At 33.0% G+C, this 72,089-nt stretch overlaps 1 protein-coding gene and 2 non-coding genes across 4 annotated transcripts; 1 reads left to right on the forward strand and 2 right to left on the reverse strand.

The window, feature by feature from the left end:
- Window positions 1-11,231: 11,231 nt before the first annotated feature.
- Window positions 11,232-11,338, forward strand: LOC128032941 (small nucleolar RNA R71). The gene has a single exon (XR_008189281.1). It is a non-coding gene; the product is annotated as a small nucleolar RNA R71 (small nucleolar RNA).
- A 14,774-nt stretch (window positions 11,339-26,112) lies between these two features.
- LOC105798705 (uncharacterized) lies at window positions 26,113-30,000 on the reverse strand. 2 transcript variants are annotated; one of them, XM_012628877.2, is made up of 7 exons: window positions 29,361-30,000; window positions 29,169-29,288; window positions 28,323-28,678; window positions 27,051-27,795; window positions 26,839-26,941; window positions 26,685-26,739; window positions 26,113-26,448 (listed from the first exon to the last, which is right to left on the reverse strand). In XM_012628877.2, the coding sequence occupies exons 1-7, from the start codon at window positions 29,932-29,934 to the stop codon at window positions 26,386-26,388; spliced, it is 2,016 nt and encodes a 671-aa protein (XP_012484331.1). In that variant the 5' UTR covers window positions 29,935-30,000; the 3' UTR covers window positions 26,113-26,385. The 2 variants fall into 2 exon arrangements, with proteins under 2 accessions (XP_012484331.1, XP_052477291.1); XM_052621331.1 differs by lacking the exons at window positions 28,323-28,678; window positions 29,169-29,288; window positions 29,361-30,000 and adding an exon at window positions 27,931-28,193.
- A 29,167-nt stretch (window positions 30,001-59,167) lies between these two features.
- Window positions 59,168-59,241, reverse strand: TRNAW-CCA (transfer RNA tryptophan (anticodon CCA)). The gene has a single exon. It is a non-coding gene; the product is annotated as a tRNA-Trp (tRNA).
- Window positions 59,242-72,089: the final 12,848 nt, after the last annotated feature.

Below are 72,089 nucleotides of genomic sequence, written 5' to 3' on the forward strand. Positions count from 1 at the left end.
CTTAATCACCACACTTTGCCAGCGTGTTAAGGTCTCAGTCCAAGGCAATAAGGATGTCGTCCCAAATAAAGGGGCCATTACAAGAATGATTGTTGCAAAGATTTCTGGGGAGGATTTTCCACGGCAACAACCTCCTGGCTTAGCCTCAACATCCTCTACGCCAACATTTTCCACTACAACCACCTCCACTTCTAATAGTTTATTTGAGCAACAAGTGCTTAGTTCATTGGCAAAGTTGCAGAAGAAAAATAATCTTTTCAAGACTCATCAACTTCAGCTTACTGCAAATTTGGAAAAAGTGCAAGGAAAATTGGCTCTCTAATGGGCCTATGTGGAGAGGAGGAACGCTGCTCTAAAAAGGCCTATTAAAAAGAATTTCACCAAGCCAATTCTTACTTTTCCTGACTTCCCTAAGGAATTGCAAGCGGCTGTAGCAGAAGGGGTTGTATAACAGCCTGATTTTTTTACCCTAATCGGAACAGTGGTTTCGGGACCACAAATGCGAATTCAAAAAATATTTTAATATTATTTTCTGTGTTTATTATGTGTGAATTTACTAGTGTGAAAATTTCGTGCTTTAATTTCGCCGTTTGAGTGTCCGATTAAATAAAAGGATTAAATCACGTAAAATAAAAATTTAATGGTTATTTCTAAAAAGGGGCTGACTAGTGGTTATTTTTTAATATGGAGGTTTTGTTTAGCAATTTAACCATTAAATAGAATAGTGGGCGGCATTATGTGTATAATATATATAGTTTTTATATTAATTATAAATGTTATAATATATATATTATATTATAATATTATAATTAAACAAATAAAGACCACCATCATCTTTTATTTCATTATCATCTAATCGAAACTAAGAAAAGAAAATAAAAGAAGAACAACCAAGCTATTCGGCCATCTTTGAGGCTTGATTTAAGGTATGTTTGGTTTCGGTTTTTGATGATTTTTGCGTTTTTGTGATCGTTGCTTCGTGTTATATCTAGCCCATGCTTTAATTTTATAATTTGATAGTGATTTTGAGACATTTCATTTATGAATACTTGAGCTTGGTAATAGTTGATGATGAAATATGAAAGATATGTGATAGATTATAATGTGTGTTCTTGAATTTTTGATGAATTTAATTATTTGGATTAATTTGTAAGAAAATATTCAATTGAGGGACTAAAAGGTGAAATAAATGACTTTCAAGGATCTATATGGGTCTAGGAAATATTCGGCCAAAACATAGTGTGGTCAATTTGAAATATTTTGTGTTTTGTACAATTTGGACTAAATTGTTAAAATGTTAAATAGTAGGGGTAAAATGGTAAATTGCCCATTTATGTGTTGTTGGACAAAATTGAATGAAATTATATTTGAATGAGTTCAATTTGAATTTTAGATCAAGAATTAAAGAAATCGGACTTGGATCGGGGAAAGACTAAAGTCGTTGACTAATCGTTCCGTTTCGATTATCATTGTCAGAGGTAAGTCTATTAGCAATTTAAAAGTTATTAAATCAATATTTATACATGTATATCGATGGTATACTTGATGAGCTGTAATTAAATGTTTATAATTTGAAGTATAAGTATGAATTTGATATAAGTATTTGATAGTTTGAATATACAAGTATAATCTTGTATAAGTTTATGAATTAAATTATAGGTTTAAATTTTATATAAGTAAAGGTGAGATTAGAGATAGGCATGTATATATATGAAAATCTCTTGTAATGAAATTAGATATGAAATTATACATGTATATAATAGATTCAAAATATATGTAATAGCATGAATAAACTTTGAATTTAGATAAAGGTACGAATATGTATATATTTATATTTATAATTATATAAATAATGATCGAATATATATACATATGTATATATATATAGTTTTTTTAATTTAGTGGAAGTATGAATGTTGTATATGTATAAATTCTTGGTTTTAATACAAGGTAAGTATGATTTATACATATATATGTATATTAGGTTCGAATATATGTATATATATATATGTGTATAAACTCTTAGATTTGATTAAGATATGTAACTTATATTTATATATGTGAGTTGGTAATTATATATATATATATATATGTTATATTCGAATGATCCGTATACATACATGTATATGATTTTATAGTGAAATTAGGTATGACAATTATACAAGGTTACATGAGGTTCGGTTATGTTAATATACAAGTATATATTCTTGTAATGAATTATGTATGTTTATTCATGTACTGACTCTTGAATAGCATTGGAAGTATGAAATTATTGAGCTGGAATTGATGTTTGAACTTTATATTATCTATGTTATTTAAAGATATGGTTTATAAATTATTGAGCTGAATTTTAAGTGGGTTTTATATACAAATATGAGATACAACTTCTGTGAATTGAGATTCTTTTGTTAAAGCTCAGTACTAATTTGATTTATTGCCAGTGAAATAATTCAGACTTTATGTCTAGCAGGCTTTATGCCAGTGAAATTATTCAGACTATACATCTAGCAGGCTAAAAGTCGGCGTACCGAATCAGGTTTTAAAACCTAGCAGGCTAAGTGCTGGTGAAGCTGTTTAAATTATGTGAGAATATGAAATTGATATAGCTATGATTTTGGTTATATTAAATTGATGAGCATATATATATTCGATCTAAGAAATTATTAAATATCTATATATATGTGCAATCGGTATATGCATATATTAAATATATATGCATTTGGTATATGCATTTGATAAGCAATTGATATATATATATATATATATATATATATATATTCGGCAAATGCATTTGATAAGTATATATATGTATTTGAGGTGTATATACATTTTTTATAAGTATTTGATGAATATGTTTACGTTCGGTTATAATTTTTATTAGGTATATATATATATTTGATTATAAATAAAATGGTTTAAAGACAGCAAATGCTAATAAAATAATTATTTGTGTTAATTACGAATTCAGTGAATTTGATTTGGAAATTATATGACATATATATATTTTCGTTATGTTATAGACTTACTAAGCTATATAAGCTTACTTTGTTCGTTTACGTCTCTCTGTTTTATAGATTTTAGATCAAGCTGCAAGCTCGGGGATCGTCAACAAGCTCATCACCTTATCTATTATCTCGGTATTTTAAATATTTAAATTCTAACTATGGCATGTATAGGCTAGATAAATGTTTTGAAGGTCGTATGTTGTTGTATTATATATGATTATAATAGCCATACTAAAATGGTTTATTTTCTTATGGATTTGCTAGTTTGCAATGTCTATATTAGTTAGATTTTAATGTCTTTGTTTATTAAGGATGGTTGTGTTTGTTCGGTAATGCCTCGTAATCCTAATTCGGCGATGGATACGGGTTAGGGGTGTTACAAGTTGGTGAAGCCCAGCCAACTAAAACAGACCTTGTTGCCACAGAACTTGCCACTGCTGAGAAAGAAACCAAAGAACCAGAGGAAGAAATAGAGAAAATAGAATAAGTCAGTATTGTGGCTGATTGTGAGGAAGAAGAAAAAGAAAATCCCACACCTACACCAACAGTACCTCCCTTTACTGAACCTATGACTAAACAGGATTGCGAGATCAATCAAATTATTGATGAAATCACCAAATCTGATGATAGACAACAGGATGTGCCACTCCAATCGTTGAAAAGGAAAATGCGTTACAAACACAGTGAACACAAATCTACCTATAGAAAAGAATAAAGTAACCATACTAAGCTCCAAGCCAGGGAAGTTTTCTTCCTTTCCTTGCATCATGCATTCCATTTGTTTTGCAATGTCATTTTTTGTACATATATATCTTCTTGCATTCATGCTTCATGCATGTACATGCAATGAGGAAAATACACCCTTTAGGTTTGAGGGTGTATTGAGCATGTAGGATACATTTTCTATTTAGTAAACACTTTGTTTATATTCAGTAAGCATATTCATTTTAGTGAATTTTGTTTAGCCACATAATGACCAATGACTGATTTGCCTATGATGAGTACAACTTTTACATGTGATGTTTGATGATGAGCTTAAATTCTTCAATAAATCTAGAACATGTGACAATGGATTAGGTGAATTTAGCTTTTGATAGGTTGCTTGAAATTTAATTCCTAAACATAAGATGTCCTAACCTCAGTTAGTTTTGGACTATAACGAGTGTCTTTTAATGTACTTAGGGACTTTTAAAGCCAAACTCAGTCACATTGCCCCAACATTCCTTAATAAGATAAAGGATAGTAGGCACTCTAAGGCTTAGAATTGCCAAGTAAGTCAACATTACTTTGTTTGCTCCATCGTGCTGTTGTCTAAAAAGGAGAATTTGAGTAAAAGTGTGTAATAAAATAAAAAAGGGGCACTCCGCAGTAGTAACAGGCTGAATAGCTAAGAAAGTAGTTGTTTGCTCTATCCATATTCTAAGTTAAAAACCTTAGCTTCAAGAGTGATTTTTATTTAAATTGTGACATGATTGAGTACTCGGTAATTTAGTTTTTGCTCCATTGTGATTATCGAGTCAAAGAATTTTGTAACGTGCTAAATCCCCTACATTAATTTAAAAATAAAAATAAAAATAATATATGAATAATATATATACATTTTGAGTAGCTTAGAGCAACTTGAGTTTAAGTAACAAATGAACTAAGTAAATTAGGAGATGCTTGCTCTGGCCAGAAAGCACACATGAGCACCTTGAAAAGTTTGTTTTTAGGATGAAATTTTCTGCACTACCTTTGTTGAGTGAACCTCTGACACTTGAACGAGTTTTTGGAGAAAGAAGATTCCTGAGAACTGATGTATATATTGTTCTTTGAGTAGACTGGCAGTACAAGAAGAAACTCGGGTTTGGGGTTGTGATAGCTCTTGAAAAGAGTTATATTTTATGCCTTTAGACTTGATTAATTACCTGTACTTAGGTAAGTTTAGTTTCATTTTAGGATTTTCCATTAGTGTTTTTAGTTTTAATTTACTATTTCATTCGATGGTATTTATGAATTGCATGCATATAATTTCTAGACATAGACGAATGTGTAGGATGTTTATGAAATTAATCTAATACTGACAAGGTTAGGTTAGTTAGATGGAAATTGAATGATATGAGCAAGTATTTGACTGAATACTTGTAGCAGTCTTTTGACATAGAGTAGCATTCCAAATGAAAAGAAAACAAAACAATGTTGTGTACCATGCTAAAGGCCTATAGACATATATCACTTTAGGCAAAGTAACTTGTGGTCTTACCCTGCATGATAGGATGGAGTAGCAACATCCACTCCTTAAAAACTATTGAGTTATGGGTAAAAGGGAGTAGGCGCATCTTAAAGAAGTGATACCAAGCCCTACACTTGGACTTCAAATATCCATACAAAGGTCTTGAAAAAGCGGGTTCAATACATTAGCAGTGATGGCTGCAGTAAACTGGGTATGCACATCTTGGATATCAAAAAGACCATACTAAGCATTAATAGTGACCTTATCAAATAAAACCAAGATTCCTCGTGCACATATAAAAGTAGTATTTAGGGAAGTAAGGTGAGAATAGAACTCACGAACAATCTTGGTCAAAACATCCTTCGGATGCAAATAAAAAATTTTCCACCCATGTTGCTCGACGATAGAAGAAACGGAAGAGTCGTATCCCATGAAAGGATCGTCTTTAAAAAGAAAACCTTTTTCCAAGCAAAAGGGTTACTTAGAGATGTTTCTAGTACTGTTTTTCTGGCACAACGTTAAAGAAAGTGCGGGGTAGCATAGCAGATGATTGAAGGGTAGATCGTCTAGCCATTTTGGAAAGTTAAGGTAAAAGTCTATGTAGAAATGGAAGAATAAAATTTGTAGTGTCTGAAGAAAGCACAAATAAGCGTGGAGAAAAAGAAAATTTAGGGTAACTATAAAAGAATTGAAGAGGTTAGGGTAAAATAAAACGACGGCAAAGTAAGGAGTAAATGGGGTATGGCGTGAGTGATGGGAGGCCGGTAATTATTGCCTGACTTTCGTGTGATGGAAATTTGGAGGGAAAGTGAAAAGGTTACATGCCCAAATATTTAGGAAACAAATTCCCAATGGGCCAATGGGTATCATACAACCCAACCTCACAATTATTGTTATAAGATAGTGTTGACGGTTTTGAAAAATTAAATGTGTAGATTAAGTTCCGTAGCATGGAGGAGGGAAAAGCAAAGGGATTTTGGGGGGGACTGTGACGTGACCTAGCCCTAAAACAAGAATTTTGGCTTTTCCACCATACATTACCCAAGTAACGTAATGGGCCCAACCGTCCAGAAATCTCTCCCTTGGACTTTTCTGTCACGTCAACCCATTTTACCTTGTACCTCTACGTCTATTTCCCAATTTTCCGTGGCATAACTCGCTTTCGCAATGATATGGCAAACTCCTCTTAGTAGCAAAAATGATAAGTTCACACTTTTTATTCTGTCTCTGGAAATCATAGGAAAAAACTATTCAAAGATAAAAACAGAAATGAAAATAACATTAAAGAATTAAAAACAAAATTAAAGTAAAGAAATTAACAAAAAGAAAAATAGAAAATAAAATTATTAGCTCAAACATCTCGAATGTTAATGGATTGCTTGTCTCGATCCACATGAGCGCCCCAGTAATGCTCCAAGCGCTGTCCATTAACTTTAAATGTGACCCCCATTTTCATATCTTTGACATCAATAACTACATGAGGATAGACTTGAGCTACTTCAGAGGGACCTGACCAGCGAGATTTTAATTTGCCAATGAACAATTTGAGCCTAGAGTTGAACAACAACACATGTTGTCCTGGTTCTAATTGCATTAGCATAATCCTTTTCTCATGCCACCGCTTGATCTTTTCCTTATATAGTTTAGTGTTCTCATATGCCTATGCCCGGAATTCTTCCATTTTATTCAGTTCTAATAGCTTCCCAGTCTATATTTAGCTTTTTAATAGTCCAAAATGCTTTATGCTCTAACCCAACAGGTAAGTGACATGGCTTCCCAATAACAAGCTTAAAAGGTGACATCCCCAATAGTGTCTTGAATGCAGTATGATAATCCCGCAAAGCTTCATCCAATTTAGAGGACCAATCTTTTTGAGTTGGGTTTACCACTTTTTCCAGAACTTGTTTAATTTCTCTGTTAGAAATCTCCGCTTGTCAGTTTGTTTGGGGATGATATGCCATGGAAATCTTATGTTTCACCTCATACTTGTGCAAAACATCATTTCTAGAGAGCGTTACCACTTTAACCCACCTAGAGACATAGTCCACTGCCACAAGTATATAGAGATTACCAAACAATGATAGAAATGGACCCATAAAGTTGATTCCCCAAACATCAAACATTTCAATCTCCAAAATATTTTTCAACGGCATTTCGTGTCTCCTAGATAAATTACCTGTCCTCTGACAACGATAGCACAACTGATAAATTCATGAGCCTCCTTGAACAAACTCGGCCGATAAAAACCATATTGGAGTACCCTAGCAACAATTCTCATTCCTCCAAAGTGTTCACCGTAAGGCGCTGAGTGACAATGCTTCAGAATGCTATGAACTTCGTCATCGAGGATACTCTTCCTAATTATCTTATCAGCATATTGCTTGAACAAGAAGGGTTCATGCCAATAATAATCTTGGCATCATGAAAGAACTTCCATTTTCTTTGGCTGTTGAGATCAGGTGGCAGTAGCCCACTTACTAATAAGTTCACTACATTGGCATACCAAGGTAATGCCATGGAAACCAATAGTTGCTCATCTGGAAAATCATCTTTAATAAGTTGAATTTTTTTCTTCTTCATTTCCAACTTCTAACCCTGACAAGTGATCAACCACGTGATTTTTAGTCCCTTTTCTATCTCGAGTTTCTAACTCAAACTCCTACAACAAAAGTATCCACCGAATTAATCTTGGCTTGACATCTTTCTTGGTCACCAAATATTTAATAGCAAAGTGGTCTGTGTAGACCATGACTTTGGTGCCAACTAAATAAGATCGAAATTTATCGAATGCGAACACCACAGTCAATAACTCCTTGTCCGTAGTGGTGTAGTTCAACTAAGCATCCGTTAAGGTCCTGCTCGCATAATAAATTGCATGAAAACATTATCTTTATGTTATCCCAACACTGCTCCCATAATATAATCGTTGGCATCACACATGAGTTCAAAAGGCAGTGTCCATTCCGGAATGATTACAATTGGTGTTGTTACCAATCGTCTTTTCAACTCCTTGAAAGCGATCAAACAAGGTTCATCAAAATTGAAAGGTCTATTCTATTCTAGCAAGGCGTACAAGGGTTTAGATATCTTCAAAATTCCTTAGTGAATCTTCTATAAAATCCCGTATGACCTAGAAAACTTCTAATACCCTTGACACTGGTCGGAGGTAGCAATTTGTCCATCACATCAATTTTTGCTTTGTCAACGTCAATCCCTTGCTGCGATATCTTATGACCTAGTACAATACCTTCACAAACCATGGAGTGGCATTTCTCCTAATTCAAGACAAGATTTGTTTCTTCATAACGGCACAGAACCAATTCAAGATTTGTCAAACAGTCTTCAAAATAATTGCCAAAGATAGAGAAATCATCTATGAAGACTTCAAGAAAATGTTCCACTATGTCTGAGAATATCGCCATTATGCAACACTGAAATATTACCGAGGCATTACACAACCCGAATGGAATTCGTCTAAACGCAAAAGTACCATATGGACACAAGAAAGTTATCTTCTCTTGGCCATTTGGAGTTATGGCAATTTGATTGTATCTTGAATAACCATCCAAGAAATAGTAGTAAGCTTTCCTAGCTAATCTATCCAACATTTGGTTAATAACTGGTAAAGGAAAATGGTCCTTCCGAGTTGCCTTATTGAGCTTGCGATAATCCATGCATACTTTCCATCTCGTGACAAAGCAAGTTGGAATAAGCTCGTTGTTATCATTGCTGATCATTGTGACACCTCATTTCTTAGGTACACATTGTACAGGACAAACCCATGAGCTGTTCAAAATCAGGTAAATAATGCCAGCATCTAACCACTTCATAATCTTTTTTTAATAACTTCCTTCATGATTAGATTCAAACTCATTTGTTGTTCTATGGAGTTGCTATGGCAATCCTCTAGTAAATTTTTATGCATATAGATAGCAGGGCTAATTCCCTTAATGTCAAAAATTGTCCATCCCAATGCCTTTTTAGATCATAGGAGTATTTCCAACAACCTCACCTCTTGATCGGGTGTAAGCTTGGCAGAAATAACTATTGGCAAAGTGTTGTTTTCTCCCAAATAAGCATATTTTAAATTATGCGGCAAAGGTTTCAACTTCAGTGTGAGAGGTTCCTTTATAGACGGTTTAGGAGGCTTGAAAGAGTGATCTAATAAATCCAAGGATTCAAACTTCTTCCCTAGTCTATCCGCAGGCTGCTTGGCTTTCGCAAGTTCAACAAGGTCCTCAAAAATTATTGCATCAATCTACTAAAGTAAATCTTCCTCACTATCAGAATTGTTGTGGCAAAATTTTGCAAATTCTACCTCTACTGTTGTTTCTATCAAATCAATAGCATGGCATTTTTTATTCTCATCGGCACATTTCAAGGCATCGAATACCTTGAAAGTAATATGTTGTTCATTTACCCATATGGTTAGCTCACCTTTCCGCACATCACTTAAAGTCCTGCATGTAGCAAGAAAAGGTCTTCCAAGAATAATTGGCACATCGTGGTCAGCTTCACATTTTAAAACGAGGAAATCTATCGAGAAAATAAACTTATCTACTCTTACTAGTACATCCTCAATTTTACTTTCCGAATGTGCGTAGGATCGATCAGCAAATTCCAACGTAACTGTAGTAGGTCTTGCTTTCCCAATTCCCAACTTCCTGAAAATAGACATAGGCATTAGATTTATTCTTGCTCCTAAATCACATAATGTCTTACCAACATACTAATTTCCAATTGAACAAGGGATAGAGAAACTCCTTGGGTCCTTCAACTGTAGGGGTAATTTATTCATTAGCATCGCTATGTACCCTTCAGTGAGAGCAACAGTTTCAAATTCTCCCAATCTGCGCTTCCTTGACAATATATCTTTCACAAATTTCACATAATTGGGTATTTGATCCAAAGCTTCTATTAGTGGTATGTTGATATGGAGTTGCTTCAAGACATCCAAAAATCTTTTGAACTGAACATCCTGTTAAGAATTATGGAATCGTTGAGGAAAAAGTGGAGGTGGTCATCCCTCAAGTTGCTGATATTGTTTTATTGTGGCATTTTTGTTGGCAACATGATCCAATTCTGTTACAACATTCTTTTGTTTACCCTTTTCAGACGCAGTGTGATTTTCAGACGTTTTTGGAATCTTTCCATTGTTGAAATTTGATTTTCCCTCTTCTGCTATGGCATCTTTAACGATTTCATTCAATTGATTTCCACTTCTGATAGTGATGACCTTGCACTTTTCCTTCCCTTATGTTCTCAAATTCTCGGTATCACTTGGCAATATTCCTTGTGGCCTCAAATTTAAAGCATTTCTTATCTGCCCCACTAAATTCTCAAGAGCTCGAAGGGATGCAACTTGACTCTGAATTACGGCATCATTCTTGTCCATATATTCTTTCAACAAGGCTTCAATAAATGATGATGATGATAATAAAGCCGATGTTTTACCTTATTACACATTTTGCCTTGGCATAGGTTGAGTATAACCAAGTGGTTCACTGATGGCATTCTATCTTGCAGCATTGTTAAAATTCCCCGCACATTGATTATTCCAACTAAATTTTGGATGTTGCTTCCATCCTAGATTATAGGTGTTGGAATAAGGGTTATTATTTCGGTTGAAATTACCCATGTAGCATACAGATGCTGGATTTGATGGACATTCGTCAAACACATGGTATTCACCATAATAAACACATGCTAGCTCAACCGCTTTTATATCCTAAACTATAGTTGGTCTCTTCATTGTTTTGATCATATTAGTTAAAAATGATACCTTAGAAGTCAATGAAGTATTTGCATCAAGTTCCACGACACCAACAGTTCTTCTGCTAGTCCCAACTTGCATGGTCGGATATTAATAATCATTGTTGGCAATCCGTTCCAAAATCTCACTAGCTTCATTATAAGATTTATCCAACGAAGTACCATTGGCAGAAACATCAACTACCATTCTTGTATGTCTATTCAACCTGTTATAAAACATCTCCATTTCTATCCAATGCTAAAACCCATGCATCGGACATTTCCGAAGTAATTTTTTAAATCATTCCCAAGCTTCATATAGTGTTTCATCCTCCAATTGCCAAAAAGATGTGATGTCGTTTCTAAGCTTGGCATTCATGTTTGGTGGATTGTACCATAGAAAAAATCATTCCATGATGTCACTGTTCCCAACTGTAAAGCATTAAGCCACGCGAAGTAGACGAAACGAGTCACAGACTTCTAAAAAAAGTCTTAAATGCAGTCTTGGATCTTTAGTAAGTAACCTGCTGAACTGCCCTACTACTTGCAACATCTAAAACATCACCGATTTCAACTCGAAATATTGGGCTTGTATGTACAGCCTGACTATCCTTGGATTCAGATCATCCAAAATTGGCATAACATGCTCTCAAATTGGCCTGTCTCGATCATCAATCACGTGATGAATAGGAAGATCAACATCCTGACCATTTAGATTTAATGGATCATTCAGACCAGGATCATTCCTATCCCTAGCCATGTTACACACTTCTTCTTCTTCTTCTTCTTCTTCTTCTTCTTCTTCTTCTTCTTCTTCTTCTTCTTCTTCTTCTTCTCAAAGTTCTCTCGATCTCAAGGTTAAAAAAATACTCTTCGTTAGCAGGAATGCCTCTACCTATGCATTAACAGCAAACCTGTAGAAATTAAAAACAATTAAGTTAAATAAAACTAATGGAATTAAGTAAAATAACCAAACTAACTTTCACCAAATTGCTGATTCCCGACAAGAATGCCAAAAACTTGTCGTGTGTGAATATACTATCCAAATTGTGTAAGTATACATGTCAAATCAAGTAATAAAGTGATAAGTGAGATCATTTCTACAGGGATCGATTAGGTATAAATTGGTTAAGACAGGGATCGATTAAGTATAAATTGGTTAAGTTATTATAAAGGAGTGAGATTACTGCTATGGAAAAAAAATAATAAGAATACAAAGATAATTAAGGAATATTGATGTCTGTAATTTGTGAGTTGTAACAAATAAATGAAAATGTTATGGCAAGACAAGAGTAAGTATGCTATGGCAATTACGAGAACAATTGCATGAATAATATGTAAACAAGTAACAACTAAGGATGTGAAAATAGTGATGCTATGGCAAAGGTTAAAGAATAAACAATGTTGACTTGGAAGGTTGGGATCACTGAGAATCTACCCTTGTTAACCAAATATGCCTCGGCAACATCAATCTTATTCTACTGCTTGGAAGAGATCTAAAATGGTCTACTTCTTTCGAGAGCAAGACCACAATATGCCTTGCCTAAAGAAATATATGTTTATGCCTTTAACACAGTACCCAGCACTATTTTGTTTGCTTTCCATATGGAACGCTGCTCTATGTCTAGAGACTACTACAAGTACTCAGTTGAATACTTACTCATATCATTCAATTTCCATCTAACTAACCTAACATTGTCAGTATTAAATTAATTTCATAAACATGTTGCACATTCGTCTATGTTTAGAAATTATGTCCATGCAATTCATAAATACCATCAAATGAAACAGTAAATTAAAACTAATCTAAGTCTTAGTGATTAAAGGGAATAAAGGTTTCATCAAGCAATCACCTATGATTTTAGCCTATGGGATTAACTCATGGGCTGGAAAATAACATTCACATTTAGAATAGCATTTAACATCATTCTTCTCAATTCAATTCACAAAACAGTAAATAAAGAAGTAAAACAAGAACTTTAGGAAGATGGTTTTCACCTATCCAGGCCGATAGCTTCGGCGTCGCAATCTGATGGTGGCTAAGAGGAACTACCTTCTTTTCCCTTACTATTATGCCTTGTTCTCAACCGTTATCCTCTATTCCCATCCAATGAACTTTTTTCTCAATTTTTCTTCTCAACCGTCTCTCTCTCCCTTCTCTTTTTTCCTCTTTCTTGTTGGGTTTTATACCTCTTAGAATAGGGCCATCATCCTATGATTTTATTCCTCTTTTTTAGGCTGATTTTTCTGGTACACATACAGTAGGGCTGGTAACAGTTAAGTGTTGACTAAGTCACTTGCTAGCATTTCCACGGCATTCATGTTGGCAAACTGTCCAACCTTTTTCCACGATAAACCTTGACTTATTTACTTCGTTTTCTCATTCTGCACCTACCACTTAACAAACAAATCCTTCACGCAAACAATTAGAAGTAACATGTAATAACATTTAAGCATAGTCCAAGCCTTTTAATGCAATTTCCTAAAAATACTAATGGAAAATCCTAAGATGCAACTAAACTTACCTCAGTATAGGCAATTAATCAAGTCTAAAGGCATAAAATATAACTCTTTTCAAGAGTTATCAACATGTACCTAGGAAGCCTTTTAGTTATAAAATTCATTTTGTATCTTGATCGTCTTGCTTATTATGTTTATAAGTGTATATGTATATACGAGAAGGTAACGGTATTTGGTTGATGACTTGTTAGAGTGCTTGAAGTGTTTGCTTAATATCCATATGGTTGAGAAATGTCTTGTTATGCTATATGTTTTTGGTTAATGCTCAGATGTGAAAAGATGCTTGATATGTTTTGATATATTTGTTGAATCATGAAGTTGATATAAAGCTTAGTTGTGCTTAAGTAAATGATTGAGAAAATGTCATATAATGTTAATGAATTGGTATGTTTAAGCATATTCATTTTGCTTATTTTTATTTGTAAATTGAGGTGCCTTTCTGAGATATTGGTTAGGAACTTAGGTTAAATGGTATATGGCATGTTTTGACATGATTTGGTATGTTTTAAAATGGGTATTTATAGGTTCAAATGGTATGGCTTGGTAACCAAGCAATGGTAGGTGAAACGGCTTGATTTTAAAGTTATTTAATGTGCACACAGTCTACCACACGGTCGTACGTCCCACACAGTCACCTCACATGGCCATGTGGCCTATTTAATTTTGGTACAGGTTTTTCCACACGGTCTTAGGGAGTTACACGACCTAACGACACAGCGTGTGACCTTATATTCGAATTGCACACAGTCTGGCCACACAACCATGTTCTTGAGCCACACAGGCTGAGCTTTGTTAAACGACTTGGTGACACGGCCGTGTGACCCCAACTTCACATGTCATTAGGTTATTACAGGGATTACTCACACAACCATGTCTGTAACACCCTTAACCCGTATCTGTCTTCGGAATAGGGTTCCAAAGTATTACCGTAAAAATGTAACTTATAATCATTCATTTCTAAACATTTCATAAATCATATCATAGTCCATTCAAACACATGCATATTGTCCCTTATTTGAGCCCTCGAGGCCTTCAAGACACTTTAAAAATGATTTAAGACTAAATCAAAACATTTAGAACTTATTGGAAAAAGATAGAAAATTTCACACTGCAGAGGTCACACGGTTAAGACACACGCTCGTGTCTCAGGTTGTGTGGACATTCGAAGTAAAGATACACGGTTGTGTCCCAGACGAGTCTGTGCCTGTGTAACTCTCTGACTTGGGTCACATAACCAAGCCACATACCCGTGTGCTAGGTCGTGTAACTTTCGAAAAACCACCTTTAAAACCTACAAGGGACACACGGTCGTGTCTCATGGCCATGTAGACAGGAAATAGGCCAAATTCAAGCAATTTTTTTCACCTAATTCAAGCATACACCTACAAGCCATTTCACATTCAATCAAACATACCTAAAACGTGCATAATAAGACAGATCCAAAAGGTCATTTATCCATACAACCAATATGCCAAAAGGCACCAATCACAATGTATCAAATATACCTAAACATGTGCATATTTAACCATTCATCAATTAACTTATTTTTTATGCCAAATCATATCACAATTTACATATTTCAACCATGCCATACTAGATTCATGCTATGTCAAAGTAACATTACCATTTGGACCATTTCTCACATGCATTATCACATTGTCAAAACAACACACATCAACAAAGGCATCAAAAGTACCAAGGTTACATCAACCGAAATGACATATACATGCCAAACTCATCAAAAACATAAACCACAAGTTCACCTATATATGTCATTATAACCTTGATTAAAACATCAAAATCTATCGACAGAATATCTAGATAGTGTGATAAATCTCCGACGAGCTTCCAAACCGATCGAGCTTCCAATATTCTGTAAGGTAAAGGAAAATAAGTACGTAAGCATTGTTTGCTTAGTAAGATCGTATAAAATTTAAGCATAATATTTCATTTCAATGATAAAATTTATAGAACAAACATAAACCTATACCAATGCCATAAGATTCATAAATCTATATAATCATCAACTCACAAATAAGTAAGTTTATTAATGTCGCATATATTTATCATCCATAACATGATAGGATTTTATAAGAAATAATATATAATCATCAACCTTTTTATAAGATTATACACCTTCCAATTTACTTACTTTCCATTCCGTTCCCAAAAATTATCATAAGCCTAAAAAACATTATCAATTCCCGACTTAGTGTATTTATCCATGATATAGTTAAATTCATCCATAGCATAAGTAGTTTGCTCACATATAAATACATCATTTAACTCATCAATTCTTTGATATCATCATATTATATCCCAGTTATGACTTACCGTTTCACTTCCTTTTCTTACCCGTTCCATTTGAATATTACAAAGCATAGGCATAAAAATCAACCATGAACACAAGCTTGGCACAAGCCTAAACATCATCATCAATGCACGAATTAGTGCATACATACATAAACTACTTGAATTATACATATGATGATCCATTTCCATATGAACATATTTCATTTGAATCATTTAACCTTTCCATGAACATATGCATAATGCCAAGTGAAAGCTTACCTTTTCATAAATACATGATAAAGTTCATTTGAACATTTACCGTTCCTTTCATTTTTCTTGCTCGTTGAATCATTTAGAATATCATCGGATACGTGGGAAAGCTCACACGAAGTGTGCTAAACATATAATCGTAACATTTACTTTCCTTTACATCATTGCTCACACGAGTTGTGAGTCAGAACGTAAGCTACACGATACTGCTCACACGAGCAGTAGAGTATCCGCAACAAATGTTGGACCCCAGCAATCGGTAGGATATTCAAGACTAACACCCAAAAATATGGTAACCCTAAATACATGTCATTTGTTTCCTACGAATTCCTAATGTTCAAATGGAGCTCGATAATCGTCGTACGTCGTTGGATTTCCATCATTTCATGACTTGATAAACTGCATAATAACATATATATTGAATCATTTACATTAGAACAAAACATTAACAATCAATTTAATCAACATTTAAGTGATTATAGTTCATACGAACTTACCTGACTAAATTACAGAAATGTCGAACTATAGGGGCTATTTGGTAATTTTTTATTCTCCTTGATTTTCCACTCGATCTTGATCTAAATTAATAATTTTATTAAATTTATTAATTTAGATAGTAAAATAATTTATTTTATGCAATTTACTAATTTTGAATTTTTTACAAAACCGTCTCTAATATTTTACTTTTATTCAATTTAGTCCCTGAGCCTAAAACATGCAAATTAACAATTTTTATTGCAAACCCATACCATAAGAATATTTTTAACTTCCATTTCAGCCTAATTTTGCAACAATTTTACAACAAGCCCGTGAACTATTTTCAATAATTTAGACCTTAATCGGTAAATTCATCAAAAATCACTTAATAAAATACTTATAAATAAAAAATAATACTTAAAATTCATCATTTAATATCTAAAATCACATATATTCATCAATGGCAACATTTAATATCTTTAACAGTTTCAAAATCAAAGGTGCGGGATAGTTGGACCTAGTTGCAACGATCTCAAAAACATCAAAATTACTAAAAACGGGTAAGAATTACTTACCATGCATGAGGAAATCACCATGGCCAAAAGCTTCATCCCCAAATCCATGGTGCTTTTGATTGTGTTCTTAGAAAACCAAAAAGATTATAGCATATTGGCCATTTGTTTCTTTTAATTAATTTAATTATGAAATTATCATTTTGTCCATTTAAAAATCATCCAAATTTCATGCTTTTAGTTGCCCAAAATCATCCACTAAATCCTTAAATGGCTTAATTACCATTTAAGTCCCTTTTTATTTATTCAATAAGCCATTTAATCACTCAAATCAAATAGTGATCAAATTTACATCCTTTACAATTTAGTCCTTTTTAATTAATTAACTATCGAAAAATTAAATTTTCTTAACGAAAATTTAATACAACCTTAATAACACTCTGTAAATAATAAAAAATATTTACGACTTGGTTAATAGAAATGAGGTCCTGACACCTCATTTTCTAAAACCATTTGACTTTAGGGTTTTACCACTTAAACCTAATTAATCATTCATATAATATAAATTACCATATCAAAACCTTTTTAAAATCATATTTGACTCATAAATATTAAAAAATAATATTTACGAATTTACTCGTCAGATTTGTGGCCCCGAAACCATTATTTTCGACACCATTGAAAAACGGATTGTTACAATGTGACCCATCCACACGGCCTCAACCCTTCCACACGACCTTGGGACACAGTAGTGTGTTCTCTGTTTTCATATTTTTCTTATATTTTTAAATTTTGTTTCAGATTGATCCAAAATGATTGTCTATTTAGTTTTAACCTTTCGTAAGCTCGATATTAACCTATAACTGATTGAAACATGTTAATTTTTTTAAAATTATAGATTGTTTGGTATTAGCTGTAGCATCATATTGCCTTGGTCCAACGACCAGACCGAGTAAAGGGTGTAACAGATTTATAAATACCCCCATCTTTATTTATAGACTCGTACTTGCAGGGTAGTCCCATAGGACTTTCCCACTTTAGACCCTTCTAATAATAAGGTACCCCTAAAAACTGATAGTTTCTGACAGACAATCTCTTTCTTAGGTTTCCTTTGGCGGCTTCCAAATTTGATAGACCCAAGCGGACTTCTCGCTCTATATAGTCCTAACGGACTTCTTCCTCTTCCTTTATTTCCTAGCGGACTTTCCACCCAAGATAATCCCCGGTGAACTTTCTTCTTAAGGTAGCCCTTGTCGATCTTTCCACTATTCTAGCAACCTCTTTATAAATAAACACTTAAATTTTAAAAACATGAAGAACTGTTTCATTACCTCGTAGCCATTGATGGTTTACTTGTCAATACTAGCAGACTCTTAGTGGCAGATACTTATTTTCCAATACCTTTAAAGAAATACCCTTTTCTTCCGTATATATCGCGTTTAAAACACTATTACTCGTTTATCTTACCTTCGCACCTTTGGAAGATCCTCGTGTCAACATGATTGCTAGAATTTTCAGACGTGCCATGTTCATCATGCTAGACTTGCTCGCCACATGAATCATACAGTGATTTCCCTTGTTATGCCCTAATAGGTTTCCTTGTTTACTATCCTGGGGGACTCCACTTCACCATAAAGTGTATTTGTTCACCACTGGATTATGTCATAGCTAACCATGGACTTTTTATTCTGAAGAATCAATAAACCACTTTCAAGGTGTCGCCTCGAAGGACCTATATACCATTTATATGGTGTTACCCTAAAGGACTAGTAGATAACCATTGTCACGGTGTCGTCCCGAAGGGCCACTAGATATCCGATCCACGATGTCGTCAAACTCCCTTGAATCTCATAGCAATTCACTCATTTCTCCATTACGCCAATTTTTCCTATCTTCATCTACCCCGTCAAAGTAACTCCCTCCGTACTTCGCATATAATAAACATGCCTTTCATGGAAGTCATTGTACTTATTATTGTAACATACAGGATGCCATTAGTTAATATGTCAATTCACAACCATTTGACATCCAGTGAACATACTTGTAAGTGTACGCATACTCATTCACCATATTCATACACAATCGTGGATTCAAAAAAACTCAAAGCAGACATACAGATCATTCAAGCAGCATAACATTATCAATCACCCAAAGGTAAAGTACATAAACTCATCTTAAAATCCTTCGTCTTCATCAACTTAGCTTGTCTAAACACCAGAGCCTCCTTTGTCCTGGACACTAAGCATGACTACTAGATATATCGGTTAAACCAAAGGTATTCAAACCTTAAAGCCTTGAATCCATTATTATATAAAAACTTTTTAGGAATTCTTACATCTCTTTCCTCTAATTTATGGGTACAGTGAGACTTAGGAGCTTACCATCTTATTGGATTCTCTACTTTCTAGACTCGAGTCTCACATTCACCGCCCCATACAGAGTTTTTCTTAACTGTCTCTTCTTCGAAGCAACCAAAGAAGACAATACAAATAAGAAGAAAATTGTAAAAAAAATTGAGAAGAATTCCTTTGCAGAAATATCCCTTCTCATATATATATATATATATATATATATATATTCTCATTTTGCATGATCTCCATAGTCCAAAACTATCGTCCATCGTTAATCATTATGTCTCCCACTAAGGAACCAGTCATTCCAACTTAACTGACCAGGATTAGAACTCAACTAATTACCAATCAGCTACCAAAAATTTCCAAGTTTTCTAGTAAAGCCCATCAACTCACTATTCTATTCAATTAACTCCCAACTCTTTTCTAAATTCGAGACTTTAATGAAAGTCGGGTCTGACAAACTTAATATTAGTTAAACCATAGGTAATCAATGGGTCAATATTTACTTTACCACTTGTTTTACATACAAAACCATTGAGGACATTCTAACATAGATATAATGAATAAATTTTGTATATTTCCATGAATAACCAGCTTGACCATTTTAGTAACTTAGAAAATATGATAAAATTACTGCACTAAAGGCACAAAAAACTAACACTATCTTGACTTTTTGTCAAAAGAGAAATCTAGAACCAATGTCAAATACTTTTGGTAACTTGTTCATGTGCAAACTAAAAGTGATAGGGGGTTGCGCGCGGACCAAGATCGAGTTGTCAAGTCACGGGAAACTCCTACGAAAGGCTCTAAACGATCAGATCTGAACGAAACAGAAGAATTGAGATTAGATGCAATTAGATCTGAAATAAACTATTAATAAACAGCAAGAAACCAAGACACCCTTAGAGATTGTGATTCTTGAGAGCTAAGAGTCGAATTGTGATTAAGAAATGAATTCCCAACAATCGGCCCTATCAATTAAGAAGAAACAAACAAATCAGATTTCAAATCAAAAAGAAAATAATCAGGAATAAAATATTAGGGATTGGGACGGCAAGAAGAAAAGAAGTAGAATAGATGAATCAAACGATTTTGGAAGTATATGCCAACAAATTGATTCGGCCAAGAATGGCCAAATTCCAACAACTGAATTTCACCCAAAAAGAAGAAGTAGCAATCGGCAAAAACCCTAGAACTTGGGGAATTTTGAATCGATTATGTGCTGCCAATAAGAGATTGATTAAACGAAGAGTTCTTGGAGTTTAAACAAATATGAAACGCGACAAAGAACAGCAAAGAGATTAGATCAAGATTCGGCACAATCAGAAATAAATGAAAGAACTTGAATAGTAAGAATTAAATTAAAGTCCTAAGGATCCTTGAAATCCCGAAAGATTTCACAAATCCCTTCAAACGGCTCTAATCTCCCCTCCAAAAAATATTGATGGCAAGAAGAAGGTTAAAGATGGCTCCCACAATCAAAAGATTGTTAAAACAACTTCTAAAGAAAGCTCAAGAGAGAATTCTTGGAGAAAACCTGATACGAGTCACAAAGGCCTTAGATGCGTACACAAAAGAACAAGAAAATCAAGATTCACTTTCTTGTTTTCAAGAAAATCAAGAAACCGAATCTTGGCCCAATTTTGCTGTTTGGAGCGATTTCAAGAATCAAGAAAATCAAGATTTTAAATCTTGGAAATCTTGGTCCAAGAAACTGAATCTTGCAACCAAAGCGCATTGGATCCCCATCACGAGTATCAACGACTCAATTTCGGTAAAAGATGGATCACAAGCCCAAGTTCTTGAAGGCAAGGCCCAATAAGAATTTTCCAAGCCCAAGCAAGAAATCCACCCATATTTAGTTGAAAACCAGGCCAAATTGTCAAAGGGCCCAATTTGTAAACATTTTAATTGTTAATTTAAATTTTAGGCTTTAGAAAGGTTACATGTTAAAATTCGGCCCAAAACAGTCCATTTAAGTGCATGGCCGAATTTACCTATTATTTTTATTAATTAGGTTTAATTTTTAAGTTTTCTAATAAGATTAGGATTGGTCTAAGGCCTATTTAAAGGCATGGCCAGCCACCCTTGTATTAACTTCTCAAATATATCAAAAATTTCAGATTTTTCTAAGTGCAGAATTCTCTTTGAGTTTTTCTCCAAGAATTCTCCCTTGGGTTTTCTTTAGAAGTTGTTTTAACAATCTTTTGATTGTGGGAGCCATCTTTAGCCTTCTTCTTGCAATTGATATTCTTTAGAGGGGAGATTAGAGCCGTTTGAAGGGACTTGTGAGATCTTTCGGGATTTCAAGGCTTCTCAGGACTTATCTTTTAATTTCTTGCTGTCAATTCTTTCTTTATTTCTGCTTGTACCGAATCTTTATCTAATTTATTTGCTGTTCTTATTGTGTTTCTAGCCTTTTTTTCTATCTTAAAGAATCAGCCAAAAATCCTCAATTTCTAAGGTTCTTGCCGATTCATCCATACTCTTTTTGGGTGAAATTAGATTGCCGAAATTTGGGGAAAACTATCTTGGTGTTCAATTGGGCAGAATCGTAACCTCCTTTAGGGTTTCAAGAACCCTTATTAACACTTATTTCTATTCTCAATTTGACTCTTTGCTGATTTGGGGATTTTATTTCAGATCTGGAAATTCAAAGTTCTAATCTTTTAATTTTCTGTTTCGTTTCAGATCTGATTGTTTAGAGCTTTCGTAGGAGTTTCCCGTGACTTGGCAACTCGATCTTGGTCCGCGCGCAATCCCCTATCAAAACTCAAAGAAAATCCTGCACTTAACAAATCTGAAATTTTAATGTATTTGAGTAATGTATACAAGGGGTGGTCGGCCATCACTTATATAGGCCTCAAACTAATCCTAATCTCATTAGGAAACTTAAAAATTAACCCTAAATAATAAAAATAATAAAAGAATTTTGGCCTAACACTTAAATGGGCTATTTTTGGCCGAATTTAACATGTAATATCTCTAGAGCCTAAAAAATTAAATTAACAGATAAAATGTTTACAAATTGGGCCCTTTAATATTTTGGTCTGATTTTCAACTAAGTATCTATGGATTTCTTGATTGGGCTGGGAATTTGCTTATTGGGCCTCGCCTTCAAGAATTTGGGCTTGTGTTCCATCTCCTACCGAAATTGGATCGTTGATGCTCGTAACGGAGATCCAATGCGTTTTGGCTGCAAGATTTGGTTTCTTGGACCAAGATTTCCAATATTTGAAATCTTGATTTTCTTGATTCTTGAAATCGCTCCAAACAGCAAAATTGGGCCAAGATTCGGTTTCTTAATTTTCTTGAAAACAAGAAAGTGAATCTTGATTTTCTTCTAAGGCCTTGCTAACAAACTCTTGAATGGTCCCATTTAGCTTGGAACGCATTTGTCGGGCCTTTGATCTTGTTATTGGGCCTTGTGGTAATTTGAGCCCATCACGTTCTTGAACTTGAATTGGGCCTTTGTGACTCGTATCAAAAAGAGAGTTGTTGAATATATTCTCAAGCCCGTAGATTAGTTTTTGAAGACATTAAGAAGATGTTTACAACAAACAAAGAGCAACTTTTTAATGCAAAATATGAAGGATCTTGGATGGTGAATTAAGCCACAATGGCATCTTAGTTTTGTTGATTGTAATGAATATGTGACTTTTAACATAGGTGAGAGCATGGCAATAGATCTTTTCTAGGTGGAGGTTTTACTTACAAAATATTGTAATAGTGGAAAATGTTTGTTATTATTGTCTAGGATGGATTGGTGATCCAGTGCTTGCAATAATTGTCGTTAGCTAAAATAAACAGGGCACTAAGAGTATTGAATGTTAGTCTTAAAATTTATTGATGCTTTTTTATTTTTGTTACTCATTATATTCTTCTAATTGAAAATGCCTCAAACAGAAATTTTTTAATGCAAGTGTATTTTAGAAAAATCTTAAGAAGGGTTGACATAGGTTCCATGCTTGGAAAGATTGGTGACTCTTCTAAAAGGCAGGCTCTAGTGAAGATACCCTAGTGATGTCGTAGTTGGGATTGATAAAAAAGGCTTCTAATAAAGGTGTTTGTTATAACATTGGTAAGTCATCCTTAAAAGAGAAATGTGCTAGTGGATTAAGTAATGGTGAAAGGGTAACTCAACGTAGGTTTCCTCATATGTGAGTGAGTAATAATAAAACTGAAAGGAAGGGTGTGAAAGCATAATTTCTATATCTTCTAGTCCTACTAGTTCAAGTGGCAAGAGTAGTGAGCTTTCTAGTGAGGAATGATTTAGGGTTTGTTAAGACAAATAATTTAGGGTCTGTTAAGATAACATGGAGTAATTGGATGGAATTATAATTATTAGGGTAGTAATTGCTCTCTTTTGTAATTACAAAGAATTGCAATCCCTAAACATGTTTGGCTGACAGATTATAATTACATCGTAATCCCATATGTCATGTTTGGTAGTATAATTTATAATTTCATTGTTACATGATTTATGTTTCTAAAAGCATTAACTACTATAAAAAAACTATCACTACAATAAAAGAATTTCTAAACTAGTAACAAAAATTAAAATTAAATCATCATATGCAATATGTTAGTCCAAGAGAGTAGTCGATAATACTATTCGATAAAGAAAAAGAAAATAAACATCATATGCAATTTTATCTAATTTCTCTATCATTCCATATTGATGGGTTATTCCATCTTTAGCATTTAACATATTCTCCATTACTCCTTATCATCATCAATTGGTCTTTGATCGAGTTAGTCATCATCTAAATTTGAATCTGAATTTGTATTTGCGTCGTTAAGATTATAAAAATCTTCTTGTTTCATGTACTCTTCAATGGGTCATCCCAATTGTACTTATAAATGAGGTTATGAAGTATGCAACATGCTAGTATGATTTAACCTTATTTTTTTATGCTATACTAAGGTGGTGTTGTTAATATGAGAATTTTTTTTTAGAACAACAAATTCCTCTCAACCACATTTCGAAGTTTTGAATGTCTCAAATTGAAGAGTTCTCGAGGCAAATCTTTTTTATGTAAATAAGTATATTGTTTTTATAATATATAGCATGGAAGCATAAATAAGTTCCATACTTTTTTATAAATAAGTATATTATAACATTTTAGTCTTTTATAACACACTAATTATTTTTATAGTATACTATTTGGTCATAACTTTAGAAATTTTTAGAATTTAAATAATTTTTTTGTTATAACTTTATAAAATACACATAAATTATTTTTATAATATAATTTTTAAGATTTATAATATATCTTGAAATTTTTGTGATAGTCATATCAAACATTCATACATGTTTATGTTTATAATATAATTTCTTTAACTTAAACTTGCGTAAAATAAACAATTTCTTACAATTAATTCATGTATGAATGTTTGAAAGACATGGTAATTAGACTTGGGTGTAATTACCTACGTAATTATTCTAATTGTCACCCTCTCCCTAAGAATTGAAAAGTGTAATGGGGTGTTCTAATTACACTCAATTCATTGGTACCCATCAATTACAATGGTTATCCAAATATGTCACCTCTATGCATTAACATCCAAATCTAATTATTGAGTGACTTTCCAAACACTAACTTAGTGTTTTAGATGTGTTTAATGCCTTTGTTAATATAGAAAATAAGGAGATGAATGTTGAGCCCTTAAAGGTCATCTTCAAGAAATGGGGTTTGTTAAATCTGAATCCAACAACTCATTGTTTATTGTGAGTTGTACATCCTCGTAACGTTGATGATATTTTAATAACAGGCATTTATGAATCTCTTATTCGTCGGGCCCAGTGGAGGATAAATATCTTCCTTGACGTCTTGTTTTTCTTTAAATGATATGGTAGTCTTAACTACCTTTTTGTAGTGGAGATTCTTAAGACATCTAAGGGCCTGTTGCCATCTCGGACCAAATATATTCTTGATGTCTTGATTGAACTTAATATGCAAAACAGCAATGGAATCTAAACACCCATGACTACCACTCATCAACTACGTGCCAATGATGGTTCCCTGTTGATGCAACGCAATATCATCCGCTAACTGGTAAATTAGCATCTTTTACCATTAATAAAGTATCACAATTCATGCATCGATCAACAAAGAAACACGGGAAGGTTGTTAAAAAGGTGTTCCGGTACCTCGAACGAACTACGCAGTATGGGCTTCAGATTTAGTGCACCAATAACATGAGTCTTCATATATATGTCTACGCTGATTGGGCAGGGGATCCTAATGACAGAGCCTCCTCTGAGTCTAGTCAAAAAAAAAAAAAATCCTTGCTTAGCCGAACTCGTTTGGATAAAAAATTTACTATATGTAACAATTCCTACAACTCGAATGGTTTATTCTGACAACGTTGATATGTCATATCGTTGTCACAATCCATTCTTTCACAACAGAAGGAAGCATGTTGCGTGCCGCGTGTTACAAAGTACAAGCGCATCAAGTTATCAAACATAATTACTCTACTAACCACCTTGCAAATGCATTTGCAAGCCACTCTCATCGCTACCTCTCTTGAGGGGGCGTGTCGAGCATAACTATTTATTCCCCTGTACTTTTGATTAGAGTACTTTGTTATTTCCATTATTATTTTCAAGTTACTGTTTTCTAGAAGTATGACTCTAAGAAGTGGTTGAATTTATGTATATACAGCACGCAACTCATTTTTTATCTCCTCCTAAAACTCTATAATCAACAATCTAACTTGCAATCAAGCATTGCATATACATGGAATTTTTTTTTATCATCCAACACGACAAACGCCAAAATTACCATTACAGATACAGTAGGCTTTTAAAGAATTGAGTTAATTTGACAATGGCATAAAATTATGATTTTGATGTAAAGAATGAACAAGAAAGGTACTAAACTAAGTGACTAAAGTAGCATAAATCATAGATCCGTCTTCCCGAAAATGAATCCATTTATGAATCTATGTTAAGAGCTTTACTTCGGCAAAAACATCTGAGAACTCTATATCAACAAGTACTCCTTCCGATACTCACGCACAATGACAGGCACACTTGTGGGAGGGATCTGTGGCACAAGCAATATAATGAGTCAAAATTTGCTAATGCAAGTAACTTCAAGCAAGATTCAGCATCTAAAACATTTAATCCTCCCAAAAAAGAGGAGCAAATGATAAAGAAAGTATAGACAATAAACACAGGCCAAATACATTGGACTTGGGTATTCATTGGATTTGAGGCAAGAATACACCCTGATGCAAAAATCTCCACCAAAGAGATGAAAGATTTAAGGATAACACTTACCATGCCATAATCTGTGACAATCACTGAGATGTAATCTGAAGGAGTGGCATCATATCTGTTGTGATTCACACCAAGGTAAGAGGATTCAGAATCATTTAGAGATTATTAAATCAAATAGTTCCTTTCTTTGGACATGAGACATCTAAAAGCTTACTTTAAATTAAGAAGTTCAAGGTTTTCCTTCTGTTTATCAGTCAAGTTATCCAAATAATTCACATCCACTCTTCCTGGGACCTTTGATATGGCATCTGGATCACCTGCAAGGCATTCCAGAAGGAAGGTGTAAGTTGTCTGCCTCTTTTTTTTCTTTTTTTTTTTTGGGGGGGGGGGGGTTGGGGGAGGGGATTGTATAAAACACCGACATACCTAACTCATTAAAGCAGATTGAATCAAGTTGCACCCTTTCATGAAATTTATATGCTTCACAGCAGACCAAAACTGGAACACGGAATGCATGAGCAACCATAGCAACAGATGCAGTTCCAACCGTCGAATATACAGTCCCATTAGAAAATATAGAGGAAGCCCCAAGAAAAACTCGAGTGACTTTGTGCATGACATAAGAAATAGCATTTAATTGAGTATAAGTACAACTAAGTCCCTTTACCACCAGCCTACGAAGTAGCTTTTGGCCTTCAAGCATCGGATGCGAGTCTACCACCACAACACGAAACTGTTTCCCAAGCTCATGGGCATACAAAAGAATCATTTCAACAACACATGATGATCCATATGTCAGAAGAACATCGCCATCTCTGATTTTTGTAGCAGCATGTCTAAGTATCACCTTATCAGCAAGCACTATCTTCTCATTTATGAAACGATCAATGTCAGAACAAAGGGTTGTTTTTGCTTCTGATTCAGAGAGAGTTAGTGGTAACCTGGCAATACGACTCTTCAGAAACCTGATTGCATTTCCCATACTCATAGAAAGTGGGCGGCATTCAATCAGAAAAGAAACAAAACCACCAATTTTGGAAGTTAAATCTCTGGTGAGGGTTTTTTCAGGTGGTGTGGAATAGTCTCTGATAGCCTCCTGAAATGCCTGCAGCATTGCAATACAACGTGCATTTCCTCCTGACAAATCTCCAGCCAAATACTGCAATCCAACCTGACAATTTCATACAACACAACATTGCAAGGAACTCATTTCTCTGTCATTAAATTAAAAGATAAGAAAAATATGCTTTATCTACTTTTCAAATAAATAGACATCTGAGTAATTCATGCACCATGCAATAATTACCCTGTTCATTCTGATTCCACTTCCCACAATACATCCTCACACCAACTAGTACACCAAAGTTATAGAAAATTTGAGTCAAGATAATCTTTAAAACTTTGAGGAAAAACAACAAAAAAGATGCGAGTTCAGGAAGCTGACAAATAAGAGGTTAATGTAGCATTCTCGACTATACATTTGCATGGTTGAGGATCGCTGTCCTGGATATTTAGTTTTCATGAATTTTTAAAAGGGGGGACACATCCAAGTCTACCCCCACCCCCTTCCCCTCTTATTTTTCCTTTTTCTCAACTGACTTGAAAGGAGTTACCCACCTAAAATACAGTTAATCAGATAGGAAAAAGACAAATAAGGTCAACTGTTAACTAATCAGAGCAGACTACTTAAGAGAGTACCTTGTACACAGCAGGATGCTTCTCATGAAGTTCAAAAAATTTCGACTCCAAAGAAGGAAGCTGAGTTCCATTTTTGTGTGGAGGCAGATGGCGAAAGAGTTCAACTCTATTCCTAGCTTCAGGTTGATTCAACACAGATCGCCTTTTAGCCCTACCCCCACGACTCTCATCATCAAATTGCTTACGTGGAGGAGGAAGATCTTTCTTCCTCTCTTTCTCCACTGACCGATCAACTCCTATTCTTTCAGAAGCTGCAATTGAAGATGCAACTGGAGGGCCATCTTTCTTTTGTGGTGGCTGCTTCATGGGTTTAGAAGAAGGTGCTCCCCCAGGTGTACCAGATTTATTTGCCTCAGCTATAAAATTAAAATTAGAAACGTTAGTGCCAAAAGGAAAAGCTAACAAATTATATACCATTAGAAAACCAAGTTCAATTGGTCAGAACAAGATTAAATAAAAAAGAATCAAACAACACTAATGTTTCATCAAAATCTAAAATGCCATTGCTATGTTATTCACAGGGAGTCAAAGAAACAAATACTAAGGAAATGCTAACAGACTTCAACAAGCTATTCAAAAATTTGAACGTCATATGGGTAGAAACTATAAACTAGAAATTAGATGACTTGGCTCATTAGATTAAATCACATGTAAAGCTTGAGTTTGGTGATGAACTCACTTCATAAAAGGTATTTCTATTTCAATCAGATTAAGAACCTATTTTCTTTAAGTAAAGGGGGATGCTTGCAACTGATTGCAACATGTGCTTAATCATCATCCCTTAAACCTGTTTTCAAATCCTCTTAATGTTCCCACTAAAAGAAAGAAAATATTACTGTTTCGAACCTCTAGAAGCAGCTTTAGCAGCCCGTTGAGACTCCTGCAAGGCACGTCTCTCAGCTTTTGTTGTTTTCGCTTTTAGAGGCTTTGAACTTGATGCTTGCTCCTTTTGCACTTCACTTTGTTCTGCAGCAAAGTTTCATTTAATCCAAATACTTTGAAAGTCGTTTATTGTATTCAAAAAGTTATTATATTTACCAGGTAATGGATTCTTAGCTTCCACTGCAGCAACACTTTCCGGATGCTTCGCTGTAGACAAATTGAAACCGCCACTGGGAAGACTTGAGGCAAATTTTGCTGAATCACTCCTCCGATACCATCCCAACGACGACTCTGCCCCCTCCGAGAGCTCTTCGTCACCAATTCGACTACGAGGCGGTGAATCCAACCACAACACTGACTCCGAAGGGTTGTAACTTCCAACGGTAGGAAGCTCTCCAGAGATTTCCCGTCCAGGAACGGGCACAGCGGCGGTGCGTCCGCCAAGGTTGTCGGAGAGGTGACGCGGCGGCGGTATCATGACGGGAGAGAGGGAGTTGCTGGCAGGAGAATCAGAGAGTGGAGGCGATTCGGAGCTTGGAGCGGCTGATTGCGGCTGAGGCTGCTGAGCCGGCGTGTTAGGAGTGAAGAAGCCGACTTGGCGGACTCTGGGGACGGCTCGTGACATACGACGCGCGTCCATGGATAGTTGCCGTTCGAAGAACTTTGTTGATTTTTGTAAAAATAAAAGAAAACAAAGGTGAGAGAAATCAATGTTAGGGTTTGGATTCATGCAAAAAAAAAATTTATAATAATAAATAATGAGAAGAAGGTATCAATATAATTTCCTTTAAGAGAGAAGAACGAAATATTTTTTATTATTTACGCTTTTTATGAATAAATAAATGAATAACATTCGCTACTTAGTGGAGAATAAGTTTTTACCTCAGCGGTGTAATAGTGTATAGCGCATAATTTATTTTTCTTTTTGGAAGAATAAAAAATCTAAAAGAATCCAAGACAATCTTATATTATCAGTGGATACTGAATTTTATTTTATTTGATATTTAACTTTAAACATATTCTTGATACTTATTCTAACATTAAAATGTTTTTAATTTTATTAAACAAAACAAAATTGCGGTTATAATACATAATATTAAGGTTTGCTCTCTCTTTGGTATGCTCCTGGTAGCACGTCTCTGACTTTTTGTGTTCTTTGTTTTTTTTTGTTGTGTTTTGTTTTGAGTAGTCAGTCGGTTATTTTCTTCTGCCGGGGTTTATTTTGGTGTTCGGGTGGTGTAAGGTGATAGTCATGGAGAATGAGATGGAGGGGTTGAAGTTAGATGGGAAAGAAGAGGTGATGTTATTGCATTGTTTCCTTACAACAAGCATAGTCTATTTTCCAGCAATGAAGAGTAAGAAGGCGAACCTTTGGCTCCCTTTAGGGGGTGTTTAGATCTCAAATTTGAGGGAAATGAGATATTTGTTTAAGTTTTTTTATAAGATGGACATTGAACGAGTGATAAATGAGGCTCTGTGGACTTTTAATAATCATTTATTAATTATGCATCGACTCGAGGAGAACAAAGACCTTATGCAAGTGTCTTTAATTTTCTCATCATTCTGGGTTCAAGTGCATGATCTACCGCCGAGGTTTTTTTCAGAGAATGTAATGAAACGACTTGGAAATTTATTGGTAGATTCTTGGAATATGATATGAAACAACTGAGTAGGGGAATGAAAATTTATTTACGTGTTCGGGTTCAATTACATGTTAGATGCCCTTTGAAGCGGAGGAAGAAAATCATGATCTCTCCTAGGAAGTGTACTTATGTAAATTTTTAAGTATGAGAGATTGACATTATTCTGTTTTTTATATGGTTGCTTAGGCCATAATGATTCTTTCTACCAGGTTAGATTTAAAAAAGGTGTAGAAGCTGCAGAATTTGGATAGGATTTATCTTTGAAGGCACAGCCAATGAGAGTCGCTGCCATGAATAGTGTGTGGCTAAGGGAGGAATGAGATGGGGAGTTGTAGGAAATGAATCAGGGGCAACCTAATTTATGGAAAAATTTAAGGGATAGGATAAAGAGAGAATCAGGGATGACGATCAATCCTATATTGGGATTTAATTTAGAATGAGTCATGAGTAGCGATTGCATAAATTATGGGGAATCTTTAAAAGGATTGGGCCAGACGGACATGGCGCATGATTTGGAGGAAAGCTAGATTGAGAGCGAGGATGGAAAGAAGAGACCCGATATAGATAGTTTGGATCCTAGCGTTTCCAATATAGTAGATTTACTAGTGTCCAATGATGAGCAATCTATAGCTCGAGTTCAATTTTTATCGGCAACTGCCAAGGGGCAAGCCGACCGGTCACAATGAAAATATTATGTCAGAATGTTCGTGGTTTGGGGAATCTACGGGCTACTAGGAGACTTTGGCACATGCTGAAGGTTTAAAATCCCCAATTGGTCTTCTTTATAGAGACAAAATTAAATGGTACGCGAATGGAAAAGTACATAGAAGATGTGGTTTTCATAATGGAATTGATGTTCAAGCTAAGAGGACATGAGGGGGACTCTATCTTACATAGAAGGAAAATTACATGGTGTAAGTACAAAATTATTCAAAAAATCATGTGGATGTAGTGATTCAAGAAGATGAGGCAAGCCCAAAGTGGAGAATGACGGGTTTTTATGGAGCCCTAGATGTGCAAAATAGAGAGGGTACTTGGAATTTATGGAGACGTCTAGGAAGGAACCAAGGTTTGCCATGGAATAATTCTTCATCCACATGATTTTACTTCCTGTTTTTTTTTTTGCCAGAATTTGGCTTATGAAATTCTGCACAATTTTAGGCAGAACAAACAGGAAGTAAAAGCTTTATGGCATTGGAATTGGACATGAGTAAAGCGTATGGTCTAGTTGAATGGTCGTTTTTAAGGAGAATGATGCTACGAATAGGTTTTGCTAATTCTTGGGTGGAGCTCATTATGCGATGCATACCTACTGTCTCGTATTCAGTTGTCGTTAATGGGAAAGCTAGAGAGATTTTTAGACCTACTAGAGGCCTATGGCTGGAAGATCTATTAAGCCCTTTTCTTTTTTCTAATATGCAGTGAAGGGCTTTCGTCCCTTATGAGATTAGATATGAAGGATGATTTGATAAAAGGGGCTATAAAGTAAGTTCAATAGGACCTCAAGTCTCTCATTTAATGTTTGTTGATGATTGCATTTTATTTGGAGAGGCTACTAAAAGGGGGCTCATATTCTGAAAGATACACTCAGGGAATATAAAGTATGTTCTGGGCAGAGTATTAACTATGAGAAGTCAACTGTGTTTTATAATTCAAATACTTCTGACAGGGCAAGGGAGTAGTATTGCAAATCATGAATGCTAAGAGTTCAACAGATCCAGAGAAGTATTTGGGTTTGCCGAATATGGTAGGAAAAAAGAAGAGATTCTCATTTCAGGTATTAGAGGATCATATCAAGAAAATGATTGATAGTTAGAGTACTAGATAGTTATCGCAAGGGGGAAAACAGTCATTCATTAAAGTTATTTTTCGAGCTATACCAATATATTCAATGGCTTTCTTTCTGCTACCGAAGTCACTATGTGAGGAATTTGAGAATATAATGGCCAAATTTTGGTGGCAAAAAGGACATAGAAAATGAGGGATTCATTGGTGCGAGTGGAAATGGTTATGCAAATTAAAAGAGAATGGTGGTCTAGGTTTAGAAGTTTAACAAAATTCAATTTAGCTTTACTTGCAAAACAGGGTTGGCGATTAATTAATTATTCGAATTTGTTGTTAGCTCGTACTTTAAAAGCTAAATATTACCCGGATACTGATTTTTTAAGTGCCAGATTGGGGAATATACCTTCTTATACTTGGAAAAGTGTATGTGCAGCCAGAAGCTTGTTACAGGATGGGCTATGCTAGAGGATTGGGACTAGAGTGGAAATTTCAGTCCTGGATGCTTCGAGCGTTCCAGGGGCAGTAAACTACAATATACAAAATAATGTCAATGATTTAGGCATTAGAGTGGTTGTGGATCTGATAGATGATAACTCTAGCGTATGGAAAATAGATGTAGTGAATAATACCTTCAGTGAAAGTGATGCAAACAGGATTTTATGAATTCCACTAGCAAATGAGCCATATGATGATTTTATGGTATGGAGAGGGGAAGCATCAGGGGAGTACTCTGTGCGGAGTTACAAGCTACTTTTGAAAGGCATCATAGACCCCACTACTAATTTCAATCAAAACACTTGCACGGCACTTTACAAAAAAAATTTGGAATTTAGATTTACTTCCTAAACTAAAAATTACAATATGGAGAATTTCCATGAATTTTCTACTTTGAGTAATCTACATTGTTAGAGATTAGCTGGAACTACAGTATGCCCCAGATGTACAGGTGAAGTGGAGAATAGAGAGCACGTTTTTCGTGATTGTCTTGTAACAAAGGAAATCTGACAGAATTTGAATTTTGTTTGGCCACCATCGGTAACAAATTCAAAGTGCATGGAGTGGCTAACCTGGATTTTTGAAAACAATTCAATAAATCAATGTCACATCTTTTATTGTGCCTTGTGGGTAATCTGGACAAAAAGAAATAAGATGTTGTATGAAGGAAAACAAACACCAAGACGAGTAATAACAGATTTCATTATGAGTTATATACAATAACTGGATGGGATAGGGGAAATGTTACATGCAAGAGGACTAGAGATTGAGCAATGGAAAGTATAGGAGAGGTCGAATCTCTAAATTAATTTTTTTGTTGCATTTAGCAAACAAGAAAACACATCTTGTTCAGATATTTTGATAAGGGATTCAAATAGAGGGGTTCTAGGATCTAAAACGGTGCTAAACAGGAATGTACCATTGGCGTTTTGCAGTGGAAGCTGTCGCATGTGCTCAAGCGGTTGAAATGGGTTTGGAAATGGATCTATCGACTATGGAGGTTGAAGGTGATGCTTTTTCAGTAATCAAGAAGAGTCAGAATAATGGGGTGGACAAATCGAAAATATGTGCATACATAAAGGACATTCAACAATTGAAAAAGGGTTTTCAGATATGTTGATTTAAACACACTCCAAGAATGGAAGACATGGTGGCACATGCACTAGCTATAGAAGGACTAAATATCTTTTCTTTTCTGTTTTGAGGAATTCGAGTCGGTATTAGCTATGAAATAACATAAATACACCAAATCATCAATACATAATCATTTTCACATTCAATTGCTAATTTATATTATTCTTTCCTTTTATTCAATTTAGTCCCTAAAATCGGGACTAACATAACTTTCAAATAAATACTCAAATTTTCATTTTGATTTCACTCTAGGCCTAATTTAACTTCCTATTTTTCATTTATACCAAAAATTTTAAAATTTATGCAATTTAATCCCTATTGTACAAAATCATCAATTGACATTATAATTTAGTCCTCGTTCAATACTAAACTTAAAAACTATCAAAATAATATACCGAACTTCAATTATTCAACAATGGTAACATCCTCAAACTTAAACCGTACCAAAAATTACAACATGAGTCGACTAGCTTAAGCTTCCAAGATTTCGAAAAAATAAAAATTACAAGAAAAGAACTAAATTAAACTGACCAAATTGAAGCCTGAAATTCAAAAACTTCAAAGCCAAACGTTCACTCTTCTTTCTCATTTAGAATTGGTTTTTGCATGAAAGGTGGATGAAATGCTTGTTTGTTTCCACTAACTTTATTTTTATTATTAATGGTTTTGTTTTATTTATTATTTTATTAATATTTCATCAATTATAACTAATATACTACCGTCCACTATTAAAATTACCTAACTGAAATTTAATTCACATCTTATATAACTTGGTAAATATTTAATAAAAATATTTACGAGTCTGATTTTCAGAAAAAAGGTCCCAATACCTTAATTTGCAAAACCACTAACTTTATAACTGATACACATGTATCTTGTCTAACTTTCCAAATAACAAAAATTATTAGACCAAACTTCAGTTAAATACTATAATACCCTCGTAAATATTAATAAATAATTTATAGTGACTCTATCATCAGAAAACAAAATTCGAAAACCACCATTTTCGACATCAATGACTTTCGGGTCATTACAATAAAAAAATGAAAACGTAATAAAAACATATAAAGTAGCTAGAAAGCAAGCTTGTTAAGTGTTGAAAAGACTCTAATTTGCCACAACGAATTGTGACAGATCAATATTCACACAAACTCATAACTGTTTAATGTTTGACCATCATTCTAACTTAAGTAGTGCTTCGTGGGAAGTTAACTAGAAGATCTTGAGTGTATGACCATCAACTCAACACCTGTCACATCAGGTACCACAAATGAGTCATTGTGGGATAATATCATCGAGCAACATGTCTGACTAGTTATCCTCTATAAAAGGGAATAACTCCTTCAATGAATTCCACGTGATAATACTTACCTTAGGACCGACAAACTATCATATGCTATTATATGATAGTTATCTCTTTAAAGGAAATCTCCCCAGTGAAATCCACATTGAAATACTATCGTGTGGTAGGTAAATTGTCATGCCATCACAAGAGACCATTGATGGAGGATGTAAGTCTTCTTTAAGGACATTCACACACTCAATATTTTAAAAACATGCAAGGTTTTAATTTTAGTTTCAATCATGAATGATTAATAAATGCCTGAGAAGTACATGTGGCATACTTTTCCTAAACTATATGGCATGGTTATCATACATATGCATAAACACATTTTGCAATTAATTTAAATATCATCATGTTATCACAAAAAAGCATAAAATTAAAATGACTTCGAACAACCAAAGTTTTCATAACCCTATCCTAGAAAAATAGATAATAAAAATTACAACTATTACCCCAAAGCATACTTTGGGTCTTTTAGAAGACATTCAAATATCCAAATGACTGAAAAACATCGACGGGATCCACTATTGAATCGATGCCACCACTACGGTTTTTGTTGCCACCACAGTCAAAGTTATCGTAATTGTGGTCAGACCGCCATTGGGTCACTATTGATCACCTCCAATCATCCACCGTTGACCACCGTTGGACCTCCACTAGCCACCATTGGACAACCACTAGCCACCTCCACCGTCGGCCATCATCATCAGTCTTTTGTTGGTTGGCCAAGTCGAGTTTGCATCGTCTTAATCAGTCTTGGATGCATTTCGATTCTCCTAAATTTGCCAAAAAAACCTGTTATATAAAATTTCACTATAGTATCGTAACTAAGTTCTCCCCAAGTACATGCCATTACGAAAGTTACTCGATCAGTGCTCATCCAATAACCTGTCATACAATATCCTTAATCTTTTTGGGATAAATCTAGTCTCCCAATATCATCATATTTTATCTTATGGTAACCATTACATCTTCATTCATAAAAATTCAATTATCATCAAATAGTAATTAAGTCATTTATCACAAAGACAAACGACTCGTGGTGTAACACCCCTTACCCGTATCCAACACCGGAATAGGGTACGAGGCATTACCAAAACACCTACACTTGTAAACGTATTTAACCGAGTTATGAAATTTCATCAAAATTAAAATTTTCAAAATAATTAACATGTTTCTATAACTTTTCACAATATATCCTCAAAATATTATAATCATAATAATTAGGGCCTGTGAGACCCGATACATACTCATGCAATTTAATGCTTCATTTCCATTTCATTCAATTCGCAATTTCTCATGCTCATAATTTAAATCATATCACTAGAAATTTCCATTTAATTCACGTACAATTCAATGACATCAAATTCAAAACTAATACGTATTTACCATTTAACTCAATGTTTATTGATTATACCATTCAATAACACATTTATGAAATTCTCAATTTAGCAATGAAAATATCACTTTAGTTTGAATAACAACATCGTCTCGATATAAATACACTACCACTTATCTATTTACTTTAATTCTTTTGGGCCCATTTGTCACTTACCATCCTTAATCAAATTAGGGAGCAGTCACGGAAAATTGAGTACTTCACTTTCACTTTGCCATAGTATAACTATGGTCTTACGTATGATCACTTATCACTTGTCCCTGATCAGATAAGTGTAGCCACCTATCACTTTGTTTCTTGATCAGATAAGTGTAGCCACTTATCACTTTGTTTCTTGATCAGATAAGTGTAGCCACTTATCACTTTGTCTCTTGATCAGATAAGTGTAGCCACTTATCACTTTGTCTCTTGATCAGATAAGTGTAGCTAAAGCTATCACTTATCACTTTGTCTCTTGATCAGATAAGTATAGCCGAAGCTATCACTTATCACTTTTCACTTGTCACTTGATCAGATAAGTGTAGCCGAAGCTATCACTTATCACTTTCCACTTGTCACTTGATCAGATAAGTGTAGCTAAAGCTACCACTTATCACTTTGTCACTTGATCAGAAGTACTCAAATCCGGCGTTCAGCTCAATTTGATCATTTATTCATATATCAGGCTTACCAACATGTGTTAATTCATAAACCATTCATGGTATTATTTCATGCCAAATCATATCTTGAATATACCATGCACACATACTATGAAACTTTATTTTCACACATGAGCTTAAACCATGACCAATAATGCACAAAAATAAGCATCATTCATATTTCATCGTTTATGAGTTATAATCAAACATATGACCATTTATACACGAATCATTCATATATTTCCCAATTTTCCTCCTCCTCCTCTCCATTCCACATCCTTAATGTGTATAACACACTTAAACAACATTAACCATAATTTCAATATTCACTAACATGTATATTCAAAGCTGTTTATCCGAGTCAGAGTCACTAAATTATTTTTATCCGGAGCTACAGAGCTCCAAATTAAGATCCGTTAATTTTCCCTGAAACTAGACTCACATATATTCATACCATAAAATTTTCATAATTTTTGGTTCAGCCAAATAGTACAGTTTATTCTTTAAAGTTTCCCCTGTTTCGCTGTCTGACAGTTCCAACCACTCTTCACTAAAAATTAATTATCTCATTGTACAGAATTCGGATGATATTTTAGCTTGTTTCTTCTAAAAATAGACTCATTAAGGATTCTAACCATATAAACTATAACTCATAATCATTTTTTTACAATTTTTAATGATTTTCCAAAATCAGAACAGGGGAACCCGAATTCATTCTGACCTTGTCTCACAAAATCTATTATATCTCATGATTTACAATTCCATTGCTCACATCATTTCTTTTATAAGAAACTAGACTCAATAAGCTTTAATTTCATATTTTATTCATCCTCTAATTCAATCTCTAAAATTTTTGGTGCTTTTTCAAAGTTACACTACTGCTGCTGTCCAAAACTGCTTTAGTGCAAAATGTTGATTTCCATTTTGCCCCAAATTTCACAGTTTATACAATTCGGTCCTTTCTCAATTAACCCCTCAATTAATCTAATTTTCTCAATTAGTACTTTACTAGACATTATAAGTTGTTACACAACTGTTGAAATTCAGAATTTCCACATATAACTCTATCTTCAAACTCTTTTACTATTAGGTCCCAAACATTCACTTTCTATTCAATTCTTTCAATAAAATCAGCATATGAACAATTTAAAGCTCTAATTTCATGCTAAATCATCATATACTTCCAGCACATATTCATATCAACTTTCAACTTCTTTCATAAAATCAAAAACTAATGAATTTAACAAGTGGGCCTAGTTGTAAAAGTCATAAAAATACAAAAATTTCAAGAAATAGTCAAGAATTGAACTTACTTGTAATAAAAATATGAAGAACCAGCTTGAAGAAGCCCTTCCATGGTGTTTTAGCTGATGAGAATTCAGAAAAATGAAGAGAAATCTAGATAATTCCACTTGGGTCCTAACTTTATTAAGCAAATTTTGCAATTTTCCAATTTTTCCTTAATTCTCCTTACTTTCTTGCTGATTTCATGCCTCTGCCGTCCAGCCCAAATAGACCTTGGGTCTATTTTCTTTTTAAGCCCTCTTCCTTTTATCATTTAAGCTATTTAATCATTTCCCAAAATTTTGCATTTGTTACAATTTAGTCCTTTTTGTTCAATTAATTATCGGAACTTTAAAATTTCTTAACGAAACTTTAATACTAACTTTTAACACTCCATAAATATTTATAAAATATTTATGGCTCAGTTTAAAATCCCGAGGTCTTGATACCTCATTTCGATTCTAATTATTTTAATATTTATTTCTAGTGCACTATTCACTATTTCAAAAATTTTCCTAACTTCATATTTAACTTATACTTACTAAATTAATAATATTTTCTACCCATTTGTCGAATTTAGTGATCTCGAATCACCGTTCCGACACCTCTGAAAATTCAAGCCATTACATTTTTTTTTCGTCGGATTTGTGGTCCCGAAACCACTGTTCCGACTAAGCCTAAAATCGGGCTATTACACGTGGCCACATTTACTTTTTATCTATCATGTAATGCCAATGAGAGGATATCATTTACCCATTTCTTGGGCTAAGAATTCCACTACTATGAATGGTGCTACATACTACAAAAGTCATATAAATAACACACCAGCTTTCAGTTCCTTAACTATTTGAACTGAGGTTTTTACTTACATCAAAGTATACAAATCATGCATACATACTTCATCATCCTCTTAGGATTAAGGTCTGACACACTATGAATGTCACAAGTGAATAAATCCATAAATGGATTCAGAATCTATTCTACTTGGGTCCTGTCCGATGTACAATCAATCCAATCAGTCATATCTATGTCTCTATCTTCTAGGAGTCATTCACTTCAATGCTCAAGATAAAGCATCTCCTCAATTAGACTTGATAGACAAAATATTATTCTTTCAATTAGTTTTCTCATTTCTGATTAGACTAAGGACATGTTTAAGTTCATCTACTAATACAAGTTGTCTTTCTGTATTACAATTTGACCATGTATATTTTTTCAATGGCATTGGATGGATTATGAAAATAGAACAAGGCTAAGGGTCATTTGTTTTAGATAAATTATTTTATCATTATTACTAGGAGTACTACTCATTTTATTACGAAAGATACAATGGTGGTCATAAGATAAAATGGATAAACTAAGTAAACGAATTTAACCTTAAGGGATCTCAAATATCCTATAAAGGTAACATACATATGACATGTTATTTTACCCTTAATTATATCTATCTAATCAATTCTTCCACTAGCTCAACACAACTCTTAATGGATTACATTTAATATTAACACTTGCATGGAATCATAAACAATGGAACAAGGAGGAACAATTCATTAGATTTACTCATTAGAATAATAGATGTTTTCTCAATTTAATGATTAGTTTGATCTAGGGTTAATTTAGTCACATTGGATATTTATGTTATTGGATTAAATGTTGAATATGAAGTGGAGCTAAATTAAGAGGTCACATTATCTAAATATTTGGAATGGAGTCGAATTAGTTAAATAAAGTTATGCAAGCATTTTATTATGACTTTAGCAAAATTAAAATAGAACTTATGTAAATTATTTAATTGGTTTATTAATGTTAGTTAACTAAAATTAATTAAGAGTCCAAAATACATATGTGGGCCTTAAGTTAACCCAACTAAGGTCAAATGGTGGTTGGTCATATGGAAAGGGTACTTGCTGCCCGAGCAAAAGCAAGCAATGGTAGCGCAAAAGTCATCATAAGGTTAGGATTGCCACCCAAGTTGCTAGTTCATTCTTGGACTCTTTCTAATAAGCTCTCTATAAATATCTAATATTGATTGAAAAGAGAAGATAGATGAAAATTCATGAATATATGACAACTAGAAAACCTTAGTTGTCAATTCACTCATTTGACTAATAGAGAGAGTTTGTCCTTGATCATTTTTCTTTATGGAGTTTCTAGTATGTACTTGTGTTTGTGTTTGGGATTATGCCCACTAGTTGTGCAATCTGTAAGTTAGAGAATAGTGATAAAGGACCAAATGGTTGAAAGCAATTATTGAAGTTATGTATCTAAAACAAATCTCACAAGATTCCATAAGGCCAACTTCAATTGGAATCTTCATGACCTTTTGACCAAATTTTGGCATAATATTGGTGTCTAAATCATAGATCTTTAAGTTAATTTTGAATTAGTTTTTGAATCACCTAATTTCGAGGCCCATAGCTCGAGATATGGTTATTCTGATAAAGTAGTGCAATTCATTATAGAAAGTTCAAGATTAATCATAAGATTTCAAAAGGCTAACTTAGATTAGATTTTTTGAGACCTTCTGACCATTTTTTTGTGTGGTTCTTGCATTGATATCAAAACCAGACTGGGCAATCACACTAGGTTCTAGTTGATATACCATTCCAAAGTAAAAAGAAAATTAGGTTGAGCCGTGAACCATTTTGAACCACAACTAAATCATGAATCGTGAACCGAATGAACTGGTTTCTATTTTTAGGCCAAATTTCCTAGACCAAACAAAAAAAAAAAGAAAAATGAATAAAATCATTTAGTTCTACCCAACTCAAACATTAAAAAAATAAAGACTACAAGGGCAAAAAGAAAAGCCAAAAAAAAGGCTAAAGCTTTTACCTTTGAACTCGACTTTGAACCTCTCTTCTCCTTTTTGACTTTTTTTCAACTTTACCGAGCACTATTTAATACAAAATCCATGGCAATGATCTAGAAAGGAAAAGAAATTAAAATTTAAAACTGATAAGTTAAAGAAAAAGAAAAACTAAAACAGTGGCAGCGAATGAGAAGGGTTAAGGAACAAGATTTTTTGGATGAGGATTGAGAAATAGATTGAACAAAAGATATAGATAAAATATGGGGAGAGATTAGAGAGGCGTGATAATAAAGAGAAGAGAGAGAGAGAAACTATAGTATTTCTTTCTTTCTTTTGATCTTTTTTTTTTACATTTTCCAACAATTTGACTTTTACTTTAAACTTTTATGGGTTTGAGTTGTAGGTGTGTTTGGATGAATAATTTTTAGGAGAGATTTCATTTAAATTAAGGTTTTCAAAATTTTAAAAATGGATTTACTTGTTTGGGTAAATACAATGGAGAATTTCAAAATTTGTGAGTATTTTAAGAGGGAATTTCAACAGCTCAAATTCCTTTTCTAAATTCCACCAAAATTTGTGGTTTTACAAAAAATCCTCATAATTTTGTTTGATTTAATAGACATGGTCCTTGACCTGCCATCAAATGTAGTAGTTAATTCAAGTTAATTTCGCATATAAGGAGCTTATTTTCTAGTAAATTTAGGATTTTATATTTCATTTTCAGTAATTAGGCATAAGAACACACACCCAAAACACCTAAAAGAAAGAAAACATCCCCTGGTGATAAAGGTAGATACTAGTAGGAAATTATATTTATAGAAGTATAGGATGTTCAAATTAAAAAGAAAATTTATTGGAACGATGCAGTATGACTTGTATAAACCATATAAAAAGTGCTCGAGAAAAATCTTTATAGTATTGACACAAATTTAAAAAAATTATTATAAGGGTTATCGAGGAAATATTACTACATTATAGTTCAAAGCATAGATAGAAGTGAAAAATAACAAAGCAATCTTGCATCAGACTACTTGTCTTCTTGTAGTTGGATCTCGAAGTTTTTGGAATGCTCCAAATTCCACTTGAGCATCCAAATCTGGATCAATACCGGCAAAAACATCTCTGAACAGGGTTCTAGCACCATGCCAAATGTGTCTGAAGAAGAAAAGCAAGGCAAACGAAACATGCCCAAAAGTAAACCAACCCTTCGAACTGCTACGAAAAACACCATCGAATTTCAAAGTAATAAATCGAGTAGAAAAAAATATTCAAACTGACTATACTCTGCAAAAATAAATACTATATTCGTATATACGTTTTGATGGAAAAATATATTTAATTTTCTTTAACTTGTTTACTTTTTAATTTATTGACCTAATCTGTTTAAATGTAAATAATCGTAAATTGTTTAAATAATTAGCTAGAATTATATATTTAGGCAAATCGTCCTAGTGTCGATGCTCCGACCCAATCTTATGTATCAAGCCGAATCAAGTACATTTCTTTTCCTTTACATGTTTATTTCTTGTTTTTAGTTTTAGTTTATTCTCATTTTTTGGGGTAGTAGGACAAGCAAAAACTTAAGTGTGGGGTATTTGACCTGCCGTCAAATGTAATAGTCAACTCAGGTCAATTCCGCACCTAAGGAGCTTGTTTTCTAAGAAATTTAGAATTTTAAATTTTGTTTTTAGTAATTAGGCCTTAGGATTAAAAGTTAATAAAAATAAGTGTTTTTAACACATTTTGCCGGTGTTGTGACCCAATAGGCCGACACAGGTCTTAGGTTGTGTTAATTTGTTCAATTGAGTGTGTGGAATGGAGATATAAAGGCCCAATTGACGTAGAAAAAAGGCTTGAGTGAGGCACAAGCTTCCCGAGACGTCAAAGAATAGAATGAACACCACAAGGCAGTATTTGGGTGTTGTGTCACGCCACACAAGGGGTGTGGTGCAACACAAGACTAACGTGCTTCCCAAACTTATCGGGGTTATTTTCGTTCACACAAACAAACTTATTCGAAGACCTAGGATGTGCCGAAAATCTAATTTGGGCTGCCAATACCTCAACATTAGGGGTTGAATGTATCCAAGTTATCCTAGACGCCTTCAAAATCCTCGTAGTTTAGACGTAGATTTTAGTTCTTTTTCAGCTTTTCATAACTTTCTTGTTTTTCTGCTTGAATCTGTTTTGATTAAAGAACTTATTTATTTAATTTAAGTATTCAATTTCTAATTTCCTTTACATTCATTTGATTTATTTATTCCAATTGAGAGATTTTCTACTCTGTTTCCCATTCGATACTCAATCCACGATTATTCAAATCTTTTTTCTTCTCCGAATTGATCGTGTTTCTCACATGGTTTATTCAATTGAAGTTGAGATTATGAATAACATCATTGGCTAAATCCCTTAGGGGAGATTAACAAGTGGATAGGGATGTGATTAACGGAGGATTTGGGGATTTCCCAAGAGGGATTAGCTGGTATAAATTATGTGTTCTTAAATTGTTAGGCTTGACAACCCTAATAAGTTATCATAGGCTAGAAGAGGTTGGGAGATAAGTTGAACCGAGTAAATCGTAATTTATCCTAGTTAAGAAAATGAGGTCCGAAGATAAGTGAGTATCGACCAATTGATTAGTTAATTAAAGGTCGGGAGGTAATAATTAGTTAATCGATTACTAATCCATCTCAAAACCACAATTCGAAGTTAGTTAAAAACCCTGAAGCGAGTTAATCTTCCTAATTGGTTTATCGATTTAGTTCATTTGTTTATTTCTTGTTATTTATTTCTTTTTTTATTTTTTTATTCCTCTTAATCTATTTTATGGTTAATTGTAATATAGGAAATAATTACTACTACTTAGACTTGTTATTGTAAAAGTGTTTTCATTATTTACTTCATCTTCCCTTGGGTACGATCCTTGGAATACTTCCAAGGTATTTCGTTGTACTAAACTATATTAGAATTTGACTCGTGCACTTGCGAACACCGTCATTCTTAATTTTTATATTTTTGATGTTATATTTTATAACACCCTTTACTCAACCTGAATCATCGAATCCAGATATCGGATGTTACAAAACATAAACACTTAGCAAAAATTTTACAACAGGTGTAAAAGTATCCCCGATTTTTATTAAATACGTAAATAAATATCATCTTTTTCGCTGATAGATGATAATTAAAATGTTAAGGAATTATAAAATGGCTTTTAAACTAAGTTTTTTTATTAAATTAAATAGATGTTTTAAAATAATTGTTTTCAAAAGCTCCGATAACCTTACTAGGTCATCCTAGTGGCTCATGTAGTCTCCTGAATTTAGGTCTAACGTCTAGGTCAGGTTGGGAAGGTTACAAACTATGCTACCCAAGTCCATCAAAACAAGTATCATTCATATCTATTCATCTTCTTCTCAAATCCGCCAAATTTGGGGTGTGACAATAATTTTATAAACAATAGTGCATTCATAGGCGATCAGTCTCACTATAAAAAAACTTATACTTCAAATTTTATTTATATTTAATTATAATATATATTTTAAATTTTATTTTATTAACAAAATTATATTTTTTACAAATACCATGATTTCCATAACGAATATTTTTAAATTTTATTAAAACTATTTATAAATTTTATTCTTATTTTATAATTATTTTATAATTTGTAACATTACAATAACTTATATTTTTCTAAAGTAATTACAAATATTCGCATTTTGAATTAATAAATTGAAAATGCTAATCTTAAAAATTTTAAAATTTTTCATTCAGATGCACTCTTACAGTTTTATTCAAAAAATAAGGTTCTTACAAAAAATTGCATGTGAATATTAAAGGCTTTAAAGGAATCCTAGAGTTAGACTCTGAAAATGAGTTTAATATTTTTTATTTTTTACAACTTTTTTTATTTGGGAACCGGTTGGACTAGCGGTTAGACCGTCAGTTTGACCACTAATCTAGTTCCAAAAACTTTGGATTCTTGTACTTATGTTGTAGACCTTCAACCTTTTTTATAACAAGCACTTTCTATAACATAATTTCATTATAATAGCTAAGCTTGTTGTAGAAATATTTTTTTTTATCTTCTATAATAGATTTTCATCTTTAATAGCAACATCATAAACTATGAAGTACACTATTCACTAAACTAGTTCTCTATAATATCATATTGCCTCAAATTTTAATAAAATTAAGTCTATTCTTAATTGAAAGAAAAAAATCATGATTTTTAGTTAAGATATTATTTCAATAAAATGTTTAAATTTAAATAATATTTTATTAATTAAATTTTATTAAATAAAGATGATAGTTAAAATGGAATTGCATTTGTAAATTTTATTAAAGATATTATCTAAATCTCAATATTTAATATTATTACAATATAGTTTTAATTTAAAATTAAAAATAAATCACAAATTTGTATAGTAGCCACCTCTCTATACCGCTTAAATTTTTAGCTTATAAGTAGAGTTGTTATAAAGAATGTTGTTTGTATCATATAGGACTCTAGAGACTACGCCTCCCTCCTTTCTATAAAAATTTGGGCTTTCTTGGTGGACTACCCACTTTTCTGGCTACCTCTTTATCGATTACCCCTTAGAATTTCAAATATGATCATTCACTCTGTAAATACTTAGCTTGTAATGGTTTTACATCTATTCTGGCAGACTTTTAATGGAACATACTTATTTACGAATACCTCAAAGGAAATACCCCTTTCCTTTCACATATATCGCGTTTAAGACGCTTTTACATGTTCTGTTTACCTTCAGATTTTGGCAGATCCTCTATTTAGTACACTTACCCGCGTTTTCAGACGCACCATGATCATCTTGTCAACCTACTCGCCACGGGAGTCATATAGTAACCTCCTTTTTTATGCCCTGACAGGCTTCATGTTCATTGTCCTAGCGGACTCCGGTTTTGCCATGAGGTGTACCTATTCACCACTAGATCATGTCATGGCTAACCATGGACTTTTGATTCTGAATAAATAGTAAACCCCTTTCAAGGTGTCCCCCGGTAGGATTTATATATCGTTTACAGGGTGACACCCCGAAGGACCTATATACCATTTACATGGTGTCACCACGAAAGACCTACATACTGTTTACATGGTGTCGCCTCAGAAGACCTACATACCGTTTACACGGTGTCACCCTGAAGGACCTATATACCATCATTATGGTGTCATCTCGAAAGACCATTAGATAATCGTTATCATGGTGTTACCCCGAAGGACCAATCGACATTTGTTCCACGAAGCCGCCAAACTCCCTTGAATCCCATAACAATCCGCTCATTCCTTAATTACGCCAATTTTTTCCTATCTTCATCTACCCCATCAAGGTAACTCCCTCTGTACTCCGCATATAATAAACATGCATTCCACGCAAATCATTTAATTATTACCATAACATACAATATGTCATTTATCAATACGTCAATTCACAACCATTTGACATCGAGTGACCATACTTGCAAGCGTACACACACTTTCACTAGGTTATGCATACAAAGCATACTCATTCACCATATTCATACATGATCGTAGATTTAAGCAAACTAAGAACAAACACAGACACAAATTATAAAAGTAGCACAACATCATCAATCACCCAAAGTAGAGTACAGAAACTCACCTTAAATCCTTCGTCCTCGTCCGCTTAGGTTTTTTTCCAAATGCCAAAGCCTCCATCATCCTGGCAGCTAAGCACAAAAACCAAATATACCAGTTAAACTGAAGGTATTCAAACCTTAAAAAACCCTATAATTCAGTATCATTCAGAAGCTTCCTAGAGATTTCAAAAATTCTTATTCTCCTTTCTTAAATCTACGAATACAGAAAGATAGAAAGGCTTACTAGTTCCTCAGATTCTTAAATTCCAGACTTTAAACCTCACAATCACTGCCCCATGCAGCATTTTCCTCAACTTTCTCCTCTTTGGAACAACTGAAGAAGATGATGTAGAAGGAAAGAAAATAAAACAAAAATGAGGAGAATTCTGCCTTTAGAATAACACCCCTCACCCAAATATATACAACAATTCTCACACATGGTCCAATGCTCCAAGTAACCATTCATTGAGAATCATTTTGTCTCCCACTAAGGAACCAATCGATTCCATTCTAACTGAACTAGAATTGAGGCTCAACTATAAATTAAACAGCCACATAATTTTCCTAGTTTTCCAATAGAGCCTGTCAACTTACTATTTTATTCAATTAACTCCCAACTCTCCATAATTTTGAGACTTAATGAAAATCGGGTGTGACAAAAGTTATACATTTTGGTACTTGAAGATAACAATGTTAACTTTTTAGTGTTTAATTCGGGTTTTAGGGTTAATTTGATTAAAATTGACTCAGGTTAGAAGGAATAGTCATGAACCTTGAAAGGATCAGTCTTTATGGACCGTAAAATGGATATGGAGGATACATTGTTCTACAAAAATAATATTAATAATTAATTTTCAACAAATCAACCTTAAAAACTAAAAAAAAAAATAAAGTCATCAAATTGTTTTTAACAAATTAAAACAAAATTAGACAAATGCACAATTAACACTAAATTTATTCTATTATCAAAATCATGACCTTTTTTACTAAGTACTTAGCCACCTTTTCATGACTTTTTTTCTTCTCTGGAGTGATTTATGACCTTTTTGAGGTAACACTTAGACGTGCACTTAGCCGCCAAAAGGTTATTAGTGTTATGTATCAATTATGTTATGTTTTGGCATGAAAACAAGTTAAGTGATAATTGGTTAAATATGCACATGTATAGGTGTTTTGGTTGATGTTATAGACATTATGTTTTGGCTTGTAATTATGGTATATATATGTGACCTTATGATGGTTGATTTTATAGTCTTTATGATGCTTAAATGATGGAAGTTGAAATGGTATTTAAAGTGTGTGTAATGGAATGTTCTTTGACATGGTTGAATATGGTCATTTTGGTATTTGGGATGTAGTGGACATACATGTACGTATCTAGGAATATTATTTTTATTGTTATGTACAAAGTGGTGAAATAACTATTCATAAAAATTGTGTGTAGATGACTTAACTTTCAATTTTTACAGATCCAACAATTTTTATACAATAATTAAGAATATTAATTTAAAAGACTTACTTATATATAATATTCTTAAGCATATTAATATAAGACGTGGGCCATTATTAATAACCAATATTTATAATAATTTCTTTACATTTATATAATTTGACTTTCTTTAAGAGATTTGAAGCATTATTAATAAATTATATTTATAATTTCCTTATATCTATATAAGTTGATTTATTTTAGGAAGTGGTTAAAATTATATGGTAATAATAAGTTTCAAAAATTATTTTATTTTTAGATAAGGGTAAGTGTTATAAATCCTACATTGAGAATACTCTCATATCTCACACTATAAATAAATTTTGGTTTCCTCACTATTTTCATAAGCTTTTGAAAGTTTCTTCATTTGAAAAAATTAATGAGAAACGGCTTACATGTAACAACCCAAAAGTTAGTGGTATCAGAAAATGCGATTTTGGGATCTCAACTTTGTAAACCGAACTTGTGAATATTTTATTAAATTACGAAATTTATATTATAGGTGAATAGAGTTTTGGATGGGTCATTTTATTGAATTAGTCATTAATTAAGGTACAAGGATTAAATCGTAAAGTAATTAAAAGTTATATCACTATGAATTTCTACTTATTGTAGGGTCCAATTGAATAATTGGACCCTTGATAAATTGTGCTTAGTGGATGATGATGCTATCATGATATTATATTTTTTAAACATGATTAAAGATGGATTAATTAAGGTTAATCTAAAAGATTAAATTATTTACAATTTTACCACAGTATATAAATTAAAATAATGAAAAGAAAAAGATGTCAATTACATCATATTCTTCACCATATTCTAACATTTTCAAGCTTTGCACTTCCAAATGGTAAGTGATTTAAAGCATGTTTCTTGTCATTTTTATGTGTTTGAGATCTCGGGAGCTTGATTCAGCTAATCCAAGAACTATTTTGCAAAGCTGTTAAAGTTTTAAAATGTTGCCATTGACGATTTTTGAAGCCTTTTGTGTTAAATGATGGCATGTTAAACTTGGATGTTAAGTAGGACTAAATTATAATGTAAAATTTGTTAGTTTTGAACATAGGGGTTAAGCTTGGATGTTAAATAGTTTTGAACATAGGAAAATTCTATAAATATTATTTCTAGAAGATCATAGAGGGATGTATTTGAAAACAGATTGAAAAATGAAGCTTAAATGTGAAAGTTATAATTGTTATGGTTTAAGGGACTAAAATGAGTAAATTGCTAAATTTGTGTGGTTATGTGGAAAAAATCATGTTTTGAGCTGGAATGTTAATGTAATACATTGTCGTATCATTATTCATAGCTAAAGGCGACGTGGAAGCCTCGAAAGAAAAAGGGAAGGCAAGTATCGTTGACGAATAAATCAGGTTTTAGTTAGGTTCATAGCTACATTTTGAGTTCAATTCAGCATCCAACAAAGGCCCCAAACTCCCTAAAGTTTGTGCTCCTTTTTAGCTACGTAAATTTGGCATGTACCTAGGGTTGTCATATCTTAAATGTATGGTATATTGTATATGGCTTAATTGTTGAGTATTTGATTAGATGCTAACAATATGATATGTGGTGTGGATTTTGGTGTCAACCTTGTAGGTTGTTATTTTGGTAATATGGTCAATTACAGGTGACTGAAGTTTTGGTATCTTGATTACATATAGGACTTATGCATGGCTGATTTCTATCTTGACATGTATGGGAAAGAATTTTAGGATTTCGTTCATGTTTTGTGATGGTGTCTTAAGGCAAAGGCAAATCTAGGGGGCTGACAGAAGCCCCGGCCCCTATAAATTATAAAAATGAATATTTCTTATTTAGCCCCTTAACTTTTGAAGAGTTTGTCCCCCCTTTAAATTGTTTTTTGACCCCCCTTCCAACTTTGAACATTAAAAAAATCTTTATTTTTTTATTTTTTCCATATCATATATTTTAACATTTTAAATTTAAATATTTATATAATATATTAGAACTTTCTTTTTTTAGATGATAGTTGTTCACTTTTTAATATAACATTAAATGTGAATTTCGGTTAAAATTCAATTTGTTAACAAGTGAAAAAGAAGTTTCTTTTCCTATTGTTACTGGCAACTACTGTCATCAACATTTGTCCTTCAAACGCGACATCGAGTTTATCTTCTAAGAGTTTTTTTTTGTCTTTTTACAATTTTACTATTGTTTTTATTGTGTTTTAAATTTTATTGTTTAATTTTATTTTATAGTTATTATTTTTTTTCTCTTTTAAGATATTGTAGTTATGAAGTCAAAAACAATTGATTTCGTTTTCTAAAAAGAAAATTACAGAGACAACACAATCACCTTCAGAAGCATCACAAATTGAGGTTTTACCTTCATCGTTTGCTCTTTTAAACTCTGATGCTCATCTTTCTAAAATTCCTAGAGTTAAAGATAAAGCACTTGATTTGTCTAACTTAGAACATGAACCTGGGTTACATAAGCAAATATATGAGTATCCGGTTAATATGCGTGGTGAAATTCAAAGAGCTTATATTACGCTGAACCATATCAACCTATTCTTTCAGAATATCCTACTTCCAATTTAAAAAAGCATCCTCGTTATTTTCAACCATCATGGTTTAAACAATTTTCCTGGTTAATATTCACCTTCTAAAGATGCATTATTTTGTCTACCTTGTTTTCTATTTAATAGCAATCCAAGTGGTCGTTTTGGATCAATTGCATTTACTTATAATGGCTTTAGTAATTGGAAAAAGGTACACAATGGATGCAATTGTGCTTTTTTTGACACATACGAGAAAAGATCCGAATTCACTGCATAACAATGCACAACAAGCTTATATAGATTTAATGAATCAAGCTCAACATATTGAAGTATCACTTGATTGACAAACAACACAACAAATTACAGCTAATCATCTACGTTTGAAAACTAGTATAGATGTTGTTCGATGGTTGTCATTTCAAGGGTGTACTTTTAGAGGTCATAATCAAAGCTCGGGATCAAAAAATCGTGGGAACTTTCTTGCATTGTTATCACTATTAGCATCTTATGATAAGAAATATGAAGATATTTTGAAAAGTGTTCTACAAAATGCTAGTTATACTTCTTCAACAATACAAAAAGAGATATTGCAATTTTATGCCATTAGAGTTCATAATGTAATTCATGAAGAAATTGGGGACAGAAAGTTCAACATTATTACGGATGAAGTGAGACGAGTCAAAAAAAGAGCAAATGGAAATTATTTTGAGATTTGTTAATAAACAAGGACAAGTAAAAGAACGGTTTTTTGATATAGTCCATGTTCAAGATACTACTTCATTGACTTTAAAGAATGTGAACTTTAATGTTCTCTTGCAACATAGTTTTGACATACAAAATATCTGAGGTCAATGCTATGATGGAGCAAGCAATATGCGTGGGGAATTTAATGGCTTGCAAGTTTGATTTTGAAAAATTGTCGATTTGCTTATTATGTTTATTGTTTTGCTCATCGTCTTCAGTTAGCATTGGTTGCAACAGCTAGAGTGTAACACCCCAAACTCGGCCTAAACGTCATGGTCAAATATGGCGTGCCACATTGAAGTGTCTTTCGAAAATTAGACTTGGTAAAAATTCGTTTCCAAATTTAAAAACCTCTTTGTTAGTGTTTAACAAAACATCTCGCCAAAACAATCGCCTTGTTGTCTGCTTTTGTTATAATAAGTTGATCTAAAAATCGCAGAAGCTTTTGAAACTCTGTTGTTTAAATTTTGTGTCTTTGAAAACAGTAATTATTTTGAAAGTTCGTCCTCTCCTAAACTAGCAATTTAAAATAAGTAAGTAAAAACCCAATTAAAAATTTAAGCAGAATTAAAGGCCTTATTACATAGACAAAACCCAACATAAACTTTAAATTTAAATAAAAGCAAGTGTAGCACTGCTGCAGTTGTGTGGCCACCTCCGAGTCCCTCGCAGCACCAAATCACCTAAGGCTGAGGATTGCCTGTACAGTTAAACAAAGGGGAGAGTTTACGAAAACTCAGTGTGTAATCCCTTAACAAGCAAACAATCAATTAAACAGTAGATAAATGCAGTTTGGGCCTGAGCCCGTTACAGTAACAGTCCAGTTTTGTGTGGGCCTAAGCCCTTTCTCATAATAGTAAACGATTGGGCTTGAGCCCATCACAATGCCAGCAATCAGTAGGGCCTTTGCCCAATTTCAGTAATAGTATCAGTGGAGCCTTGGCCCATAACAGTAACAAATATCAGTCATGTAGTGAACAATATGTAATATCATTAATCGATGCAGTAACAGTACAAAATCATTAATCAGTGCATATATGAAGTTAGAAATCCTACCCAATCCAGCCTCTACACACCACTCCGTCCTGCCAAACACACCATGTGGGGATAAAATCGACCCGCCCAGCCAGACACACCAATATTAGCACCGGTTGCGGCACTAAATAGTATTACAGCAAAGCTGCCAGTAAGATAAATGGCTTATACCATCAGTAGGTCCACAGTCGTCTTGAGTGACCCGTGCAACCTTATCAGTACAGTACACTTCCTCCAAATATAACAACCCATCCCCATGCAATATGTCGTGACATAATATCATACGCGTATGCAAATGTCATGCTCAATCACAGTCATACATATCATAGAGCAAATCAGTCATACATAACATGAGGCCATAACAGTCATTTCATCTCCCAGGGGTATAACGGTCATTTTACTCTATAGGGGTATTTCGGTCATTTTACCCTATAAGGGTATTTTGGTGATTTTACCCTACGGGGGCATTTCAGTCATTCTACCCTATAGGAGTATTTCGACCATTCTACCCTATAGGGGTATTTCGATCATTCTACCCTATGGGGGTATTTTGGTCATTTTACCCTATAGAGGTATTTCTGTCATTTATCGACCTCTCAAAAGGTCTGCAGTCGCCACGAACGACTCAGGTAATCTAAATGGTTATAACAGTGTAAATAGGCCCAAGGCCCATTACTCGGCCCAAGTGGGCCACACGCTTGTGTAGCCCGTTCAGCCCAGATTTCACCACGGCTATGAGATCTACATAGCCCAGTCCAGTATTTACCACAAATCGTGGATTTCATCCGTGTGGGGCCCACGAGCCCATTGAGCCCACACGGCCCATTTCGGCCCTACGTGGCCCATGAAAATGCTCATGGAGGCCCCTACAGTCTATCGCCCATTATTCGCAGGTTTAGCTTACCACACGAACAATTGCACGCTCGTGTGGTCTCAAATGTCGTATTTCGGCTTCCGCCGTTCTACTGTTAAAGTAGGGTGGTTACACACCTGATGTGATTTGTGGATTCCCTTCGTTCCGAACACTCTTATTCTGAAAATCAATGATCATCGCACCCTTGGTTCTCAGGCAATGTGCCAATCGACCTCGACCACCACCAGATAGAAATGAAAGTAATGCAGGTTGGAGAAAGCGGCGAAAACCTTGAAAGCCTCACCGATTTCCCATTGAGAACAAGGAACAAATGAGATGATATATATGTCTCCACAACAACAACTTCCCCAAATCTCAATATTCTTGCTCAAATCTCTCCAAATATCCCTCCTCAAATCTCTCAATGACCAATTCAAACTCTAATTAGCAGTATTTCAATCCAACTCTACCACCCACATGAATTAGGCAGCAAAATAAATACGCCCTTTTTGATGTACCACCACTCGAACCTTAAACCCCATGTACACTCCACAGGCCCTTTTACTACTAGACCAATAACTCCTTTGTATTATATTTTAACCACAATAATTTAAGAACCTACTATCTAGATCCAAGGATTTTATTCACTTAACATAAAAATTTTGCATAAGCCAAGGCTTGAACCCCTGACTTCTCAGACATTTCCAAACACTCTTAAATCACTTAACCACTGAAGCAGACATTCATTTTATGTCACTTCCTTACACAACTAAATATTTATGTGCAGTCTCCTAACTATTCCCTTGTTCAAAACCTATTTCTTCTAGGCCCAAAATTTGGGGTGTTACATAGAGAAGTGGTTGAAGTGCATGAATTCTTTAAAGACTTGTCTGATGTTGTTAATATTCCTTCTACATCTTCCAAATGGCACGATGAATTACAAAAAAAACCCAAGCAGTTGAAATAACTCGTTTGGTATCCATCAATGAGTTAGCAACTATAACGGGAATGAATCAAATTGACACTTTACAACGTCCTGGTGAGACTCGATGGAGTTCTCATTTAAATTCAGTACTAGTTTACTAAAGATGTACAATGCTACTAGCACGGTTCTTCAAAATCTAAAAAATATTGTTTCTAACTATTCTCAACGAGGAGATGCTCATAACGCATATAATATATTGAGATCATTTAAGTTTATTTTTATTTTTATTTTGCATATAATGAAGGAAGTTTTAGGGGTTACTAATAAACTTTGTCAAGCTTTGCAACATTGTTCTCAAGATATATTAAATGCCATGAGTTTAGTTTTGACAATGAAATATTTAATTCAATAGTTGAGAGAAGATGGATGGAATGAATTGTTGAAAAATGTGATATGTTTTCGTGAAACTTGGGAGCTGGATTTTCCAAATATGAATGCTCAATACATTGTGGTCGTAGTCGCAACAAGAAGGAAAATGTTACAGTGGAGCATCATTATCAACTGGATATATTTTTTGCTACAATAGGTACCCAATTGTAAGAATTGATGAGCAAATTTAACGAACATGTTGTCGAGCTTCTCACTCTTACTATAGCTTTAGATCCCAAGGAGTTTTTCAAGTTATTTGATATCGATAAAATTTGCATTCTTGTAAACAAGTTTTATCCAGAAGATTTTTCTCAACAAGAGAAATAATGTCTCCCATTTGAGTTGAAGCATTACAAACTTGATGTATGTAAGCATCCTGATTTGAGAAAAATATTAACATTTTCTGAACTTCATAGAAGTTTAGTTGAGAGTGGAAGGTCAATCATGTACCCACTCGTTGATAGATTGATTTGTCTTATATTGACTCTTCTAGTTTCAACGGCATCCTCAGAACGTGCTTTTTTTTATATAAAGATTGTGAAGACTCGACTTTGTAGCAAGATGGAAGATGATTTTTTAAGAAGTTCTTTGGCTGTGTACATTGAAAAAGAAATTGCAAAAAAATTTGATGTAAACGAAATAATTGATGATTTTAGTGAGATCAAGGACCGAATAATTCAAATATATTTTAAAATTTATTTCTAATTTATTTTTATTAATTAAATTATTTTCTTCAATTAATTTTTATTTTTAAAACTATTATTGTTCATTATCTCGGCCCCCTCTTGAAATTTGCTAGCTTCGCCCTTGCCTTGAGGCATATTAGTTAGAAGTAAGAAATGAAGTGTTTTGGCATGTTGTGGTGCATTTTGAATAGGTTCAAAGATGAATCAAGTGCATAATTTTGACATATTTGGAAATTTGGTTTTGTATCTTGCATGTTAAAGTACTTAATGGCATACAGGGCTAACACATGGTCGTGTTCTTCTAGTAAATTAAAAGGTTCTTGGTTGACATGGGCTTAGTTTCTTACACGGGATGGCCACACACCCGTGTGGTACTGTAGATATGGTCAATTGATTTTTATACGGCCTCAGTCTCTTTCACGGCCCAATCACACGACCGTGTGAATGTCAATAAGTTTCTGCATTTAGGTCTACATGGCTTCAATGAGTTACACGGTTTGGACACATGGCCGTATGACTCCAGCTTACAAGGCCTCAGTCTTTCACATGGTGTAACACCTTTAACCCGTATCCGTCACCGAAATAGGGTTACTGAGTATTACCAGAAAATCGTAACTTAAAAACTTTTATTCTTAAACATTTCATATATCATAGCATAACTCATTCAAACACATGCATAATCACCATTATTTGAGCCCTTGAGGCCTTAGAATTACTTTAGAAACGATTTGGGACTAAATCAGAAACATTTAGAATTTCATAAAAAAAAGATAGAATTTTTCAAACTATAGGGTTCACATGGCTGAGACACACGCCTGTGTCTCAGGCCATGTAACATTCGAAATAGGAACACATGGCCCTATCCCAGCCCGTGTTAGTGCCCGTGTAACTCACTGGCTTGTGCCACACAGCCAAGCTGCACGCCCGTCTGTCAAGCCGTGTAACACTCGAAATGGCCTTACACGCTCGTGTGTCAGGTCGTGTGCTAGGCCGTGTAACTAGCTGACTTGAAACCTTTAGAAACTACATGAGACACACGGTCGTGTCACATGGTCGTGTGTCACACGCGGCTGAGACACACGTCCATGTCTTAGGCCGTGTGGACAAGAAAATGACCACTTCCAAGCCATTTCTTTCACCCTTTCAAGCATAAACCTACAAGAAATTTGTACATGTATACAAGGCCTTTAAACATACTCAAATTATGCAAAGAATGACTAATCTCCATGCCAAATGTTCACACAATGAATATGTCAAAAGACTCATCAAGCATCAAGCATCAACTTATATATATATACATGAGCATATTTGTTCAAACCTTAACCATACATACCTAACTTATCTCAATACTATTTCCATGCCATATCAAAAATAAGCTCACCACATTTGACCATATTTATACCATTTACCAACTAACTTGTTTCCATACCAATACATAACACAATTGACACATACCAACCTTACCATATGGGGCATACCATATTTCAATCATGCACATCTATTCAAGACCTTTCCAAAGCATACCAAGTCTTGGTCATATTGAGGTCGATACAACACATACCACTTTGGTCATTTAAAGATACATTAACACATACCGAATTTGGTTATTTCTAAACATGCATCAAATTGATCATCTCAACCACAACCAACAAGGAATCAAGAACACCATAAGTACCTTAAATCTAAGGCAACATTACAAGCCATAAACATCAACTAAACTTAAAACATATTCCACCTATACATGCCATTATAACCTTAACCAAGACATCATAATCTACCGATATAATCGCTGGATAGTGTGATAGATCTCCAACGAGCTTCCAACCCTATCGAGCTTTCGGTAATCTGTAAAGTAAGGGATAAACAACTACGTAAGCAATGAATGCTTAGTAAGCTCGTACAAACTTTAAACATAATATTCCAATTCAATAATAAACTTTATATGATAAATATAAAGCTATATCAATGCCTCAAGATTTATCAACTACATAACCACCAACTCATAAATGAGTAAGTCTATCAACATCATATATTTCAAACAGTATATCGATGTGAAGTGCTAGATAATTTCTTTTTTCTTCTTGCTTGTCGATGTATAACCAGGTATCATGCAATAGAAAATTCCTCAAATTCTTGGAGGTACTTTGTTCGTAGTTGCACAAGAGGTTTTGTTTTTTGTTAGAAGCCCTCTTTTTTATTTTAAGGAATTTCTTAGTCGTCTAGTAACAAGTAAGAGTAGTCGATAGTGTTAGATATAGATAAAAAAAAGAGCAAGGAATAAAAAAAATCTACTATTCAATATTTGTGAGGCGGCATTTCTTCTATTCTTGTATTAGATCCAAAGGTTTTTTTCTTGACCTAAAATAATGAATCGATTTCTTTTTCTTTTCTACTCTTGTCCCGCCGCTCTATTTTTGTGAATATCTTTTATAATGATTGATGAAGCAAAAAATTTCAATTGAACTTATTATTTCAATTGGTATTTTTGCTTATCCCCCTCTCATTTAAAAATTGAAACTTAGGTAAGTGCTTTATAAACATATGTATAAAAAGAACATACTTCATTTAGCTCATTCATGCCTACTATAACTAGTTTTTTTTTTTACTAGCGACTTTAACTATAACCTCAGCTTTATTTATTGGTCTGAGTAAGATACGACTTATTTGAAAATTAATTCAATAACGAACAATTCATAAACACAAAGCTTTCTGTCCTATTCCATATATTCTATAGCTCATTATTGTGTTAATTATCAATTATTAGGTATTGATATTCATGGGCAATATAAATTAATATTTAGGAATAGATATTACATTTCTTTTTCTCCTTTCAAATAAATTGAAATGATTGAAGTTTTTCTATTTGGAATCGTCTTATGTCTAATTCCTATTACTTTGGCTGGATTATTCGTAGCCACATATTTACAATACAGACGTGTTGATCAGTTGGACCTTTGATTAATTAACATACCTTTTTTTGACTGGCACCTTTAATTCTTAAATTTTTTTAATTTCAATTTATTTAATAATTTTAATTTAATAATTTAATCCAAGGAGGTAAAATTCGAAATGCTGTTCAATTTTTTTCAATTCGGTGTAATTTTCGACCTAACAAGAGTGGAATCACGCTCTATAGGATTTGAACCTACGACATTGGGTTTTGGAGACCCACGTTCTACCGAACTGAACTAAGAGCGCTTTCTTATCATAATAAATAAGACTGTAAAAAAAAGGATTCTTTTATTTTATAACCCCAATACATCGCAAGACAACTATACTATCATATATCATATATAATATGAGAAAATGATAGATTATGTATGTTTAATTTTAATCAATCTAAAATGACTCCTCAATTCTTGCTCAAAGGAGAAGTAATAGTTAGGGATGACAAGATTGGAACCCGTGACATTTTGTATCCAATCCAAAACAAAGACGCTACCAAGCTGCGCCACATCCCTTTCAATTGGTCTACGGTGTCATTGTAGAGAATCCTATCTTGTTTTCCAAACCCTTATTTCATCTATTGATATACAAAACGGATCTTTCCATTTCCTCTTTTTGGTCTATATCATATAACAACCATATAATGAATAATAAATGAATATTTTTAGCGGGAATTCTTAGGCAGAAAGGGACCTATTTTGTTTTGCTGTTTTAAGAAAGGGAAAATCTTATCTATCGAATCATTGTACATTTAAATTTGAATTTTGAATTAGGAATTTCGGGTACAAATAGACAAATCCAAGTGGTCTTTATCCACACATACATGCGATTATATATGTATTACCATAATGTAATACGATAAAGAAGGAGGATTTTAAATGCGAGATCTAAAAACACATCTTTCCGTAGCACAGGTACTAAGTACTCTCTGGTTCGGTTCTTTAGCGGGGTTATTGATAGAGATCAATCGTTTCTTCCCAGATGCGTTAACATTCCCTTTTTTTTAATTCTAGTTATTGCTGTGGGACAGGGCGAAAAAGATTAGATCGAGATACAATCAAATATCTGTGACTACTCTCTCCCCCCTCTTTTTACTTTTTTTTTTCAAATTAGATAAAATAAATAAGGAAGGTAGAATGAAAAAAGTAGATTCAACCTCACCAAAATTCGGGTTCAAGCTCTAATTAAATTACTAGTAGAGCGAAAAGAGAAATGTGGCTGGAACAACAGTATCCTGCAAGATACTTAAAGAAAATACCGTATGGTGGTTTGATTCTAAATAGAGTTCGAAATGGTTGTATTACTTATTCTTATTATTTACTATTACTATAAATCTATATTGATTTACTATATTGATTGCAACAAAATCTTTCAAGATTTGGTTTTGAGTTAGCAACTTTTATTTCTTTTTTTTTTCATTCACTTCTTCTTCGCTTTTGATCGAAAAATAGAAAAGTTCGGTGAATTAAAAACTCAAAGGAGGTTCATGGCCAAGAGTAAAGATGTCCGAGTAATGATTATTTTGAAATGTACCAATTGTGTTTGAAACGGCGTTAATAAGGAATCAACGAGTATTTCCAGGTATATTACTCAAAAAAATTGACACAATATGCCCAGTCGATTGGAATTGAATAAATTGTGTCCCTATTGTTACAAACATACAATTCACGGGGAGATAAAGAAATAAATCGAATCAAGTGCTTGTCTGTCACCACTTCCCGAGAATATGATAATATGACATTAGGTATATAATATATTAAGTATAAGTATATAATTAGTTATATATAACGCATGTTTTCTTTCTATATTATTATATTATTAAAATTATTTATATATTATTAATATATTTAAATTTATATATATTTAAATGATAAATAATAAAATAAACAAACCAAATCCTATTTATTATATTAATTCTACAATTTGAATTTTCAAACTAGGATTTTGGAAATAGAGATAGGGATAGGATTCTTTTTAGAAATAAGGAATAAAGAAATCATGGATAAATCCAAGCAATCTTTTCATAGGCGTTTGCCCCCGATCCAACCGGGGGATCAAATTGATTATAGAAACATGAGTTTAATTAGTCGATTTATTAGTGAACAAGGAAAAATATTATCTAGGCGAGAAAATAGATTGACCTTAAAACAACAACGATTAATTACTATTGCTATAAAACAAGCTCGTATTTTATCTTCGCTACCCTTTTCTTAATAATGAGAAATAGTTTGAAAGAAGCGAGTCGACCACTAGAACTACTGCTCTTAGAACCATAAATAAATAGGCTTACCCCTTCAAAAGAATCGAATCCAATTGGGGAAGAAAAAAATCTTTTTTTATTGAGCACCTTCGCTCATCTTGTTTTGATGACCCTATTAGAATCAGAATTTTTTATCATATTAATTTCTACTCTACCTTCCCCGAGTTCATTCTCGAGGGAACCCCATTTCATTTAAAGCATTTTGTTGGATTCTATTCGATCTCTTTATTTTCTAATCTCGTTGGAAATCATATAAAGATAATTCCTATTTGAGATAGCTATTTGTGCAAGTATTTTACGATTCAGAAGCAACTGTTTCTTGTACAGATTGTGTATTAATCTACTATAACTATAAGATACCCCACTCCGTGAATTACTGCATTTATTCGAGTGATCCGCAAACGACGAAAATCCCTTTTTTTCCTATCTCTATCCCGATGAGCCGAAACCAAAGCTCTTATTCTTTGTTGAGTAATAGTTCGAGTAAGTCTTGAATGAGCCCCTCGAAAGCTTGACGCAAATAAACTAATTTTTTTCGACGTCTACGAGCTATATATCCCAGTTTAATTCTGGTCATTGAATAAAAGAAATTTTGACGAATAACTAATTCTTTCTTTTAGTTATTCTTTTCTAGTCTATTAATAACAAAACGGATTCTTCCAATGTATAAAATAAAAATTCCAATGGCTTTTGCTACTCTAACCGTCCCAACCACGATTTTTCCTTTTTTCTAGTCATTTCATTTTGCCTTGAAATAAGAAATTGTATTAATACTAGGTATCAAAAAAGCATATTAACTAAAATAAAGGAGTAAATAGAAATGGATAAATAAATGGTAGGTTCCATCTTCTCTATGGTTACTTCTTAAGCTGTTCTCTATGCACCGGAGCTCATTCCTTCATTTAATTGGTAACTTGTACAGTTCACACTCTTTGGCTCTACTCATAAATTTTCCAGTAATAGATCTTTCACAACAAGATCTATCTTATACAGTAACGGTATGTAAGGATGAGGATTAATTGGGCAGCTGACCCTGTTAGTCCGTTCTTTGCAATAGTCGAAGCATAATCTTTTTGCTTTTTAAATAGGATTTCCCCCGCTTAATGGATAAGCATTTGCTACCAATGGGGAATTTTTTCTCATCTTAAATTCCAAGATTGGATTTGCGCCAATGGAAACCATAAATTTCATACACAATAGAAGGGTATGGTAGATCTATCTTTTTTAGATAGTGAACAGACGAACCCCATTCTATTCACTGGTAGGGATCGTTGATACTGAAAAAGTTGTTAGCAGGGGATTTCGTGACATTTCTAATTGGCTGTCTTGCATTTCTAATAAGTTGTTTAGTTGGCATACTGAATCATATACATAATAGACTGGTTTAGATCGATCCTAACCAGATGATTCTGAATTACTTTTTTTTCTATTTAATAGATTAATAAAATATTAACCCCTTAGGCTTAAGTTAAGAAGGAAAGGAAGAAGAGGGATTAAATCAATCTTAATTAAATTATGGATTGGTGTTAAATCGTTGCTATTGCTATTTGTTATTAACTTATTTAACCGCTACAAGATCTACAATTCCATGAGCTTGGGCTTCTGTTGCTGACATAAAAATATCTCTTCCCATGTCTTCAAATACAACCCATAGGGGATTGCCCGTTCTTTGTACATAAACCCTTGTGAGGCTTTCGCGAAGTTTTAGTAGTTCTTTCGCTTCCAGGATAAATTCTCATGGTTGTGCCTCATAAAAGGAACTAGCAGGTTGATGGATCATTACCCTGATGATATAACATAATAAAAGGTTCTTCTAACTCACATAATGAGGCGAGAAGAATAGCTAAAAATAGCTAAAGAATAATAAGAAAAAAAAGACAGAATTGAACAACTGTACAGATATTTTTTGTGCATTGCATACGGCTTTACAATGGAATTCTCTTTTTTCTTTCATCGAAAAAAGAAAAAGAAAAAATATAGAGAGCAACTATTAGACCCAGATCACTAAATAATTCAATTACCACCCTTCTTTTTTTTTCTTTTTTTTCGGAAAAGTTCAAAAATACTATGATGGCTCTGTTGCTTTATATATTTATTTTGTCTGTAATTCAGCAATCCCAAAGTTTCTTTTTTTTTCAAAAAAAAGAAAGAAAAAAATAGTATTTTTTCGTACTCTTTTATTTTATAACATAAATATTGTTATAAATATTGTTAATAGCCTCCGTGTGAAAAGAAAAAAAGTTTGTGACGTTGAGATGGGCCCACGAAAGCTAAGATAAAATTGAAATGCCCTTTCTCTCATACTACTCTTTCGATACATAATCTAAAGTTTTGAAAAAAAGAAATCAAAAAAATTTCATATTGAATTCGAAGTGTCATGCTATTATTACTTACTAATTCATATTTCATATGGCGAAGACATAGTCTTCTTTTTTCTTTCCATCAAATAAAAAAACTCATTGGCGCCGAGCGTGAGGGAATGCTAGACGTTTGGTAATTTCTCCATTCATTCCTAATATAATAAGATTTTATAAAACATTTTACACCATCATTAACCTTTTCATAAAACTACAAATAACTTCCATTACTTACTTTCCATTCCATTTACTAAGCATAAACTTAAATAACAACATCAATTAACGAATTAATATATTTATTCATAACATAGGTAAGCTCAACCATAACATACGTAATTTCTCATATATAAGTACATTATTCAACTCATCAATCCTTTTTCATCATATCACATTTCAATTATGAACTTATCGTTTCATTACATTTTCTTACAGTTTCATTTGTATAATACCAGACATAAGCATATACATCAATCATAATCTCAAGCTTGACATAAGCCTAATCACCATCATCAATACACAAGTTAGTGCATTTATGTATATAACTCATTTGGGGTCAATCACATAATAAACCATTTTATAAGAAATTACACCTTTTGAATCTTACCACCTTTTCATGAACATAAGCATATTTCCATTTGGAAAATTACCATTTTAATGTATATCATTAATATTAAACATGATATAATGCAACCAAAAGCTTAGCACAAACCTAAGCATCATCCACAATCTCAACTGATAATTCATTTATGTTCAGGTCAATATTCAATAAATAACAAATCTTTCAAATTTATTAAATAAATTACCTTACCGAGATTTTCCATACGAAGAATGACTTACGTATAAGAGTACATCATCAACAAAAGCTGATAAGAACTGGTCCTCCTGAATATGCCAACAGAAGCTCGTAAGAGCTAATCCACCGGAATCACGCCAAACAGAAAGTATAACTCGAGAGTTCACAAAAAATATTGAACCTCAGTTTACTTGGATAATATGTCGATATCTCCCTCCAATACCATCTCCACTCCAAACCCCCATAATACACCAAAACACGAATGTACTCTAATCTCGTGTTCAATCCAAATCGAGTATCAAGATCAATAATATATCTCAATTTACAATTCATTATCCACAATTAAAAATAAATATATAAATTGTTCAATGATAATCTACTCAATAATTCATTTTGATACTAAAATCTAAACCGTACGAACTTACCTGGCTAAATTGCAGAAATGTTAAAGTATAGGGACATTTTGGTAATTTTTCATTCTCCTCGATTTTCCACTCGACCTTGATCTAAATTAATAATTTCATTCAATTTATTAATTTAGACAGCAAAAAAATTTATTTTATGAAATTTAGATTTTTACATTTTTACAAAATTACCCCTAATATTTTACTTTTATTCAATTTAGTCCCTGAGCCTAAAACATGCAAATTAACCATTTTTAATGCACACCCATGCTAGCCGAATATTCATGGAATTTATTACATCTCATTTTTGCAATAATTTCACAACAAACCCTTATATTTTTACTATTTCAATAATTTAGTCCCTAATAAAAATTCATCAAAATCCCTTAACAAAATACTTTTAAATACCAAAAAAAATTTCAAATTCATAATTTAACATCAAAAATCACTAGATTCATAAATGGCAACATTCAAAATCTTTAACAGTTTCAAAATCAAAGGTACGAGTTAGTTGGACCTAGTTGCAACGATTTCAAAAACATAAAAATTAAATGAAATAGGCAAAATTTGCTTACCAAATCATCATACCAAAGTTGGCCGAATACTAAGCCCTAACTATGGCTTCCTTCTTCAAAAATTTAGGTGGAAAAACAAAGGTTAAAGAAGATGATGCCACCTTTTATTTGTTTTAATTTTCTTTTAATTATTAAATTTCTAATTTAACCTTTGTTATAATATTAAAATTCACCCATTTAATGTCCACCTTTGTCCATTATTTTTAATAATGGTCTAATTTCCAACTAAGCCCTTTTCCTTATTCAATAAACCATTTAATCACTTAAACAAATAGTGACTAAATTTTACATCTTTTACGATTTAGTCCTTTTAATTAATTAACTATCGAAACATTAAAATTTTTCAACAAAACTTTAATATCACCTTAATGACACTCCGTAAATATTTATAAAAATATTTAAGGTTCAGTTTATAGAAATGAGGTCCCGATACCTCATTTTCTAAAACCACTTGACCTTAGGGTCTTACCACTTGAACCTAATAAATCATTATAAAACATAAAATTACCAAATAAAAAACCTTTTTAAAACTATATTTGACTCGTAAATATTAAATAATAATATTTATGAACTTAATCATCAGATTTGTGGCCTCGAAATCACTATTTTTGACGCCACTGAAAAACGGGCTGTTACACACAGTCTAGGCATACAGCTGTGTGACCCTGTTTAGTGGCTTTTCTTCAATTTTTTAAAAGTTTGCAACTAAATCCATAATTCTACTTGGGTCAACTTTAGAGCTTTGGTAGACTCGATAAAGATTTGGAATTCTTTGTAACTCATGCTTAACAGGTATCATGAAATGCTTTGTTGAATTATTATTTTTTAAAGTCAAAAATGTATACAAATTATATCGTTAACTGTTGTAGCATCCTGTAGCTCGAATCTGGGGACCGGACATGATAAGGGGTATTACATTACAGTTTAAACTTATATATATTATATGAAAGAGAGAAATAATTTTTTTAAACAAAAATGAGTTATTAGTTCGGAAAAATCCCAAATCTTCCTTACATTTGCAAATAAATGGTTTACTCCAATACAGTAAAAGCTTGCAAATGGACGATGGTGATTCCAATACAATGATAAAGATATTGGCATCCAATGGCTATAATTAAGTAAAAGTTCCAATGGTAGTGATTCCTATACACTAGTAATATGTTGGCATCTAATGACTATAAGTAGAAGCTTCGAATTAAATTTTGTTTCAAAATGCCATTTCAAAATCCAGCAATACAATAATAAGATGTTGGCATCAAATGGCTATAATTAAAAGTTTCAAACTAAAATTTGTTTCAAAATCTCAATGGTCATAATTAAAACTTCATTTACCAATAGTTTGTTTTAAACGTAATAATCATAACTAAAAGTTTGTTTTTAACGTTTTAAAAGGGAATGATGCATTAATCCAATGCACTAATTTATATTAAGGGTAAAATCTTTTATAGATAACAATATAAATTAATTAAATTATTATATGTGCACTAAATTATATTATATATAAATATTTTTATATATAAAATATGAATTAATTAAATGTATTTTTTAATTTAAATACAATAAACCCGTACATTTATATATAATTACTACCTTACACTATTATTATTTAAAAGCACATTAATTGTTTTATAATTATAATGATAAAGAACTGAAGCGGAGAAAGACAGAAGGATCGTATTCAAGTTGTTCGACTCGAAAAAGAAATATATGGATCTGACCTAAAAAGAAAACAACAAATAAATTTAAGAAAACAACAAAAACAAAAATAAATAAAATAAGGAATTCAAGAAGAATAAATAAATCAACGAAAATTAGATAATAAAAAAAACAAAGTGGAAGGTGGAACGAATAAACTGATGGATATATAACAGACTGTTTTTAGTGGTGTTGAAAACAATGGTTTTGTGACCACGATTCCGACGAGTGAGTTCATATTTTAAGGTCTATTTAATGTTTATAGGGTCATATTAGGCTCGTATTGAATTTTCGTTAAGAAATTTTAAGGTTTAAATAGTTAATTAAGTAAAAATGACTAAATTGTAAAGATTAAAAGTTGATATCTATTAGCTAAAATGATCAAAAGGCTATGATATTTTAAATTAATTGAATTAGTGAGTAAATATGGCATAAATCATGTTAGTGGATAGTTATGGACATAGGTTAGTTGAAAATTTTTAATTATAATAAGGGTAAAAAGGTAAATTAGTAAATAAATTAAACAAAGTAATTAAAAGATGAATGAAGTATCATCTTCTTTGTTTTTCTTCTCCCAAAACTGAATCCTCCATTTTTGGAGGGAGAACTTTCAGCCAAGCTCTTTGTTTTTGCATGGTATGTATTTTTATTCTGTATTTAGTGATTTTTATGTTTTGAGCTCGTATTAGCTTAATCCAGCTAGCCTGGGGGTCAATTTGTAAAAATATTAAATGTTTAGGGACTTTTCATGAATGGGTTTGTATGTTTAGGGACTTTTCATGAATGGGTTTGTAGTGTTATTGAATTTTATTGACGAATTATTAAGCTTAGTTGTTAAATAGACACATTTTGTTAAGTGATTTTTAGTGAATTTGAGCTTAAGGATTTATTTGAGAAAATGGTAAAATTCAATGATAATTTTATGAATCAATGAAATATATGAGTTATATAGGACCTTAGAGAAAATTGGTTATCATGATAGTTCATTAATTGTGGTTTAATTGTGAATTTGGGATTTAGGAACTAAATTGCATAAAAGTTAAAATATTAGGGTAAATTCATAATTTTTCGTTAAAATGGGTTTTAAGTTAGAATATATAAAGTTAAGCTAATTGAATTATTTAATTGAGTTAAATTACTATTTAGATCAAGAAATGAATCAACCAGACTTAAACCGAGGAAAAGCTGAAGTGTTGGAGTAGTCATCGGCTTCGTTTCTTACAATTGTTTTTGTTGGGGTAAGTTTGTATTTCCTTTTTAAAATATTACATTTGAATTTTTAAGGTTAATTTATAGCTTTATGATTTATTTAATTATGATAAAGATTCTTTTGATTTGGGAAAAGGAAAGGATCGTGATTGAAATATATCATGCTATTATACCCGAAAAGGAAAAGACCATGGTTAAAAGACACCATGGCATTACATTTGGTATTTCTAAATCAATGAAAAGGTTGAAAAGAAAGTTATCCGAAAAGGATAAAAAATGAAAATGTTGAAAAGGAAGTTATCCGAAAAGAATAACAAATGAAAATGTTGAAAAGGATGTTATCCAAAAAGAATAGCAAATGAAAATGTTGAAAACGATGTTATCCGAAAAGGATAACGAATGAAAAAGAAGTGTTTGAAAAGGGAATCATGAAATGATCCATCTTGTAAAGGTTTGTATATGTTTTGGAAAGGTTATGTACTTATGAAATGGAAAGAAAGATTTTTTATTTAGTGATAGATGATTTATCTATTGAGGTGTTATGCTTGATAAGTCACTTAGGATGAATAATATGTTTATATATGTGTGTGTGTTTAGTTGCTAACTTGTAATGTGGTGTATTTTGATGGACATGTGCATATAAAGATTAAACAATATTTGATTGGTTATTCAAGAAATTGTTATTTGGTAAGTTGAGTTTCTCTTTTACGAGCTTACTAAGCATCGTTTGCTTATGTAGTTGCTTTCTTTTCTTTGTCTTGTAGATCTTCGGAAAGCTCATAAAAGAGAAACTCAACTTACCAAATAACAATTTCTTGAATAACCAACCAAACATTGTTTAATCTCTATATGCACATCTCTATCGGAGCTCTATCACACTATCTGTCGACCACTTTGGTAGTTTTTGAGTATTTTGCCAAAAGCTTATAAATGGCATGTATAGGACTTGATGTAATAGGTATTTTGGTTTAGTTTTGTACATATGGTATGTTTTGACTTTACTTGTAGTTTTTTGTATATATATGGCTTCCATTTGGCTTGTATGAGTTTAAACTCATTTGAATATGGTCATTTTATTTATGCCTATCTAAAATGGTAAGTTGTGATGGTTAAAATTGAGATGGAATGGTATTTTAGTATCCATGTTAAATGATTGAAGTTGGTATTGTAATTTGGTTCTTGATTGATTTTGGTTTATGAATTGCGGTGCCTTTGAATGGCATATTGGTTAGAGCTTATAGGATGATTGAAATGGTATGTTTTGAATGTGGTTGAAGTGTGTTTTAGTCATGTGAAAGTTGGTAGAATTGGTGTGTCTTGGTGTGCAAGTTTTGGTGTTGAAATGGCTTGTTTTAGGGGTAATTTTTGTTGCATAGGGCCTAGGACAGAAGTTGTCACATAGTCGTGTGCCACACACGGTCTCTCCACATGGCCATGTGTATTTATTGTTTTAGGTGCAAGTTTCACACGATCTAAAACAATGTCTGGGACATGGTCGTGCATCTCAAAACAGCTTGTGGCACGGTTTGGCACACGGCCCCAACTTTGAATATACACACGGTTTGGCAAATAGCCTACAACATGACCGAGTGGCCCTATTTTGAATACCTACATGGTCGAACACGCGTGCTGGGACATGGCCATATGTCCCTACTTCAAATGTCCACACGGTTTGGGCTATGTCATATGACCTGGCCACACGGCTGTGTGACCCCTGTTTCCCAATTTTTCATATTTTTCTAAAATTTTTCTGATTTGTTTCGGATTGACCCCTAATTGTTTCCAAATTATTTTTAAGGCCCCGAAGGCCCAATTTAAGGCACAAATATGTATATTTTCCATGACTGTATTAAGTTATAAAAAATAATATAATTGTATTTTTTTTCTATTTTGAAGTTAAAGGTTCTGTTTTGTACAATAATGCTCTGTAACTCTAATCTGGCGAAGGAGACGGATTAGGGGTGTTACATGATGGATAGATGGATAAGTGTCAAAGTAAACCATTTGAGATATAAATCCCAACAACCTCAATTAACAACTCTAATCAACCCTCCAGGAAATAATCCTTGGAAAATTGAAGGATGAAGAATGAATTCCCACGACTTCTTGAAGAAAATCGAGAAGAAAACTACTTCTAAAAAAATTAAAAGAAAGAAATACTGAACAAAGAAATTAACTCCAATAGTTGAAAACTTTATTAATGAAAACAACTGTGTGTTAATGAACAATGAAAAAGCCTTTATATAGGCTAGCTAAATACATCCAAATAAATATCTAAAATATCTGAAACTCTAATTAATCTAAATAAGTAGTTTTAAATTAAACTTTCTTCTTTGACTAAGAAACAAAACTCCTAAACAAATTAAAATACTTAAAAATATCCAAAATTTGGAATAAATAAATAATAAAACCTAATAAATACAATATTGAGTTCATATACAATAAAAAATAATCCTAAAGACTAAACCCAATATCATTTACACTTGAATTAAAAGCCCGAAACTCGTAATTTTCGTCATAATCTCATATAGAAATTTTGCTCGTGCAGTCTTCACTAAAACACTCATAACTTGAGCTCCCAAACTTAAAATTGAGTGATTCAAAGTGCGCTTTGAAGCTAAAAGATAGATCTTTAAATGCTATGCAAACATCTAAGCCTATAAATGTCTGGATCCCATCCAAAAAATTATCGCAATTTGACTAATCTTTTCAACTTGAAAATTGACAGCTTTGTTGAATTAATTTTAATAAATTTCACCTATTTTGTGCATGTATCATTCCTTGTTTCCTCAAAAAGATTAATCCTCGCATATTAGCTTTGATCGAATCTTGATTTGATTTGCTTGACCTTTGACCTTGTTGTTGGGCCTTGAGATAGTGTAAGCCCATCACATCCATGGGTCTGAAATTGGGCCTTGAGACTCGCATCATTCCTCCCTTCCTCAAGAAGATTCATCCTTGAATATTTAACTTTAGAAAAAGAAAAAAGGATTAGAATTAATAACAATAAAAGCAAACAAATACTTACCTAAGCTTTCCTATGCATCAAAACTTCTAGGATCAAAGATATAATTTTGATTCCCCAAATCAGCATAGATCAAGTACCTATCCTTCGAAAAGATACAATCAATAATAAACAAATAAATGTTAGGCACATGAGTGTTCAAGTAAAAAATAACCTGTAAGTTTCTTTGAATATGGATGATCATCCATAAGAATTTCCAACGATGAGTCAAGAATTTCACATAACAATAAAAATCAAGAAGGTTAAGATTATTAAGTAAAAATTCATCGTTAAAGGTAAAGATAGAAAGAAAATTTATAAAATGTTTTAATAAACCTATTTAATGCAATAAAATTACTATTTTTAACATTTACAAGTATAGATAAACCCATAAAATTAATTGGAATTGAAAAAGGTTTATTGAAACTTGACCAACGAGAAAGCATGTCGTAAAGAAATTTAAAATCAATAGCATACTTATAAAAAACATTCAAGGTATGCCTACATGTTTCAATTTCCAATGTATCCTTACTTTTCTTACCTTCTAGCACTTATGGAGAATTATCAATGTTCAACCAACCTCTTTCCCACAAGTAAAAGCTTCTATCGATGGTTGAGTAATATAATTGGAAGTCTGTCAATAGATCCTTAAAATCTTATAACAAATAAACACCACTGAACAAATTGTTATGATTAGTTAAAACATAATCATTCCTCACGTTTGCATAGGTATTTTCTTGCTTTCCATTTTCTTTTCCCACTTGAGAATTCTTCAATTTTATCTCAAATGTATTTTCACTCAC

Source organism: Gossypium raimondii, chromosome 9 (genome assembly GCF_025698545.1).
Source record: "Gossypium raimondii isolate GPD5lz chromosome 9, ASM2569854v1, whole genome shotgun sequence".
Taxonomy (NCBI): domain Eukaryota; kingdom Viridiplantae; phylum Streptophyta; class Magnoliopsida; order Malvales; family Malvaceae; genus Gossypium; species Gossypium raimondii.

Bases quoted from the DNA above. Each gene is read 5' to 3' on its own strand.
- LOC105798705 (XM_012628877.2), bottom strand. From the start codon at position 29,934: ATGAATCCAAACCCTAACATTGATTTCTCTCACCTTTGTTTTCTTTTA. The intron at 29,289-29,360 runs GTAAATATAATA...ACTTTGCTGCAG, and splicing joins AGCTAAGAATCCATTACCTG to AACAAAGTGAAGTGCAAAAG. The intron at 26,740-26,838 runs GTAAGCTTTTAG...GAATCACAACAG, and splicing joins CTTGAACTTCTTAATTTAAA to ATATGATGCCACTCCTTCAG.